The 72,089-nt window shown below is 44.6% G+C and overlaps 1 protein-coding gene, 1 long non-coding RNA gene and 2 pseudogenes across 4 annotated transcripts; all 4 read right to left on the bottom strand.

Moving 5' to 3' along the window:
* Window positions 1-15,221: 15,221 nt before the first annotated feature.
* LOC306796815 lies at window positions 15,222-17,226 on the bottom strand. Its single transcript, XR_013773073.1, has 3 exons — window positions 17,134-17,226; window positions 15,434-15,581; window positions 15,222-15,267 (listed from the first exon to the last, which is right to left on the bottom strand). It is a non-coding gene; the product is annotated as an uncharacterized lncRNA (long non-coding RNA).
* Window positions 17,227-19,994: 2,768 nt separating this feature from the next.
* LOC306777230 (formin-binding protein 4-like) lies at window positions 19,995-21,342 on the bottom strand. The gene is made up of 3 exons (XM_079268268.1): window positions 21,269-21,342; window positions 20,292-20,439; window positions 19,995-20,144 (listed from the first exon to the last, which is right to left on the bottom strand). The coding sequence occupies exons 1-3, from the start codon at window positions 21,270-21,272 to the stop codon at window positions 20,051-20,053; spliced, it is 246 nt and encodes an 81-aa protein (XP_079124394.1). The 5' UTR covers window positions 21,273-21,342; the 3' UTR covers window positions 19,995-20,050.
* An 18,721-nt stretch (window positions 21,343-40,063) lies between these two features.
* On the bottom strand, window positions 40,064-49,772 carry LOC306797644 (dolichyl-diphosphooligosaccharide--protein glycosyltransferase subunit 2-like; annotated as a pseudogene). Its single transcript has 17 exons — window positions 49,760-49,772; window positions 46,569-46,759; window positions 46,349-46,444; window positions 45,860-46,035; window positions 45,674-45,749; window positions 45,400-45,534; window positions 45,141-45,316; window positions 44,932-45,050; window positions 44,629-44,734; window positions 43,991-44,082; window positions 43,783-43,897; window positions 43,484-43,678; window positions 43,287-43,373; window positions 43,084-43,179; window positions 42,007-42,082; window positions 40,764-40,893; window positions 40,064-40,145 (listed from the first exon to the last, which is right to left on the bottom strand). The product of its transcript is annotated as a dolichyl-diphosphooligosaccharide--protein glycosyltransferase subunit 2-like (transcript).
* Window positions 49,773-50,178: 406 nt separating this feature from the next.
* Window positions 50,179-55,275, bottom strand: LOC306797564 (myb-related protein B-like; annotated as a pseudogene). Its single transcript, XR_013773189.1, has 15 exons — window positions 55,250-55,275; window positions 54,700-54,796; window positions 54,517-54,588; window positions 54,312-54,404; window positions 54,001-54,221; window positions 53,777-53,909; window positions 53,630-53,689; window positions 53,249-53,455; window positions 52,716-52,982; window positions 52,453-52,622; window positions 52,004-52,157; window positions 51,796-51,906; window positions 50,796-50,911; window positions 50,572-50,659; window positions 50,179-50,451 (listed from the first exon to the last, which is right to left on the bottom strand). The product of XR_013773189.1 is annotated as a myb-related protein B-like (transcript).
* Between the last annotated feature and the right edge of the window lie 16,814 nt (window positions 55,276-72,089).

Genomic DNA, 72,089 nt, shown 5'->3' with positions numbered 1-72,089 from the left:
ACATGCTCAGAATTATTCTGTTATTGCTACGCATTTGTAAGCGTTTTGTGTTGTAATTTGCTTGCTCTTGTTGACAAAAGTTGGCAGCAGATTGATGAGATCCTGAGAGAGTAGAGAAGTCTGAGACACTATTTCCACAAAAAATTCAAGAAATCACTTTACGCTGGCTCATGTGAATGAACCTCCTAGTTGCTCCCGCCTGTGCACTGAAATACCACAGAGGTAAGGGAAGTACCAAACGGTCAGAGAGCTGGTTGTGGCGCCGCCACGAAACGTAGGACCCTAAGATGTGAATTTGGGCAATGGTACAGAAAGACAAAGCGTTTAAAATGTAGAGAAAAAGAATGCAAACTGAGATATGTATGATGTTGCCACACAGAGTAAATGAATGACATCATGAGCTTCAGAAAAGGCTCACTGTGAAGCTACTGTATTGTACAGGTGTTAATATGCCCACCCAAAGACTGGGGTGAAAAATGGACTACTAGCAGCAACATGCTAGAATTTATATTGACAGGTCCACAGCGAAAGGTAAAAGAAACAAACACTTGGGGAAAGAGCTGACGTGCATGAGTGCAGGCATGTCTTTTGTTTGCAATGTTTAACCTCTGTCCTCACCTGTCACTTCTCCCGGCTGTATCTGTCACTGAGACATCGCTGCTCCCCTGCACCACCGGCTGCTGAGTCACGCCTCTCTGCTGGCTCCGCCTCCGAGATCTGATCTGAAAGAGGAAACAAAGAGGGGCTGGAGTCAGAGCAGGCGGCAACCTCCGGTTCTGAAGAGTGAAGCCAGCGTGGAAGTGTCTTAAACCCTGCATTCTCTCTGCTGTCCATCAGGGGGCGTCTCCTCTGGCTGCAGAAAGAAATCTGAATGTATAGAAGTCTATGAACAAATTACTCTACTTCTCACTTGATTTATTACCTCAGTAAATATTGTAAACATGAGTTTAGGGCGGGGCTATTTCGCTACCGCTACCAGAGCCGAATACGGCGTCTCCGTCACTCCTCCTGAACTTCGTTCATTGGTTGCAAAAAAGCCAAGATGACGACGGCACAATCTCAAGACTCAAGGCTTCAAAACGGCAGTCCACAAAACAGTGGGTTACGTCACGATGACTACGTACATTTCTTATGCAGTCTATGAGTCTTCGATGCAGTCTATAAGTCAGAGTGAAGCTGCTATAGATATCTATCTGACCAAGAACCAGATGATCCGTCATAGTGAAGAGGAATGTCTGGTCTTGCTCCTGAGCCACAGTCCCCACCCTCCAGTCTGTGTGGTTAACCAGCACAAACAAGCTGCTAGCTTAACAGCTAAGTGCTAACGATAGCCATGGTGGTCGTTTATCATGATAAATAGGGGAGTGGCTTCGGAGGGAGGCCAGAAGGGACGGACTGTCAGTGACTTGGTTCTCGCTAGATTTAGCAACTTTTGGAGGTAGCTACGCTAGCTACTTCCATTGGGAAAAAAAGAGTTCGCGACACTGGGCTGGAGTTTTTAGTTTGGATACTTTCAGAATCTAGCTAACTATTGCTAACCCCATGCTTGAACTCTTCTGCTTGCTTTAAACTGAATGTTTGCGCGCATATACACACACACACACACACACACACACACACACACGCTGGGCAAGTTAACATGTTATTATCGCGTTAACGCATTCATTAATTAACGCAGACAATAATTTTATCGTGCTTTTTTATTATTAAGCGACCGGCAGCGAGTGGTGAACAGCTGTATGTGTGGCTTCTCTTCCGTCTCGTCCTGTTTCCTTCCCCTACATTCCCCTGGGTCCTAAGTCCCTCCATGTACAGCTTCTTATCACCCTCTATGTACCAACATACATTTATAACAAATACCACACATATTACGGTAATCAGCGTTGCATATGTGTCTGACCAAAATACCAAAAATGAATTATTCATTTAAATTATTATTTTTAGAGTTTTTAAAGTGTTTTTGTTTGGAATATGTATAAGCATATCATTTAGTTATCGCTACTGAGAATTTATCAAACAAAAAAAAGAAGAAAAAAACATGGCGTAGATAGGTTTGCAGTTTTCAAGGTGTATATTTCAAATTGCATCTATTACACACATGAAGATAAAGTTGTGAACACCGGCTGAATATCTATTATCAGAATCATAACTGTATTTTAACTGCTACTGTGTAAAGGGAATACTGCTGTTAAAAATAACCTTATATGTTTAAAGTGTTTGCAAAGCAAATATTATTGCACTTTTGTTCATATAGCAGTACTTTTAAAATAAAAGTGTGCAACACACTACTTTTGAATTCATTTTTGAATTTTGCGCATGAACAATGCGATTCTAAATTGTAATCGTTGCCCAGCACTAATGTATTTATGTTAAAATGTTAACAAATCTATCAAACACATCCCCGATTGACCTCAACCTTCAGAGGACGCTGCTACTGTGCTGGCAGAAGGAACAAAAAACCTTTTTACCAAATATGATCAAGAACTCAACTGAGTAAGAACAGAGATAAGCTCTGGTGTGTCTAAAGTGTTATAAATCAGACGCCAACTCAGTGGGCCCTGCTGCCCGGTCGGGTTTTAGCAGAAGGATTTTGCATTTGAATGACTCTGTTTGAAAGAGACACTCGGCCCTTTGTTCCAGACTGCTGCTGGCTCTCAGTGGATCCAGATTTCTTTATTGGCTGAAGAAAACCCAATACGGTTTGGGAAGAGAATCTCCGGACAGCAGCCCGCAGAGACCAGCGTTGCTGAGAAATGCAGTTGTAATATGTAAAATGCATATTGAATGAATGCCTTACTGCATTATTAACACCGTTTACTTATGAACCAACATTAGGAGCTATATTGTACTGGCGCAATCAAAACAGCTGACACAGAGTGACGGGTATTTCAAGGACAGAGGGAGAGTTGCTAAGCACACCTGCTCTGTTACAGGCACAGGGTATGGAGAGCACAAGCGCTGGGTTGAGTGGAATATGATTCCAAAGGTATGGTGGTAAATCCTAACCCAGCTGTGCCACTCACACCACTAACCAAATGAGAGGTGAGCGCAAACAAGCTAAACACATGGTAGGGAAGTAATATTGTTTTGTGGTAAGTTAAAGGAATAATTCAACATTCTGGGAGATACAATATTTTGCAACACAATGATCTATTTAATACTATCATGCGTTTGTAAATCATTGAAACGATTGCTTAAATCCAACATTACTACAATCGTCGTCATTTTCCTGTATTGCCGTCAACTCAATCGAACCTTGCGGTTACCGGACGACCCTCTCTATCCACGGTCGCCTCTAACAGAGCTTTACCTGAGCTTGTGTTAGTGAATACGAGGTCCGACTCCGGAAGACTCGTCCAGGTGCAGGACTGCGTTGTCTGGGCGTGGCCTGTGCTTGAGAACCCTTCGCCTCAGCCCTCTGTCTACCCATTGGGTCTAACAGGTAGCGCTGGGCCAGGCGTATCACGCGGGTCAGCACACTTTTAGCCCCGGCAACAGATTCTGTGGGTAAAAAAACAAAACAGAAATCATCAAAGACTTTCTGCTGACGTAACAAGCCCTATAAAGTCGTCCATCTTATTATGATCATGCAGGGCCTAAGCACCACTTGGTTGCAAAATCACAGAGTGTGATACGGTTAGCAAAATAAGTTATCATTCAATGACAAGCATACCCCCCCGCTGAATCTCCTTTGTGTACATGTGTGTGAATGTGTCCTTGTTGTGCACAAATTAATGTTATCAGTGGCTCACCATGCTTACTCAGGGGGCAGAATCGGCCTGCTTAGGCAAGCTGTGAACACAAATACCTGCTTATACAATGTACTGTCCGTGTTTGTGTGCAAGCAACACTCGCCAAAAACAGACACAGGAGCAGCATCTCATGTTTCACAACACAAGGAGAGAGCATGATATCAGAGTCTTACTGTGTTGAAAAGAAAAGCTGGTTTGCTTTTTCGTCCCAACAATACGACAACTCAAGCTCCAACACTGATTTTGCATTAATACAATTTCTGCTAACTCCTGGAACTTCAGTGCAGAAAGCTATTTCAAAAATGTGTTGCATTTGCTCTTTTTTTTTCGTACTAGTAGCCAAGAGTCCACAGCGCTTTTACCTACACGTGGTCATGGAGCCACATTCCCTTGTGGACGAGTAGAGAGCTTACTGTACACCATTTGCTGAAATTACACAAACTCATTAGATTAGATTTGCCTCGTGTTTTCTGTTTCTAAATTACCCATTTGCAAAAGCATATCGTCTCTTTTGACAAATTGAATCAGTGCTGTTTAATGTTTGTTGGCATCAACGATACACTGCGTGCACAATTATTAGGCAAGTTGTATTTTTGAGGATTCATTTTATTATTGAACTACAGTGCTCTCGGTCAAACCAAAATGTTAATAAACCTCAAACCTGAATATTTAAGAAAGTAAGAGTGAGGTTTTGTTTTTCTTAGGAGAATATATGTGTGCACATTGCACAATTATTACGCAACTAAATAAATAACGAAAATGTTCCCATCTCACTTGTTTATTTTCATCTGTTAAAGTGAGAATAATAAACAAACTCAAAATTTACAAATAAACATTTCTGACATTTCAGGAAAAACAAAATCAGTGACCAATATAGCCCCCCCCTTCTTTTCAATTACAGTAATAAGCCTTCATTCATGGATTCTGTCACTTTCTTGATCTGTTGACGATCAACTTCTAAAAACTGGCAGTAGCTTTGGGAGCTGATTTTGAGTCCGTCTTCAACCCAAAAAGGTCCAACTAGATGGTATTAATAAAGATGAGCTATGTTCAATAATAAAATGAACCAAACAACATACCACAGAATATAGAACCTAAGCTAATGTGCAATATCTCTCCCTAGATGGCCCTTTAAAATACACAAAACTCCTCATTTTAATAAGTGCAAAACAGCATTTAATGTTTATTAACGACATCATGAACAAAGTCTAAAAAACATGAACCACAACAGCAACTACGGCCAAATCAAAATGTACTGTACATATAATCTGACTTACCTGACTAACCTGAAGATGGTTAAAAACTAGTACTATTGGATACATTTTCTAAGACGTAACAGAGGCTTATTTAACAATTTCATTTGCCAATAGAGAGCAGTTTTGCTGACAAAAAAAATCCCAACAGTGGCAACTGTGCAGAAGGTATACAGTATGTGTGGTGATGTTTGGTTTTGGGGTGATTAACTGCGATAGCAAAACTTGAAGCATGCACTTGTTGTACAATGGAGCCTCGGGTTAACGTATTGTTTCAGGCTTTTCAGTCTTTCAGTTAGCCAATGACAAGCTATCCAGTTCAAATATTACCGAGGCTCGTCTTGTTACACAATTGTGACTTAATGCACTATTCTGCAGGCTTGTACTTGTCAACCCTTTTCCATTCAAACCGGCTCCATGTTGAAACCGCTGTCTTGAGAGTGATTTAGTACCATTGACATCTCTTCCTGTATTAGCTGGCACCATTCAGCAGTCAGGCTAAGATGTATGGATGTGGGAGGTCTAGACATGTTGCATAGACTAAGGTAGTCCGAGCAAACCCCCCCAAAAACAGAATGAGGCCAATGTTTAAAATGTAGAGGTACACATGTAGAGGCATAGCACGCACACACTCACCTGTCTCGGTGGTCTTTTCTCCTTCTGGAGGTGTCGGTACATTTTCTTCTTCATCTCCTCCACTGACTTGGGTTGGTATTGTGGCCTTCGGGTTTTGACACAGTTCTGAGAAAGAGAGCACCATATTTAATACATCAGGCTAGTTTAGGCTTAAATTCCAGGTCTATGCAGACCTCTCTAGGGTTCCCACACATACTGGAAAACCTGTAAGACAGTTGACAAATTTTCCATTCATTGAAAAAAATATGGAAAATAAGAGGAAAAAGTAAAATGTCCAGAAAATATATGTTGTCCTGGAAAATTATTTCTACATAATTTTTTCCTTCTCAGCTGGGAAGGAACAACTAGGCTTTCTTTCAGAGATTTCCTTTGCCATCTGTTAGGACTAAGTTATGTTCAAAATCATAAAATAATGTTCAAATGGCAGTTCATGGACCAGAGTATTTTGAAAAGGCTGCTCTCAGTTATGTTGTGGAAACACTGTGAACATACCCCCAAGTCACGTCACATGGTAGTTCTTGCAGCATTTGGTGACATTACATCATGTTGCTTTGTTTCCATTTTGTTTTAAACGGTTGAGTAATGATAAATTGGTTGGCATGTTTTGTTCTATTGCTAAAGTGAACCTGCTTGCTTGCTTGTTTTGCATGCAACGGTTTGTGATTCAACTCTGTCTAGGAGCAATGGTTTCAAATATGAATTGGACATTGTTGAGAGAGTTGGGTATTAATGAATGGGAAGCCGGAGTTAAAACAATGAATGGGATTCCAAAACACAGACATAACAGCCCGATCATTAATCAAAGTGTCCTGGAATGTTATCTCGATAAAAGAGTAGAAACGCTGCTCTACTTTCAACATCTGGTAAATTAGTTTTGGTTGGTGAGGATTGAAAGATTTGTATTTTCAACATCAGTATGTTTCTGGAAAGAAATTCTATTGCTGCAGAGACTAGTTTAGTAATCAATTTTTTTCTTCTAAAGCTTATATAGTTAGCATTTGTTATTCATTAGTGAGTCATAAGTTGTTACATTGCGGTGAGAATGCAATCAAAACTTAGAAGCACAAAAACGTTTCTAGTCTTGGACTTAAACTCGTATAGTTTTTAAAAATAAAAGTTCAGATTTCCTGATGCTTAGAAACTTCAAGTATTTGGATTGTTAAAATTGGAGTTATGGTATAGAAATAAAGTTGTTTTTTGTTGTTTTAGGGAGAAAAAAGAAGATTGATTTGACCCAGGATGAGGCCACCAACTCCGAAGGTAAATATAATAATGCTATGGATGGATTTCTTAATTATTATTTTTTTAGCAATTCAATGTATGTGGTCCTGTTGATGCTTAAGTGGGCCTGCATAAAGACTTAAGGCTTTGTCTACTGTGATAAGTTCTTCTGTACCACTACTACATTGTACTGTTGTGCGGAGGAAAAGACGATGCGCCTCATTCTGCATCTGAATTTTAGTTTTGGTTCTATTTCTAGAAAAACACATTGCCCTGGCAACCAATGCAGATAGTTCAAAGATGCCAGAACTCACAAGTCCGACCTGCACACTTGCAAAAATAACAGTGTAGAGAGTCAGTCCTAAAGATTTGAGAAACAAATAGGATTTGCCTGCATTCTGAGCAAAGCCTATTTGTGTCTGTCCATGCAGATATCAGATGGAGTTAAATTGAATTTGTTAAATTTTAAGTCTGCTGTTTTTATTTGTCCTTAGGAAAAAGAAAAAAGATGGAGCTTGCCCAGGATGAAGCCAAGAGTTCCAAAGGTAAATAGAAATGCCACTAGTTATCATGACTTGATTTTTTTTGTTTAAGTTGCAATAGTTCAGTTATGTGAAAGCCGTATATTGAACTCTGGATATTCAGTTTTAGTCTTCTTTTTTTAGACACTAAGTTTTTGTACAATTTCGAATGTTTCAAATATATATTTTAAGTGTACTATGTTACAGCCTTAAGCAGGAGTTATATAAAGTTTATTTACCGAATACTATCGGTACAGTGGTGACATAATGCTGTTTTTATACTCATTTTAATTGAACTTAAGTATATGTAACTTTGATAAATAATATACTCGATAACCCACAAATGCTACATTTGAGTGCATCAAAAGTTATTCCAAGAATGTTGTAAATCTCGACCAAACTTATGATTGTCTTTATAATAATCTAAACAATGAAAATATGTTCTTGTGATTGGCAGATGTCTGAAGAAGATCTTCCAAAAAGCCGTGGAGCAAGGTGGAAGTTTCATCTGTCATGAAACACTTTAGAGTACACATTTCAAAGGGACACCTTGCTACGAAGTTGGAGTGTGAGCAATGTAAGAATGCTCAAGACCATGTTTTGAAAGACAGAACTGTTCAAAACATCCGAGATTTTGTGAGGAACAGGGGCCTGACTTACAAAAGGAATAATGTAACATGAATATCCATTAACCGTAGAGTTTAGTGCATCTGTTGCATTACTGCACCTGTTGCAGCACAGTTTGTAGCGCCGTTTACTGCGTCTGTTTCTGTTGCGGTGCCGGTTAATGGGGCAGTTTGCAGTGCGTTTAACTGCGTTGTTTGCAGTGTGTTTTACTGCGTTTGCATTGCACTGCGTCATTTGCAGTGCGTTTCGCTGCATCGTTTGCAGTGCGTTTCACTGTACACTGCACCGCTTGCAGTATGTTTCGCTGCGTTGTTTGCAGTGCCGGTCACTGTGTCGCTCGCAGTACAGTGCGTTTCGCCACAGTACGCTTCGCCGCAATGCGTTGCATTTAGTCGTTTTTCTGGTCACAATGCGTTTCACTGCGCATTGCATCGTTTGCAGTGCGTTTCACTGTACACTGCACCGCTTGCAGTACGTTTCACTGCGCTGCTTGCAGTGCCGGTTAGTGTCGCTTGCAGTGCGTTTCTCTGTTTCGTCGCAGTGCGTTTTAAATTTAGCTGTTTTCTTTTATTTACGACAGAAATCTTGTACTGTCTTCTCAATGTTTAAAGTCATGTACATCACAATAAATGTGTTTTCATTTAAAGGCATTCTGATCTAGCTTTTGATTTTATTTCCTCCATTACCCTGTTGCTGATACCATTTTATACTTATTCTAAACAAACAACAAACAAAAAAGTGGTCACAATTTTAAAGTAAAAGCAACCTTTCAGAATAAACATTGAATATATGCAATTCAAATGTTGCCCGTCTATACCATTCTTATGCAAATGTCCATTTGAACTAAAGGATGAAATTATTCGATTTTGATGGTCAAAGGTCACTGACCAGACAAAAAGTCTTCATTTGCTAATTATGACAATATCACACGAATGAATACAAAAAATGTGCGTGTGAAATGTTAACATTTAAACCTACATGGATGTAATTTGTAACATGGCGGGTTGATGGATGCATACAACTGTGAAGAGGTAATTCTAATTTAATGGGAGGGGTTTGTTTGAGTTTATGTGTGTATTAGGGGTATACAGTTCAGGAAATTCTCGTTTCAATACAATACAGTGGTGCCATGGTTAGGTTCGGTACATTTTCAATACAGCAAATAAGCAGAAATGCCTCGCTGGTGAGACTCGAGGGGGCGTGTCTGAAGAACATGGCTCTTCATCTCCCATTCAGTAGTGAGGTAATGTGTCGTTACTGTCAGGTAGCTTTGTGTCTGAAGAACATGGCCCTTCATCTCCATTCAGTAGTGAGGTAATGTGTCGTTACTGTCAGGTAGCTTTGTGTCTGAAGAACATGGCCCTTCATCTCCATTCAGTAGTGAGGTAATGTGTCGTTACTGTCAGGTAGCTTTGTGTAGTCCGTGATGGCCGGCCGTCTGTTGTTAGAGGAACAGCGGGAGCCTCGGACATTTGATTCTCTGTTTGGACTTTTGTTTTCTTTAACAAAGCAGGAATTGTGGTCTGGCGAAATGGGCTCGTGAATGAGTAGTGTCACGGGGCTCAGTAACATTAAGCATGTTGGTACAGTCTGGTGTTCCAGTCCAGATTAGGGTCTCGTATCTGCGGCTATAAATATAACTATCACCGTGGCGATTGCTTTAGCCCTGTTTGAATCGGTAGGGAGTAGCTGCCTAAACACTGCGGGAAGAGGTTAAAGTGGGTGTGCTGCTGTTGGTTTTACTGGTAAACTAGTTTAGCGTAGTGCGCCTCCCAGAACACATGTGCCTCACCAGAGTAGAATGTTGTTCTTCTGTGGTGGGCGTGTCAGACAGCACGTTGTCTGTTATGTCAGGTGGGTTGCCATATCTATCTATCTATCTATAGGATGGTCCTCATAACTCAGGGTCTTGCCATGTTTGTGTGTGTGTGTGTGTGTTGGTAATGTCCCTCTGAACCAGAATGGTCCTCATAACTCAGGGTCTTGCCATGTTTGTGTATGTGTGTGTATTGGTAATGTCCCGCTGAACCAGGATGGTCCTCATAACTCAGGGTCTTGCCATGTTTGGGTGTGTGTGTATTGGTAATGTCCCACTGAACCAGGATGGTCCTCATAACTCAGGGTCTTGCCATGTTTGTGTGTGTGTTGGTAATGTCCCTCTGAACCAGGATGGTCCTCATAACTCAGGGTCGTGCCATGTTTGTGTGTGTGTATTGGTAATGTCCCGCTGAACCAGGATGGTCCTCCTAACTCAGGATCTTGCCATGTTTGTGTGTGTGTATTGGTAATGTCCCGCTGAACCAGGATGGTCCTCGTAACTCAGGGTCTTGCCATGTTTGTGTGTGTGTGTATTGGTAATGTCCCGCTAAACCAGCAGGGTCTTCATAAATCAGCGTCATGTTAGGATCCGCCCCGTCCCAACAGTCCTGTAGAATGTCAGGTCTTCAAATCTCCAGACTCTTTGACGAGATATTAATTCTGAACAGTGAGATTTGTTCCCTTTGTCATAAGGACCAGTTTAATACTTATTATCACTGTCTACGACTAAGGAAAAGGTGCGTCTCCATATACCAGGGTTTGAACTGGTATGGGGGAAAAGTCCTCATAAACCGTGTGTGTGTGTGTGTGTGTGTGTGTGTGTGTGTGTGTGTGTGTGTGTGTGTGTGTGTGTGTGTGGGTAGGTGTGTGTGTGTGGGTAGGTGTGTGTGTGTGGGTAGGTGTGTGTGTGGGTAGGTGGGTGTGGGTAGGTGTGGGTGGGTGGGTGTGTGTGTGTGGGTAGGTGTGGGTGGGTGTGTGTGTGGGTAGGTGTGGGTGGGTGTGTGTGTGGGTAGGTGTGGGTGGGTAGGTGTGGGTAGGTGTGTGTAGGTGTAGGTGTGTGTGTGTGTGGGTAGGTGTGTGTGGTGTAAGTAAAGTCTTAAACATGTACAGTTGTCGCTGGAGTTATTGAATTAACAGATACTGTGTCTCTGTCAGTTCGAATTGTTGGAGTTAAGCCCGGCCTGCATGTTAACCTCCACTTCAGGGGAGCCAAGGGGTTAAGCCTGAAGAGAGTTTATGTAAGAGTTTGTGCAGGTGACAAAGGATTCTGTACCAAAGAGATTATTAAATATGATGCACTTATAATCTGTCATGGACATATCCTTGCAAATGCCGCTGATGTTATATGGTGTTATTTATGTGTTGAACAAATTAAATAAACATGCAGTGGCAAACTTCTCATTTTGTATTGTCTCGTGTGTACGTTTTGGTGACATTGCAGGCTTTTTTCTACACTGTCAAAAATGAAGCAGCTCTAACTCACTTTGCCGATAGAAAAATCGTACTTCTTGCCCTTCAAAGAGGGTTTAACAGAAGAATTACATGAAGTCCTAAAAATAACATTTCCAGTTGATAAGACAAGGAAAGAAATTGGTAGTGACTTAAAACTACATCATGAATTGGAGTGTATAACACTTGTGGTTTGACAAAAGTATCACATAGGCTGGGAAGTGAAAGGGGGAGATTGACCTGCTTTGAAAGCCAGAGTGAATTAATTAGATCTAAATTAAAATATGGTGTATGGATCCGCAGCAAGCACATATCTTAAACATGTTGTTCAATATCAGGCAATGAGATTATGCACTGGTGCCTTTTAAAACGAGCCAAACTGCTGCTTTACAGGTAGAAACGCCGCCAGAATTAAGAATAACTCAGTTAGCATTGAGTTATTGGGCTAATCTACAGGGCATCCAACACAGGAAACTCTAAAACCCTGCTGGGGAGAGGAGGGAGAAGAAGCTGAACTGCAGTCCAACAGTTCCATTACCAGAAATGGCACAGTGTATACTTCCTGATGCAACAGTAGACTTTGCATTATTAAAAAAGAACACTGGTAGAGTGGGTATTTTTAATTTGCATACATTACAGGCACATATTGACAGTTAAAAGTATGACAGTTAAAGTAGGAAAACATGATACTGGCAAATGCTAGTATAGTGGACAAGAGGAAACAATACAACATGTTATTGTACGCTGTCAGAAATATGAGCAAGACTAGCAGCTAATTGGAAACCCCTGTTCTTATGCTGCGTTCACACCGGTCGCGTTGATTTTTTGACGCACTGCACAATCGCGTCCAACGCGCCGCCGGTCGTGTTCACACCAAACGCCGCAAAATCTCGTAGCGCCGGAGAGGGGGCGTGGTTTATCGTCCTGGAAGCCGTTCAACTGGCAGCCATTTCTTTCCACTGTCAACCGTGAAAGGAATAAGGACAATTGCTGCTTTGTACGTGTTGTGGAAGTCCCTCAAACATCGGAATGCCAAACGCCGTCATGTCTGGTTCATAATATTGTTCAGAGGAGCTCCGTGGATTGTATCGAGCTGTATTCACTGTGTCTAGCAAGCCACCGGTCGCTGTTTACTACAGCTGTAGGAACACAAAATAAACTGATTTGGCTGTGATTCAACGGCAATAAACCGACAAAAAGGGACTCCGAAATAACTACGTAATGATGCCGATTTGTACTTGTCTTCTCCGACAAAAAGGGACTCCCAAATAACGACGTAATGATGCCGCCGATTTGTAGGTTACTGGTCTTCTCAATGGAGCTCTGATGGATCGGTGCTAGGCTATGCTAACATCGTAGCAGCTCCACCAGCACTCAATAACGTCACGTAGACGTAAATACGGCAGCGTCTATTCATTGTTTGTACCGTATGGTTTACACACACACATGTATACACATAGTTTGGTCCGGTCTCTGTTGATATGAGGTATAGTAGAGCTCTGGGTGAACACAGACGGCTACAGGATTTATTTCCTGATTCAACAACGGCAGGAAGCCAGTGATGACAGGGGGAGCAACTCAACGCTGATAGGCTATCGCGCCACAGCGTCACGCGATTATGTCGCTGAAGCTGAAAAATTTCAACTCGCGCGTTGGCGATTTTGCGGCGTCCAACGCGTCCACCGCACTGCAATAACGCGTCCAACGCGCCGCGCCATCGCAAAATCGCGGCGCGCCAGTCTCATCGCGTCTGTGCATAGACTTTGTATGTAATCTCGACGCGCGTCAAAAAATCAACGCGACCGGTGTGAACGCAGCATTAGAGGCTTAGATGCACCTCATTCTGCACATTGGATGAAGCTTATTACTTGCGTTGTCCATATTTAGAACTCCTAAGTGTACGAAGACGATTCTTTCGTATCTTCTCCGCCTTCCTCTCCGCCACCTTCTTTTCCGCCTTCAACCACGCCTCCTTCTTCCGCCGCACCACCTTCTTCCACTGCGCCTTCTTCTTCCGCCACACCTCCTCCTCCACCTTCTTCCACTGCGCCTTCTTCTTCCGCCACACCTCCTTCACCGCCTTCTTCTCCTCCACCTTCTCCTCCACCGCCTTCTTCTTCTCCACCTTCTTCTCCGCCTGCTTTAACTTGAGGGTCCGCGAAATATTCAGCGTATATATTAGTGTTGTCCTGCTTAAAAGTTTAGCAAAAATCAGGCGTTGAGCTTTCTTCAGGCCCAATATTCTGAGAAGTTTGTTGTTTTCCATCGGCCATTTTCCCCTGGCTCCAATCGGGAAGCCAAAGACTTTGACCTCTGTCACCCGAGGTCTGCTCTGTTTGATTACAGGGGTCAAGGGACAGTACTTTCTCTCTTTCTCAAGACTCGCTTCCCCGAGGGTGTCTTCATTTCTTTCGTACCTTATCGTAACGTCCACAATGAGCACCTTCCTTTTCTTTGAGCAGATTAAGTCTGGAGTTAGGATCTTCCCGGAGGGCATTATACAGCTTTTCTCTTTCTCCACTCTCCAGCCGTTGCGCTCAGCTTCTGTGCCAAGGATGTCACACACCCTGTTGTGTCTTTGGATCGCACCAAATTTATCCCTAGGACATCTCCCCCCAAGACTTGCATCCCCCGTGAGGGTGCCTGGTTTAGAGATTTTGCCCGGTGACCCGCCCGTTCTCAGCCAGGCCCTCTTAAGCACCGTGCGACTTATCGTTTGATGAGCGACCCATCTGACTATTTCCTCCGGGGAGTGAAGCAGCCCGTGGATCCTCAGGGCCTGCATGGCCGGGACAGTTCTTACCAACTTAGGGAGACCCAGACCGCCGCTGGATAACCTGGAGTACAGTAGTCCGTCGGTTGTACCAGTCGGCAGATGGAGCCAGCTCTTTACTTCCTGCTTGATGTGGCCGTCCATTTTTTTCAGGGCCTTCGCATACAGCATGCATTGATCGGCGACAAAGATCACTCTCGGAATTACATAGTCCTGCAACAAGAACACCTTACCTACCGGGTCTAACGGTGACTGTCCGATTGCCTTGGTCCATTGCTGGATCTTAGCAACCACATCTCCAGAAATCAGTCCCTTCCGTGGGTTCACCCAGACTCCCAAATAACCGACCGACTCGTCCGGTCCCACTAGGTGGATCGGCTTCTTATCGATGGCCCACGAGTTACAGTCATTTACCTTACACGTTTTACCAGCCATCTCTATGAAGAACCCATGGCACTTACTTGGCTGGACGCTCATGCCTGTACTCTTGCAGAATGTTTCGAGAATGGCTATGTTTATCACCATATCGTCCCAAGAGCTACTCAGCATCACCAGGTTGTCTGCAAATGCTAGCGCAGTAATGGGCTTCCCATTAACGGCAAAGCCCCGGCCCTCACGTTCAAGTGTCTGTATCAGTGGATCCAGAGCAAGGTTAGAGATGAGAGAGGACATGGAGTCATCCTGCTTCACTTCCAACTTCATGTCGATGTTTCTCGTTTCCTCTACAAGGCATCGCACTTCGGCCGTATATGCATCATAAGAGTTTTTGACATGCTCCAGCATGTGCTGGTCCAACTCCTTCTGTTCCAGTGCCCTCAGGAGGTGCTCGTGTGAAAAGGTATCGGAGGCCTTCGCAAAGTCGACAAACACTACTGCTAGGGGGCACCTTTCTGACTTACTCAGCCTCATAACTCCACGCAAAATCATAAGGTTCTCCGAGCAGCCAGGGGAGGCAATGAACTCCCTCTCCTCTTCTTCACTTGTGGGGCCTACAGCACTCTCAATTACCTGCTTTTAGATAAAAACACAAGGGTGACATATTAAAGCTCAGAATAAATGTCTTTAAACAAATTCAAATTAATTCACATTTGTGTTGGACTTAAATGAGACTTGCCTTCACTTTGGTCTCCTTCACAGATCGCAGGGCTGCAACAATTGCAGCACTTTCGTTGGTGTGATGGGCTTCATGCGCTGTGCCGTTGCCATTGACACGAGAGCTACAAAGAAAAGTACAAAATACATCATACACGTCTGAATTGCTGTACTTGAGACAAACCCAAAGAAATGTTTAAAGAATTGTACTTGAGGTCAGATAGGTACAGTGAGAGATGAAGCTGCTGTTCACACAGTTGTGATGATACTGTGTCTGTCAGTTCCTCCTACCTGTTCGTAGTCTGCCCCCGGCTTTGCACCTGATCAGCTAGATATTGTGGCAGCTCAATGGACACCTCATTGGTCTGAGTGTTCTTGTAGAAGTAGCAGCGAAAGATCTTATCCCATAACACCTGCCAGTCTCCCATCTCTACACCCACTGCAAAAAAACAACAACCATGAGATGCTTGGAAACAGATCAAAGCAGATTTTAGGTGATATATTGCACACAATCCTTATGTTCTGTTATACTAAAGGGTGGCTGATAGATTTCAACATCAAGGCAGTTCATTTGTCAACCAAATGTGTATCCTAGCAGTATTGATGATTTGTATTCCAAAGAATAATTGATTAGTATTAAATGTATTATTATAATAATATAATTATATGAATGGATTGTTTTTCTTCCAAGTACACCAGCAGCTTTAATGCTGCCTTATGTTATGGAGACAACTATAATGAATATGATATCTCTGTTATAAAACATGAACACTTCATCTTAAATACAGCACACAGACAGTTACCTCCAGAAAGTGAGTACTGAGTATTGTACTCAAACTCTGTGCTTTGTTGGTTCTGGTCTGCACTCACAGCTGGTGTCTGAGTATCAACCTGAGGTATTGGGTGGAGAACTGATTGCAGTTGTTGCTGAACTTGTTGTCTTTACTAGCAGCTGTTGTCCAGTTAAATTATGCATTGTTGCGGAGGAAGAAGCTGTTATTGGAGCGATTAGTGAGTGGCGTGTCCAGCGGTGTTATCAGACCTACAGAGTGGACGTTTGAAGTCACGGTTTGAGGCTTTGAGGAGGACGGACACAAAACGGAGGACTTTCCTTTTCTTATTAATGCTTATTTTGTTTTGCACAACTATTGTGAAGTCCACACATGAACTATAAAGGAACGAAACATGAATTGCTCTCCAGTACGACAGAGACTTCAGCAGCAGAGCTACGAGTGAGAACAGACAACAACGAAACCGAGGAAATGAATGAGAGACGTGTGTTGACCACATTTATTGACCCATACTCGAGTAAACAACTATGTGTAAGTGTTCATTTTAAAGTAAATTTGATGAGAGAGAGAGCGATAGAACAAGGCCCACAGTGTTGTAACCAAGTCTGAAAAACAAAACTTCTAAAAGTTTCCACGGAACGTGTCTGTTTGAGTTTATAGAGGAGGATTTTGGAGGAAGATCTTAAGTACCGGTGTCAAACACGACCTTTCATTTTTAAAGACTACTTTATTACTCTGTTGTATTTTTTTTAAACGAAGCAACCAATCTACTTCCTGTTTACATCGGCACCCACCTGCATGCCCAGTGTATGTGAATAGTCACGTGATATTAATTTTCAGGTGTGTTGGTCTGGACGGAGATCTTTTAGAAAACGATACTGAGATGCCCGTGTGGACGGAGATCGTTTTTGTTTTTAAATGAAAACGTATTAGTGTGGATGTAGCCTGAGTTGCCATGCCCATGCTACACAATAGCTTCTGGTGGATCCGTTAGTGTTAGCTTAACTTAAACAAACCGGTCTCATGAGCTAGCATACTGCCATCATTAAGCATAAACATTAGCTATTTTGGGGTATGATGTATTTTTGCAGCTAATGTCAACTAATTAGTTCGCTACATTTTGTGAAGTGAATCGATTTTTTAAAGATGGCCACAAGCTGCATTCAGCTAGAGAGCCACTGAGATAACATTAAGAAATACCATCGGATCCCGAGGAGTCTTCTTCTTTCTCTCCGACATCCCCATCCAGAACCATAAGGTTCTCCGAGCAGCCAGGGGAGGCAACAAACTCCCTCTTCTTCACTTGTGAGGCCTACAGTACTCTCAATGACCTGCTTTTAGACAAAAACACAAGGGTGACATATTAAAGCTCAGAATAAATGTCTTTAAACTAATTAAAATTAATTCACATTTGTGTTGGACTTAAATGAGACTTGCCTTCACTTTGGTCTCCTTCACAGATTCAATTCAATTCAATTCAATTTATTTTTGTATAGCCCAAAATCACAAATTACAAATTTGCCTCAGAGGGCTTTACAATATGTACACGTTTGACATCTTATTGTCCCAGGACCCTCACATCAGAACAGGAAAAACTCCCCAAAAACCCCTTTAACGGGGAGGAAAGAGGAAGAAACCTGTGGGAGAGCAATAGAGGAGGGATCCCTCTCCCAGGATGGACAGACGTGCAATGATGTCATGTGTAGAACAGGATAGTGAATTACAACACATTCAAAGTAATTACAGCACATTCAATGTATGACACAACCACGACAGGAGGCAAGACCTGGTCCAGGTAAACCCGGATACACAGGAACCTGTGAGGCGAGAAAGCACAGAGACTCTGGTGAAGAAGCAGGTCAATAATGTGCATTAATGGTATCGGTAGTATGAAATAGTAATGTGAGTAATAATAAAAGTGATATTAGCAGTTGGAGTCAGCAGGGCCATGGTAGGTGGAAGGACCAGGGTCCAGATGAAACCATGCTCCATGGAAACCTGTGAGGAGAGGAAGCACAAGGACTCCGGGGAAGAGACAAAATGAGTACTGTGCATTAATGGTATCGGTAATAGGATTAATAATGTTAACAATGAAGATCGTAGTAGGTGTCAGTAGGGCCATGGCTGGTTGAAGAACCAGTGTCCAGATAAAACTGCGGTCATCCTGTGAGGCGAGAAAGCACAAATACTCCAGGGAAGAAGTAAAGTTAGTAATGAGCATTAATGGGACATCAATGCATACAGACGGAGGTGAAGAAGAGGAGGAGAGAGGTGCTCAGTGTAGGAAGTCCCCCTGTAGTTTTTGCCTATACCAGTTTGTCCATGGGCCGGTCCAAGGCAAGCCAGAGCCAGCCCTAACTATAAGCACTATCAAAGAGGAAAGTCTTAAGCCTACTCTTAAATGTGGTGAGTGTGTCTGCCCCCCGGACTGAAACGGGAAGCTGGTTCCACAGAAGAGGAGCCTGATAACTGAAGGCTCTGGCTCCCGTCCTACTTTTTAAGACTCTAGGAACCACAAGTAACCCTGAATCACTGGATCGCAACTCTCTAGTAGGGCAGTATGGTACTATAAGCTCTTTAAGATATGATGGAGACTGACCAGTTCGGGCTTTGTAGGTAAGTAAAAGGATTTTAAATTCTATTCTAGATTTTACAGGGAGCCAGTGCAGAGAAGCTAATACAGGAGTAATATGATCTCTCCTCTTAGTTCTTGTTAGTACACGAGCTGCAGCATTCTGGATCAGCTGGAGAGATTTAAGAGACTTATTAGAGCAGCCTGAAAATAAGGAATTGCAGTAATCTAGTCTAGAGGTAACAAATGCATGAACTAATTTCTCTGCATCGCTTTGAGATAGGATGTGCCTGATTTTTGAAATATTACGTAGGTGAAAAAAGGCAGTCCTAGAAATAAGTTTTATCTGAGAGTTGAAAGACAAATCCTGATCAACGGTAACTCCAAGATTCTTGACGGTGCTGCTGGATGCCAGCGCAATGCCATCTAGAGAAACTATATCATTCGATAACTGATTTCGGAGGTGTTCTGGGTCTAGTAGAATAACTTCAGTTTTGTCTGAGTTTAACATCAGGAAGTTGCAGGTCATCCAGGTTTTTATGTCCTTAAGACACGCTTGCAGTTTAGCAAGCTGGTTGGTTTCGTCTGGTTTGATCGATATATATAATTGAGTATCATCTGCATAACAATGAAAGGTTATAGAGTGTTTTCTGATAATATTGCCTAAAGGAAGCATATATAAGGTGAACAAGATTGGTCCAAGCACAGAACCTTGTGGAACTCCATAACTGACGTTGGTCCTCATTGAGGCTTCATCATTTACATAAACAAACTGAGATCGATCCGATAAATAGGATCCAAACCAGTTCAGTGCGGTTCCTTTGATGCCAATATAATGTTCCAGTCTCTGCAACAGGATGTAGTGGTCTATAGTGTCGAACGCAGCACTAAGGTCTAACAGGACAAGAACAGAGACGAGTCCTTTGTCTGATGCGATTAGAAGGTCATTAGTTATTTTTACCAGAGCTGTCTCTGTGCTATGATGCTTTCTAAATCCTGACTGAAAATCCTCAAATAAACTATCGTTACACAGAAAGTCACACAACTGATTTGCAACTGCTTTCTCAAGGATCTTAGAGAGGAAGGGAAGGTTCGAGATCGGTCTATAGTTGGCCAACACCTCTGGATCCAGAGTGGGCTTCTTAAGAAGAGGTTTAATCACAGCTACTTTAAAGGACTGTGGTACCTGACCTGTTACTAAAGACAGGTTGATGATATCTAATAAAGTTGTGCTAATTAATGGTAGCACTTCTTTAAGCAGCCTAGTCGGTATAGGGTCTAAGAGACATGTGGAAGGTTTAGATGTAAAAATTGTTGAAGTCAGTTTGTCAAGGTCAATGGGAGTAAAGCCATCTAAACATATATCAGGGTTTACAGTTGTTTCTAAGGTTACTCTATTTGTGGAAAGATCGGTCGAGGGCAGGAGATTATTAATGTTCTCTCTAATAATTATAATCTTATCATTAAAGAAGTTCATGAAGTCATTGCTACTGAGGTCTAAAGGGATACTCGGCACAACAGAGCTGTGACTCTCTGTCAGCCTGGCTACAGTGCTGAAGATGGCGGGGCTGCAACAATTGCAGCACTTTGGTTGGTGTGATGGGCTTCATGTGCTGTGCCGTTGCCATTGACACGAGAGCTACAAAGAAAAGTACAAAATACATCATACACGTCTGAATTGCTGTACTTGAGACAAACAAATTGTACTTGAGGTCAGATAGGTACAGTGACTTCAAAAGATGAAGCTGCTGTTCACAAGTGATACTGTGTCTCTGTCAGTTCCTACCTGTTCGTAGTCTGCCCCAGACATTGCACCTGATCAGCTAGATATTGTGGCAGCTCAATGGACACCTCATAGGTCTGAGTGTTCCAGTAGTAGCAGCAGTCAAAGTTCTCATCCCACACCTCCTGCCAGTCTCCCATCTCTACACCCACTGCAAAAAAACAACAACCATGAGATGCTTGGAAACAAATCAAAGCAGATTTTAGGTGATATATTGCAGACAATCCTTATGTTCTGCTATACTAAAGGGTGGCTGACAGATTTCAACATCAAGGCAGTTCATTTGTCAACCAAATGTGTAACCTAGCAGTATTGATGAGTTGTATTCCAAAGAAGAATTGATTAGTATTCAATGTATTATTATAATAATATAATTATATGAATGGATTGTTTTTCTTCCAAGTACACCAGCAGCTTTAATGCTGCCTTATGTTATGGAGACAACTATAATGAATATGATATCTCTGTTATAAAACATGAACACGTCATCTGAAATGCAGCACACAGACAGTTACCTCCAGAAAGTGAGTACCGAGTATTGTACTCAAACTCTGTGCTTCTCTGTGCTTGCCTCTTATTGTGGACGTTTGTAAACACATAAGTTTGAAAACTATGACGTAGACACCCACGTTCGCTACTTGATTGGTTCTTTTTCAATAAGCAACAATCTACTTCCTGTTTACATCGGCACCCACCCGCATGCCCAGTGTACTTGAATAGTCACGTGATATTAGTTTTCAGCGTGTTCATCTGGACGGAGATCATTTAGAATTTTTAAAAGATGGCCACATGCTTCACAGCTCCAGCATTTAGCATTCAGCTAACAAGCCACTGAGATAACATTAAGAAATACCATCGGATCCCGAGGGGTCTTCTTCCCTCTCTCCGACATCCCCACCACCGAGCCCGGAAGGCGGAAGGTGAAAGCTGGAGGATCGTTCTCCGACCGACCGCTCCTCCTGTGAGGCGGTTGTTCTTACCCATCGCTGTCTTGACAGTCTGGGGTCCTGCAGCCCACCCTGGCCTCGTTGTTGTTGCTCTGCTGTGCTCTGCTGCTGCTTCTTCTTCTCTAATTTGATTGGCGGATCGCAACCAACTTGAATAGGTGCATACCGCCACCTACTGTACCGGAGTGTGCAGGTTCAGAGTAAAAGTTTCATCACTGTTCTAAATAATAATAATAATAATAATAATTAAAAGTAAAAAACCTAAATCCTACAGTCTAATCCCGTTTATTTAAGAAATCGCAACAGTGCCCTGCAGCACTCACGCTATTCTTTGTCCGCTGCAAGAACTCCCTCCAAACTCCATCTCTGTCCCAACATTTGTTGCTTCAAGATGTTCATGTCTGTATTGTATCTTCGACACTTTAGGATAACATGCTCCACGTCTTCAGCAACATTACAAACAAATCTGAGTCCTCATGCGTGTTTTCTGCTCCACTGACCGTCAATCTCTGAAAAGCACACGAGCCTGTGCAACACCTCAACTCCAAATCTCAGCTGCCTCTCACACATGTAAGCTTCACACAATCACTCTCATCCATACCAAATTGAAACCATACACTGCCGTCACTGAAATACGCACAAATCACATATAGATCTGTCCTTATAGCGTTTTCACGAGCACGGTCCCGAAGGAAATGGACACCTAATAGGCATTACTCAACACTCAATCGACCATACACAGCCGTGATTCCACAAATAATCGCACACAGACCTCGTCAGGAAAGGTCTATTGACCTTATTGTTTACAGTATACGCCTTGTGCGAGCACGGTCCCTAAGGAAATGGCGAATTCTTGTGCTACAATTGAATCGATGTCTTCCCAGAGTACATCTATGCTGCATGCAAACCCATACACTGCCACTTCTGCAATACTGGTACACAAACCTCATCAATTACCTCAATTTGACCTCATCAATTTATTTTTCTCAATTAAAATTCTCAGGATGGATCTTCGTTTTACAGTGTACAACATGCATGAACGTGGTCCCTTTAGGAAATGGCGTTTTGCAGTCTCCAGACACACTACTTTCACATCAGCATATTTCAACAACAATTTCTATATACTTGATCCAAACCTCAGTTTGCAACTTCGCATAAATCAACAGTGTGGCCCGGAATTCAGTCTTTCAGACCGTCATTGGTCAGCGAACCGAAGCTTTCGCCACGGCTGTGTAACCTCCGAACAGTTATCAAGACTTACACGGTGAACACGATGCCAGTTTATGCAATGTTAACAATCCTTAATTTCTGTTAGATCCACTCACACACATGTACATGCTATGCTAAAAAAAAACCCACTGCTGTCATAACAATCCTGTCACAATGCTCGGCAATTTATCTTTAAAAATTTAGTCAAAGCAATTCATACTCACACCCGGTACTTCTGATCAATTCAATTTGGTTTTTTGTCCTACATACAATTCTGCAGATTTCATTTAAATAGGCTCTGCTCTTACCTTTTGATTCAGCGCTGTTTGATCAGTTCCCCGAGGTGATAAGAATCGTTCCGATTGTCAGCCGGAATCCCCAGCCTCTCGGGAAAACACCTGTTGTTTTGTCTGTGGACAGAAGAAAAAGTCCGTCACGAGATGTATCTCCTACTGATCGTTAAAGCCAAACTCTGCTACCATGTTGAGAATAAATCTCATGTTGAGGAGAAAACTCAGGTGAACAGACTTAGGTCGAGGCGTTTAGCTCAATTCAAGCAATAAGGTTTATTTGTGACAGAAGTATTATGTCCAGCAGTTAAACGTGCACGGACCTAAAAAGTTCACTCTGTAGGAGTGAATGAAAAGCTAAAAGGCGCTTAGACAGAGTGCGCATGCGTTCATATATTAGGTCCTCCTTTTGGAGCCTATTGGTCAAAGCAAAGTAGGAGGTGGATCTCTTTTTAGCATTAAGATGACCTGTTGGAGCTCTGAGCATCTCCGCCCACACTGGCTCACGTCCGGGATCCGCCTTCTCTGGAACGTCAGTGTGTGTGAGATGTTGATTCAGCAGCATATTGTTATGTTCGGCCAACTAGATAAGCTAGGCGCTAGATATGCTAGGGCGCCTCTTTCTATCTCTAAGATGGAGCAGGCAGTTGAGACTGGTTCTCTGTAAGACTATGTGACATTTAACTGGGGCAAAAGCTATCCTTCAGAGTTCTAGTATTTTCCACTTTGTTCAGGCGAGTGCGAGAGTGCCCCACCTGGCGTTTTTGACCTCCGTGTACTAGAACTCACATATCCGCGTATAAGCTGTGTTTAACATTGAATGAATGTATATTTTTATTTACAATAGTTTGGATGGCGTTTATATAGTTTGGAGAGTTTAGAGAGAGAGAGATAGTTTGGATAGCGTTTATATAGTTTGGAGAGTTTAGAGAGAGAGATAGTTTGGATAGCGTTTATATAGTTTGGAGAGTTTAGAGAGAGAGAGATAGTTTGGAGAGTTAGGAGAGTGAGGAGAGAAGGATAGGTGATAAGATGGAGCCAGCTCGGAAGAGGAGGATTTCCCCTGTGTGGGAACACTTTGATTTGATAACTCCTAATAAGGTAAGCTAAATCTAACTCTATTTCAGACACATTAGGTTTGCTTATCAAGAACTGTATTTTTCACAGTTTCTTATTTTATTCAAAGGTGAGGTGTTTATTGTGCTCCAAGGAGTTGGGGTACAATAACAACACCTCATCCATGCTAAGGCATTACCGTGCCTTGCATGAGAATAAGGAGGAAACTGGAGCTTCACCCAGCCATTGTAAATCATTACAATATTACAAATGCACCATCACAATTTTTCCCTGTTCACTTTTGTTTATTGTGCAAATAAAGACAGGTAACAGACACTGTATTTATTCTCTTTTAACCAGCCACCAGAAAACAAGAGCTGGATGAAGCCCTCGTCTCCATGATAGTGAAGGACACACAGCCCTTCAGTATTGTGGATGATGTTGGATTCAGGGCATTTGTGTCCAAACTGGATCCCGATTTAAAGTAATAGGATTTTTCAGCCAAACAAAAGCCACCGAAGCAATAAAACGACTGACCTCCGAGTGTGCCACCATTATACGGTCAAAACAAAGCAGAGAGGAAATCCCCCAGGCTTCCACCTCTCATGATGTCACAGGAGGTAATCTATTATTTTACATTTTGAGATCAATTATTCCGAAGAGAACACTTAGTAACATGATCTGTGGTTTCCTCTTAGGTAGCAAACTGTGGCATCGTTTAGACAACAGGGTCATGGAGGCAAGGAAGACTCAAAATGTAACAGCAGATGCCACTGTGGAGGTCTAGCGCTACCTTTCCGAGCCAAATATAAGCAGGCTGGAAAAGCCTCTGGAGTACTGGGAGAGGCAAAAATTCCTGTATGAAAATTTATATAGACTTGCTCTTGCGTTTTTATGCACACCAGCATCTTCTGTACCCTGTGAAAGGGTGTTTTCAAAGGCCGGAGAGGTTGTGTCAACAAAAAAAAAGGAATCGTTTAAAACCAAAAACTGTTGAGAAACTGTTATTTCTGAATAGAAATGAATAAAACTTCCCCTGTCCTGTACATCACTGTCCAAGTTCCACAAGCATATTCAGTCCCCTCTTCCTAGTTCCACAAGCACTTTCACTGTCCTCTGCCTGCTTAAGCCCATGCCATTTTCCTAAAGTGACATAATAACATTATTACACAACCTGCCATATCATATGATACTATTTTGGGAAAATGTACACACACAGAATACATTCAAAAAATATTTTATTATGCACATATGTGATAATTTATGTACAAAAATTATTTGGTCATACATTTTTGTAATTCATAGTCATTCCCAACAGCCATAACAGACACAACAATTCAATGCATCACATTATGTGGTTCAGATACAGCTGCCTGTGATTATACACTTGGCCAGTAGGTGGTATCGTGTGCACATGAAGCTTCGAGAAATGAACCCTTTCTCGAACCAATTGGCTGAAGTGGTTCGATGCCTCATGAGGCTTCATCTCGCCATCACTACTTCAGATGTCCCACCTGACAGTTTCCCCGATTTCAGCCAGTTTAGCATATTTAAATGAATGTTGCTGAATGCATGAAGTTCGCTGTTAGCTGACGCTAGCTGCACAAGCTAGGCTGGCTAGTGTGTACGACTGGCGGCAGGCGGCAAGACTGCCGGAAGGAGCTCAAGTGCATTTATTAAATTGTACGTTTTTAATTTTAAATCTTACAAAGGGGATTTTTATAATTCATGTTTTTATTTTGTGAAAAATCCCACTTTTTAAATTAAAATTACATTTATTTTTTATATTTAACATTATTACACCATCAGACGCCATTACACTTTTCCTCTCGCGCACCCCCTAGAGCAGTGATTCTTAACCATAGGGCCGCGGCCCAATCATGGGCCGGGGCCCTATGGTTAAGAAATTACATTTTTTTTTAAATATTTAACATTATTACACCATCAGACGCCATTACACTTTTCCTCTCGCGCACCCCCTAGAGCAGTGATTCTTAACCATAGGGCCGCGGCCCATGATTGGGCCGCGAGCGCCACCTAGAGGGCCGCGAAAAACTTTCAGTTTTGCACCTGTGGGCCGCGAGGGCCGCGGGACTGCATAGGTTATCAATTGAAGACACCAGAGATCTTACTGTTATCCATGAGACGCTCAGTTACGATACAGCTTCCCACCACCTGGTGGCGGTAATGCGTCAGTTAGTTGTTTAACAAGCTGCAATAAGCAGAAGAAGACACTCAGATAGCCGCTAGCCTGTAGCGAAAGTTATGGATAAGTTATTAAAAAGAAAAAATGAAGACGACAGTGGTGCCATACCCCCCAAAAGTCTAAATGTGTTCGCAAGTACAACCCTGACTTTCTTAAGTACGGCTTTGTGAACGGAGGCAACGAGGCAGAGCCGAGGGCTCAGTGTGTGGAATGTGAGCTAATGCTATCAAATGAAGCACTGAAGCCTTCAGAAATAAAGCGACACGTAGCGACGAAACATCCAACGCTCGTGGGAAAGCCTGTTGGGCTTCTTGTTGTGTATGCAGGTTTACATACACATGACAAATAAATGTCTTTGTGATCATCACATTGTATCATCTCTTCATGGAAGAAACTCTGTAGAATGGTCATACTTTGTCCAATCTTCTTCAAATTTGAGGCAGTTGTTCACTGATAGTGTAGTTACAGCCCTATACTGTCCTTCACCTGTACAGATACAGCCACCGGCAGTTATTTATACTGAAAGATACTTTTTTATTTTATGCGGACAAAAATCTTAAATTTTTACTGACTCCAAAGGCCCACTGCTCTGTTTCTGTATGACCTACAGGTTGTCTGACACTTTTGATGCATATAGTCAGAGTGGGCCCCGGGATACTTTGTACTTGAAAAGTTGGGCCCCAAGGTCAAAAAGGTTAAGAACCCCTGACCTAGTGTACAGGACAAGGGCTTTGTGTACGGCTCACTAATTGGTATGGCTCCTGAGCCAATGGTCCCACAATACCTTCCACTCTTTTTGGGAGGGACAGGTAAAGCAGACATACCGAAACCTGAATGTGTGGCTGTTGAGTCAACTAACAATGTAACATTTGACCTTTTAATAGTTAACATAATCGGTGGTAACTTTCTAAACCCTTAATTTCTCATTCGAATACACATGGTATGTGGGGGTTAGCGGTGTTTGTCTAGTTTCTGATGTGTGTTATTAATGTACAAGGTTGTCTTAGTCAGAATCTAAAGTTTACTCACCCTCTGTGTGTGTGCGTCCAATGGTCCATCACTGGGGTCCGCCCCGCCGCCTGCTCCTCCCCTCCATCTGATTGTTCAGCCTCCCCACCAGTCTTTGTTCCATGGAGATCGGTGGCAGTCTCTTCTCTGTGTCCGGATTGGCCACATTGATGACACAAAGTTTTCAGCTGGTGTGTGTCTCAAAGTCTCTGCCCCTCTGTGTTCCTCTTCTGCCCCTGTTGTCTCTGTCCTTTCCTCCTCGCCGGTCATGGCCTGATTCCATTGTCAGCTGGGCATCCTCGGGTTTCACTGACAAACTCAGTCTTTGCTTGTTGTCTGTTGTTGTACTGCTCCTCAGTGTGTTGCAATATGGTTGCAGTATTCCATGTCACACAACTCTCTTAGGTGTGATATATCTCAGGCTCACGGATGATGTAAAAGCCTCTTTACAAAGTCCAGTCAGGGCTGTCACTGCATGGTTATACTCCATTGTCGTATACAACACACTGCAGGTCGATTACGGCTGGTGCGAATGCCGCAGATATTTTATAATAACGCACAAAGGAGGTCAAAGTTCTCTTGCATTCTGTGAATTTGCTCTTCGAACTCTCCACATGAGTCATGGCTTCTTCTTCACGTCTTCTTTCTCCTCTTTGTATCGCGTTCAGATAATCCAAATACATGTTATGTTGTCATCAATGTTCATTGACGGGCTGTAGTTGTAAGCGTTGACTTGGTGCCCATAGATTTTGATGAGTCCTTCTTGTTCATCCTCGGAGTGCTGATTGGTGGGTTTTTGGCTGTAATGTTGTTTGTGCCTGGGGAGCATCCAGCAGCGGCGTTGCGGAGACTAGATCAGGATCCACTCGACCATGTGAACAAAAACAACAAAAACAACAAAACCAAAGTTCAGCAGTATATTTCCCTTTTCTATCAGTTGTATATGTTGTTGGGAACGTAGAGGAGCGTGTTTGGGTTATCAGCATCTAAGAAACTGAATTCTTGACATCAATGTAATTATTAATGTAAGTAACAATTATTAATGATTATTAATAACAACGGGGCACCACCCTGCGAACAGGGACCAATAACCAAACGATAAAACTAAGTCTCATAATTAGTGGCCACTCATAATGTCAATAGTCCACCAGTATGTTCGACCAGTATGTTGACTGCCCCACTTGGAACATTAAAACTCTGGACCTTCTGTATGCTAATGCTAAGGATGCATACAGTGCCATTGCCCTTCCCCCCCTTGGCAGGTCCGATCACAACCTGATCCTGTTGACACCCAGGTATGTTCCTCTGGTGCAGAGGCTGCCTGTGACCACTAGGGCTGTGAGGAGGTGGTCTCAGGAGGCTATCGATGCCCTGCAGGACTGCTTTGAGTCTACGGAATGGGATGTGCTTTGTGGACCACACGGGGAGGACCTCAACAGCATGACGGACTGTATCACTGAATACATTAAATTCTGCGAACAGACCGCCATTCCATCCCGGACTGTAAGCTGCTTTCCCAACAATAAACCTTGGATTACCAGTGACCTGAAAGTTCTTCTTAACAAGAAGAAGGCAGCTTTCAGGTCTGGGGACAGGGAGGAGCTCAGGACAGTCCAGCGTGACCTGAGGGTGAAGCTCAGGGAGTGCAAGGACACCTACAGGAGGAAGCTGTAGGCCAAACTCCAGCAGAACAACGTGAAGAGGTGTGGTCAGGGATGAAGCAGATAACCGGCTTCAAGGTGGGAGGCAGACAACCAGGGGGCTCCCTGGTGAGGGCCAATGAGCTAAACTGTCACTTCAATAGGTTTAGCTCACAGCCCTCATCTGTCTCCTCCACACACCACACCTCCCAAACACCTCCCCCTCTGTCCCCCCTGGTGAGCTGCATGGACTCAGAGCCCTCCACTTCTAAGGGCTCTGCCACCACCAACACTATGACCCCCCTCCCCCCCCTCTCTGTGACGACTGGCCAGGTGAGAAGACAGCTGGAGAGACTCCACCAAGGCAAGGCTGCTGGACCTGATGGCATCAGCCCCAGGGTCCTGAAGACCTGCGCCATCCAGCTGTCTAATGTCCTTCAACACCTCTTCAACCTGAGCCTGAAGCAGGAGGAAGTCCGGGTGCTGTGGAAGACGTCGTGCCTGGTTCCTGTACCGAAGAAGACGACACCATCTGGCCTCAATGACTACCGACCAGTTGCCCTCACATCCCATGTGATGAAGGTGCTGGAGAGGCTGGTCTTGGCCCGCCTCCGGCCGCAGGTGAAATCCTCACTGGACCCTCTGCAATTTGCATACCAGCCTCGTGTGGGGGTGGACGACGCCATCATCTACCTGCTGCAACGAGCTCAGTCGGACCTGGATGGATCCGGTGGCTCTGTGAGAATCACTTTCTTTGATTTCTCCAGTGCATTTAACACCATCCAACCAGTGCTGCTGAGTGAGAAGCTGCGGGTGGTGGGGGTGAACGCGTCCACCGAGACTTAACAAACTAGTTCAGAAGGCCGGCTCCATCATTGGCTGCAAACAAGACAATCTGGAAGAGGTGGTGGAGAGGAGGACACTGAAGAAACTATTATCCATGTTGGATAACCAGGACCCCCCCCTCCATCACCTCCTGCAGGGACAGCGGAGCACTTTCTCCAACAGACTGATCCAGCTCCGCTGTCACAAGGACAGATTCAGAAAAACATTCCTGCCCACTGCCATTAGACTTTATAATAAATCACCTCGGGCCAGATCGTCGCCCTTCACATGACTACAACGCTACACGGCTGTTGCTTGTTGTTGGTGATCCTGGCTCTACTGTCCAGGTTGTTTAGTTTAGTTTACTAGTTGCTAATTTTATTTAATTAATACCACTATATTCATGGTATATACTGTGCATTTCTATTTTCTATTCTATTCTAGCTTATTTATTTATTTTTATTAATCTATTCCTTCAAGTCAATATCTGCTCTGTTATTTTATTGTACTGTAGATATTGTGCATTCCATACGTTATATTTTACTCTGTAAATTGCTGCTGCTACAAACGAATTTCCCCCTGGGGATAAATAAAGTTTACATCTATCTATCTATCTATCTAGTCGGGTGCGACTACACATTCAGAGTGACATTGAAGGTTTAAGTTCGTACACAAGCTACTGCATCCAGCTTTATTACACACATATGCACAAGTAATCACAGACGACTGCTCTTTAAAATATAACAGAGTTTATTAAATCAGAATAATAAATGATCAGATTGTGGTGAACACTAGATGGAGGCATCTCACCTCAGAATGGACACTGGTTGGGTGGTAAGGGGCGGAGCCTGAGAGGGTACATAGGAACACACCTGTACCTGTATGCGTTTGATTTTGTTTGGAAGTAAATCTCAGAGACTCCATACTCCTGTCTGTTCGTCTCATTTACACACTTCCACAGTGGTGACCCTAACGTGAGCTGAACAATGTCAGATAGTGAGGGTAACGCAGCTGCTGTCGCTCCTGCCGTGTATGCAGCGACAGTCAAGTTGCCCGAGTTTTGGCAGCATGACCCAGCCCCGTGGTTCCAACATATTGAGGCGCAGTTTCACCTCCGCGGGATCAGGGTGGAGGATACTAAATACTATCATGTGGTGGCGGCGTTGGATTCCTCCACTACTCGCCGGATGATGGGATTGCTGAGAGATCCACCTGCATTGGGGAAATACAACGCTCTCAAAACACAGCTGTTGCGCTTGTTTCAGCTATCGGACGAGGAGCGCGCAGATCGCCTGCTGTCACTCAACGGATTGGGGGACAGCAAACCTACTGAACTAATGGAGAATATGTTGGCACTGCTCGGTTCAGGTGACACCGCCTTTCTTTTTGTCCAACTGTTCCTACGGCAGCTCCCGACGCCGGTGCGCACGGCGTTGGCCACCTCGCCGTTTGTGCGCACCAAGGATTACCGTGGGCTGGCAGAGGAGGCAGACAGGATACTGCTGGCCTCTCGTCAATATGTGGCTGCGGTGTCAGACCCCGAGCAAACTGTGGCTGCTGTGTCGGGCCGGTCGTCCGAGCGCAGGGATCAGGCGCAAAGAGAGGACAGCGGGCTGTGTTATTATCATCGCCGTTTTGGCTCCAAAGCAAAGCGCTGTATTCCACCATGTTGTTATGGCAACCAGGGAAACGCCAGAGCCGGCGCTCGTTAGCGGCTATGAGCGCTGGCGTCATCAATGAGCTGCTGTTTATTGAGGACACGTCTTCTGGTCGGCGTCTGCTGGTGGATTCGGGGGCACAGAGGAGCATCCTACCTGCATCGGCCGTGGACGCTTTGGGAAATGCACATGGACCACCGCTGGATGCGGCTAATGGGACTTCCATTCGTACATTTTGCACCAGGTATGTCAAGGTGTGTTTCAATGGACATCAGTTTGAGTGGGAATTTATTATTGCTTCAGTGTCGGTGCCTATACTGGGCGCGGATTTTCTGTGTGCCCACAGACTGTTAGTGGACGTTGCGAATCGTCGGCTGATTGACTCTGTGTCCTTTGACACATATCCGTGCACACTGGGGGGTCCAGGGCCGCCTGCCCTGGCCAATATGCTTGCCACCGGGGATGCGTACCAGCGTCTCCTCTCTGATTTCCCTGCCCTGACTGTCCCCGCCTTCTCTGCCGCTGTCGCCAAGCATGGTGTGGAACACTACATCACAACTGTTGGGCCGCCAGTTTTTGCACGAGCACGCCGCCTGGACGCTGTTAAACTGGCAATAGCCAAGGAGGAGTTCTCCACAATGGAGCGGCTTGGCATTGTGCGCCGTTCTAATAGTCCCTGGGCATCTCCTCTCCACATGGTCCCCAAGGCGGACGGTAAGTGGCGCCCGTGTGGTGATTTCCGGCGCTTAAATAATATTACCACGCCTGACCGGTACCCGGTTCCACACATCCAGGATTTTTCTGTCCACCTGGCGGGAGCCACTATCTATTCTAAAATAGATTTGGTGCGTGGCTACCACCAGGTGCCGGTCCACCCACTCGATATTCCCAAGACCGCCGTTATCACCCCGTTTGGGCTGTTTGAATTCCTGCGGATGCCATTTGGCCTTAAAGGGGCAGCACAGACTTTTCAGCGGCTTATGGATTCCGTTCTGCGGGGTATGTCGTTTTTGTTCGTTTATCTGGATGACATCCTCGTAGCCAGCACATCGGCAGAGGAGCATCGGAGACATCTCCAGCAATTATTCGAGCGGCTCAACGAGCATGGATTAATTGTGAACCCGGCCAAATGTCAGTTTGGCCTGCCGGCAATGGATTTCCTGGGACATCGTGTCTCCCCCCAGGGGGCTGTTCCTCTACCCGCCAAGGTGGAGGCTATTGTTGTTTTCCCCCGCCCCCTCACCGCTAAGCCTCTTCAGGAGTATCTAGGAATGGTGAACTTTTACAATCGTTTTCTACCCCATGCGGCTCACCTGATGAGTCCCCTGTACGAGGCGTTAAAGGGGAAGAAAGACAGCGAGGACGTGGACTGGTCCCCGGAGCGGGTCCTGGCATTTGAGAACTCCAAGGTGGCTCTGGCCAACGCTGCCATGCTGGCACACCCATCGCCGGCTGCTCCTATAGCTCTCACAACGGATGCCTCCGATTACGCAGTCGGGGCGGTGTGTGAGCAGTGGGTGGCTGGCGCCTGGCAGCCCCTGGCCTTTTTCAGCAAGAAGTTGCGGGACAACGAGAGGAAGTATAGCACTTTTGACAGGGAGCTCCTGGCCCTCTTCCTCGCCATACGTCATTTCAGGTTCCTGCTGGAGGGCCGGGGGTTCACAGTGTTCGTTGATCACAAGCCCCTGACTTTTGCCATGGCCAAGATCACAGAGCCGTGGTCGGGGCGTCAACAGCGCCAACTTTCCGCCATATCGGAGTACACTACGGACATTCAACACGTGGCTGGTAAATACAACCAGGTGGCGGACTGCCTCTCCCGGGCACAGGTCAGCCCTGTGCACCTGGGCATTGATTATGCAGCCATGGCCGCTGACCAGCTCACGGACATGGACCTTCAGGCTTTCAGGACAGCTGTGACGGGACTGCGACTGGAGGATGTGGCGTTTCAGGACAGCGGCGCCATGCTCCTCTGCGACGTTTCCACTGGCCGGCCTCGCCCCATGGTTCCGACTGACTGGCGACGACGGGTGTTCGACACCATGCATGGCCTTTCACACCCGGGGGTGAGGGCGTCGGTGAAGCTGGTGGGGGCCAAGTTCGTCTGGCCAGGCCTAAGAAGGGACATTAGGCAATGGGCAGCCTCCTGTGTGGCGTGTCAGCGGGCCAAGATACACCGTCACACTAAGGCCCCCCTGGAGCCGTTTCTCATTCCGGAGAGGCGGTTTGACCATGTCCACGTGGACCTGGTGGGCCCACTTCCCCCGTCTCAGGGTTTCACTCACCTCCTCACTATGGTGGACAGGACCACCAGGTGGCCGGAGGTTGTTCCTCTGTCATCCACAATGGCTGCAGAAGTGGCTCGGGCGTTCATCTCTGCTTGGGTGACCCGCTTTGGCACCCCATTAGACCTGACTTCTGACCGGGGTTCTCAGTTCACCTCTGAGCTGTGGAATGCAGTGGCAGAGAGACTGGGTGTGAAACTCCACCGCACCACGGCATATAACCCGAAGGCCAACGGAATGTGTGAACGTTTCCATCGCTCCATGAAGGCTGCTCTCCGGGCCTCTCTCACAGACAGCAATTGGATCGACCGTCTGCCATGGGTGATGTTGGGCCTGCGTTCCGCCCCCAAAGAAGACCTGCAGGCCTCTTCGGCAGAGCTGGTTTTCGGTCAACCTCTGAGGGTCCCTGGGGAGTTCCTCCCGAGTTCCTCTACTCCTTGGTCCATTGCAGCTCACCAGTCCACCTTCCGGGATGCAGCGAGTGCTTTGGCCCCGGTTCCTACACATCACTGCCTTCCGCAGTCCTACATCCCAAAGGACCTGATGGCTGCCAGCTATGTGTTTATCCGTCATGAGGCTCACCGTTCTCCACTGCAGGCTCCCTACGACGGGCCTTTCCGTGTCCTTGAGGCGGGCCCGAAGAGTTTTGTCGTGGACAGGGGGGGGAAAAAGGAGCTGATTTCGGTCGACCGTCTTAAGCCTGCCCATGTGGTTCCAGACGAGCCTGTGGAACTGGCTCAAGCCCCACGTCGCGGCCGGCCACCTAAGTCTGCACCTGTCCCAGGCCCCCCGTCCGTCGGGACCCCTACTGGTCCCCGTCGACGACGGGGACGCCCTCCTGCCCCAACCCCTGCCCCTGCCGAGTTGCCTGTGACTGTGAAATATAGCCGTTATGGCCGCAGGGTCAGACCTCCTGAGAGAGACTATTGATACTGGGTGTAATGTTGTTTGGGGGGTTTGTACGGGGATAATGTAATGTTTTGCACATGCTGTCAATTCTGAAGGTTCTGGGGGGGCCTGTGTGGTGAACACTAGATGGAGGCATCTCACCTCAGAATGGACACTGGTTGGGTGGTAAGGGGCGGAGCCTGAGAGGGTACATAGGAACACACCTGTACCTGTATGCGTTTGATTTTGTTTGGAAGTAAATCTCAGAGACTCCATACTCCTGTCTGTTCGTCTCATTTACACACTTCCACAAGATCAAGTAATATTGCAACCAACAAACACCATCATACACTTTTATATGTCTAATACCTAAAGTCAAATGAATAAAATGGGGAAGGATATATGTGTGTGTGTGTGTGTGTGTGTGTGTGAGAATCTAAGTGTGTGTGAAGCGAGGGGGTGTAACCTATTCCATCAGTGATGAAAAGGGAGGGGCCTTAAGAACTACAGCCAAGAACTACAAACCAAGATGGCGGAGGTCGAGTGACCTAGACAAAATGGCGGAGGGGTGGCCGTGTGTAATCACGTGTGGCGGCGCAGCACATGTGTCGGGACAATAGGGGCGAGAGGTTCACCCAAAGACAGAGGCTCTATGTGTGTGTCGGTTACGGGACAGGGAGAAAGAAAAAAAAGAAAGAGAGACAGAGACCTCAAAGCTTCTGCGGGCGGGCCGCGTTGCAGTGAGAATGAGACCCGCTGAACGTATCTTGCACAAGTCTACCGCTGTCGTGTTGAACTAACGGCGCTTATGCACGATAGCCACGATTCTGCACCTCACTCACAGAGCCGATTTAAGGACAATAGAGTAAAAACACAATGAAAATAAAAGAATCCCCAAACAAGACAGTTATAGCAGGAAGTATACAATGTAACGGGACTTGTGGTCCGCGGTGATTTATATCACGCGACAGTAACTTAACACAACAGGATACGGGAATAACAACACATAAATGAATAACCTAGATTAAACTAAGGCTAAATTAAGCGAAGCTATGCCCAGACGCCATGAATCTTTCTTGGAGAAGCTTCGTTCGGTGGGGCCCGTTTCCGTGATGGGAATCGGTCAGTCCTCGAGTGTTGACTCGGCAGCGCGGCTGTCGCAGCGGGCGCAGACTGTGGGTAACTCGGTCCTCAGGAGTCAATGCTCCCGGTAGCGTGGCTCTCTCTGGAGCGGGCGCAGACTCGATCTCCTCTCTGCAGAGAGGGCTATTTAACTTCGGCTGAGGCGACGTGGTCGGTACGTTCCTCCCGGCAATCATCGGTGAGGGAAAGAGGGTTAGTCGCCCTTCTGCCGGCTGTGTGCACAAAAAGAAAAAGGATGGAGGTACGGGATAGAAGTTATCCGTTCTCGCACTCGGATCCAGAACTCAAAATAAAACAGTTTGTTTTCGACCAGCGAATGTACCATGTGACCTGACAGGATTTGATGAGGGTTGATGAGGCCGCGGCTCCGCGTGAGCCGTCCGTTGCCAGCGTGGTGCTGGAGGGAAAGGCTGTGGGTCTCCTTGTAGCCAGGACGGATCTGGCGCGAAGAGAGAGAGAATCTAGCTGTGTTAGCGCTTATAAACCAGGTCTCACAAACAGCAGGAGGCACTTTCTTGGCCAATGGAGGGTCAGCATCAGGTTTTCGGCCGGAGCTGGAGGTGTGGTCATCTTGGGTGGACTTTCGCTCTGATCCCAGGTCAGGCTTATGAGAGGAATGAACATGTGAGGGGCTCAGGCAGCCAGGAGGTGGCGCCAGACCCCAACAATGTCTTTACCTCTTGGACATTACTTCATCTGATTCTGCTTCGCCTTGTCCTCTTTGCTCTAGACACGGTTTGAGTTGATCCAATTTTTGTCGTGGGCTAAAGTTGCCTTTTCCAGGGAACCCCAATTTCGTCCATTTTCCAATTGTTTGGCCGTCTGATTATCTTTGTCCCACATGTATTTTATTATTGGAGATAAAACCTTGGCATCAGGCTGCTTAGGCTCAGACTAACTTTGACTCTTACCCATCTTCTCTAGTTACTCTTGATTCTGGTATCTTCAAAACCCAATCTGGTCCAATCAATCAACTTGAAAGGATACACCAAATCGTCTTTGAAATACGACAAGCTCACCAGGACACGTCTGTCCGTGACCACCCTAGCAGTCTGCGAGAAAACCGGTTTACCAACTTCTCTCTAGTTAACTGTCTCAGGATCTTAAGAACATCTGGTCCAATCACTCAAGGGATTGAAAGGATACACCAAACCCCTATAAAACCTTCAAGTTACCCTAGGACCAATGTTCCCTCTAAGCTGCGCGCTTGGGCAATCGCGCACTGCTCGCACATTCTCAGCGCACAAGACAATCTATGCAGCGCATTAAATAAAATTCAACATAAACATATTAATTAATATCTAATATTAGTCCTAATCTTATCTAATCAATTAAACCAATAATAATAATAATAATTTTGTTTTCTGTACTATTTTGCAATGTAACTCAGTGAGTGACAGGTGTCCAGCCAATGATACGATTCGGTTCACTTACGCAGCCAATCATAGCATTGACACTATTGCCCTGCCCATTCGCGCCGTGCAGGTTAGCTAGCTAACAACAGTGCGGCGGAGTTACGAGACGCAAATGCTAACCCCTTATCATGGCGAAACGAACGGGCAGCGACACATCCACTCACCAAGCCATTGGAAAAAAGAAATGTGGTTATTTTAAGATGGAATGGCTGTCGGAGATCTCACAGCTTGTGGATATTAAGATTTTTTACTTATGGATATTAATCATTAAATTATGTTACTACTAGATAATTTATGGGTAGTGGAAATGATAATAAAAAACTGAGTAATTACATATTTTACAGACAGAGTTACAGGAATTTACACTGTATCACAAGCTACAGCACACGTCATTGTGCAAAATGTGAATGTTTTAATGTGAACAAAATGTTATGTCTGAAAGGTGTATATGTATCATTTCTTCCAGAACAGGACCCTCACATAGGCCACAACAGGACCTCACACAGGCCAAAGCAGGACTCTTCCCATGGCCAAAGCAGGACTCTTCCCATGGCCAAGCAGGACTCTCATATAAAAAATACTACACATCTCATGAACAACAAGATTTTTGTCTTTTTCCTTTAAAGTTTGTCAAATCACTTATATTAAAAGTAAACTAGTGAAAATTGCTGCTGTAATTTGATTATTTTAATAAGCCATGTAACTTGCTATGATCCAAGGTTTTGAACAGGTGTGATACTGGTGTGTGGCCACAGCGTGCACATCTGATGTTGCTCACAGTGGTCCTCAGTGTGCTCAGGGAGCTTGTGTGTATGCCCAGACACATGAAAAATTAGAGGGAACATTGCCTAGGACCTAATGTCCAGCACTCTAAACGTGCGAGCACGAAGTTCAACCATTAAAGTGTCTGCTCCATCACAAGATAATCTCTCACAGAGTGGGATTATTTTCCCGGTTCCAGGATCGGAGCGGCAATCTGGAACCCTGTCTGACAGCCTCTCACCTTCAGGGAGGAATAGCTATATTCTGTCGTCTAACGGAGTCCTGATTACTCGTCCGATCCCATCCTCGTCACCATTTGTGGTGGAAAAAAAATCTTTTTAACCTCTCTGTGAGAAATAATCACGATGGAACTTTTAGGTTAAAGAAGGGTTTGTATTCAGACTTGTATTTAAATATCGTATCTCACTGTCATAAACAGTTTTACATGTTGGTGTATTGATGTATTTCTTGTATTGATTTTGCACAGAGCTATCAAAGGAAGATGGAGGACATGAGGAGAAAAATGGAGGCTGAGATGAAAAAAATGGAAGAGAAATTGAGGACTGCAAAAATCATGGTCCTGAAAGAGAGGGAGTCTTGGAAAAGTGACAGATGGACTATGCAGAGGAAGCTCTCTGTCACTAGAGGCAGCTTGCGCACCCCCAGGGTGTGCACCACACTTTGGGAATCCCTGGTGTAGAGTATCAGGTGCACCTCGATTGGCAGTGCAGATTGTCTGGGGAGGGACAACAGCACAGCCAAAATATACAGCCGACATGTTGAAAAAAGTCATAGCAGTAAAATGTAAATTGTGTAATCTTTTCTTTCAATCAGAGCAGTGAAATGTGCCACCCAAAAGTAGTCCTGTAGTTCAAACACATATTCAACTGCTAAGCAGAGGTCTAACTATCGACATGTTTTTCGTGATCATTTTGGAGGGAGTGCTGCACACTTAGCAACTTTCTCACTTGACTCAGCGACCTTATGAGCTAGTGCTGCTAGCTGCCCTCATTGGATTTATAAAATCTAGCGTACCATTGGTAGTTTGTTGAGATTACCATCCCTAGCTTTGAGTTAAAATTTTGAACCCTTCTTCCTCTACTGGTCCAGCGGATGCTGGAGAAGTCTGATTAGACATCAGAAACAGGAGATGGGTTTTCCGGTCAGTAAGTACCGTTGAAAGTACCGTACACCCGTTTCAACAACGACCGTATTCATTGTAGGAACAGGATCTCCTCCTCATCATCCTCCAACTCTTGGACTGTGTTCCTGTTTTTTCCCTCTACGAAAGAAAGTAACTTAGATTCACCTCCACTTCTTTATTTCCTTTTCTTCATTACAAAAACATCACATTGCCCACATTTCTTTCTCAACATTTTTTTCTGGGGGACGCCAACTCTGTATCAAATAGGGGACTCCCGCTCCCTCCAACACATCTGATGCACCAAACAGGGAAACACACCGGCATAGTTAGTAATGTTCAACGGATCAGTGCTAATGCCAATGTTTTGTTTTTCTTCAGCCGTTCATGTTAACTAACCGCTTTTGTTACAAGGTGAAATGGGCATCGAGTGGAAAAAGAGGAATGTACAAAAAAAAAAAAACCTAAGACAAAAATAGTCAAATCAAACCCCAAATCCATAAGAAAGAAAATAAATAAAACCCCAGCTCACTTGGAAAACACTGGCATGTTGGACAACAAGAAGACAAATCTCACAGGAAGATGAAGCGCAATGATCAGTAGCTTTACAGCCCTCGTAAAAAAGAGAATCTGTCGGTGGGTGTTTGTCCTCGGTGACACTGTAATTTCTCGATTTCTTCCATTTGGCAACGCGGACAAACTGCATGTTTAAACTGTCGATTGGATTCTTGAACTGCAACGCCATGTTTAAAGTCTGATTTGATGCATCGTCGAATGACTCCTTGGGGGGGCTTCGTCTGTGTCTTCTTAATTTTCTTCCTTATGTTTTCTCAATTCTGTAGAGCGAGAGAGAAAAGCAAACAGTTATTACAAACAGTCTGATTTAGTCACATAAAGGTTTTAATCATGCATTTTAATGCACAACACACAATGTTAATTTGGGCAAAGACACACAAGAGAAACTCTCATGACAAATGTCTTAAGGTTCTGGACGACGCACATGGCTCATGAACACAACATAAGTCACTCAAATGTAATGGCACAACCAGAACCACGGGTGTTAAGACCACAACGGCGGGATTACCACAGTGCTGGTATGGCTATGACCACGGTGGGATGAGTGAGAGGCAAACCAGGAGGAGGGAGGGGTGGGGGGAGGAGGAGGGAGGACGGCAAGTACATGTGAACACTGGGGAGTTAGAATGATCGAGCACCACACAGCCATGCACGCGGCCAGCCATTATGGAAATGCACTGAGGATGCACACTATGAGGATGCCCTTACTTCAGCCTGGAAGCCCAACTCGTTTGTTACAAATGTGGGAGGGGGGCTTTATCGGAGGCTCCTATACTTTGCCAACCTACTACTTTGCTCTGCGGCAATCCTGGAAAAAGGAGTACAGAGACAGCGAGGTGTGGATAGAGGGGTTAAAAAAAACTACATAAAGACACAGGCATCAGCTGCAAAGGAGAAAAGAGACTAGCAGGAAAGAAGAGGGAGGTGGGGGGGGGGGGGAGAAAAAAGTCCATTTGTGAAATCATTACTTGGAAAATTCTACTTGCTGAAACGGGGTTTAATGGGCTCGTCTTAAGAGCAGGAAGTAAAAGTGAACAATTACGGAGTGATGTTTTGAGTGGGAGATACAGGCTTCAAATTGCTCACTCTGGCCCGTGGAGGGCTCTACATACTGATGGTGAGGAAATTACCCACTTAGATCACCACTCTTGCAGATCATGCTGCCACGCTTCACTCCTGGTCCAAGTGGGCACGAGCTCTGCTTCTGGCAGAGGGCCTGACATCGGCCTCTAGGGGGACCAACTGAGGAGCTGCGACATGAGACCGGCACTTTTCCTCGGGGCTTGAGGCTAAGAACTACCAAGAGGCCTCAAAGCACCCGAGTCCTCGTCGTCTGAAAGGGGCTAGGCTTTTCTCTCTCTCTCTCTGGGACTAAAAGGACACTCTAGGGACCCCATTTGACTCAAGGCGCCATCAGGACACGTACCTCTTCACGGCTTTCTGGGCCAGCATGCGGTTCCCGGCGAGGAAAGTCACACTGCCGATGATCGCCAGGTACTTCAGAGTCTGGAACATGTTCAGGCGAGTCCAGTAGACGTACATCAGGCCCAGCAAGGCTGAAAGGAAACGAGAGAGTGAGCTGGCGCTTTGGCATCCAAATCAGTGGTTCCCCAAGTGGGTAGGGTGCTGTAAACAAGGTATACTATGCAGCGCATGTACGGACCGATTAAAAAATAACCCCTCTCAACCGTCACTTATTACGAACTAGAAGTGTGTGGCCGTGTTTGTGTGCTTTCAGCAAAGAAGCTTTGGACCCCATGTGAGTGTGTAACCCCCAGCCAACAACAGAGCGTGGGTGTGCTGCCCGTTCTAATTCCCAGGTCCTCACATATCGCCGCTGCCTGGTCCGAAAAGTGAAGCCAAAGCCAAGCGAACCACAATAAACTTGCATTATCTCTACTGACCAGCAGGGTGCGACTCCTCTGGCTGCAAAAAGAAGTCAGATTGTATAGAAGTCTATGAGAAAATGACTACTTCTCTCTGGATTTATTACCTCAGTAAACATTGTAAACATGAGCTTCTGGTCTCAATCTCTAGTTTCAAGTCTCCTTCAATACAGCATGATATTCATTTAGTACATGATGGTCCAGTTAGAGTCAAATAGATCATAAACCAGAGTGTTTTAGGGCGGGGCTTCCTTGTGATTGACAGGTCTCTACCAAAGCGTTGACCGGTCTGGGAGTTGTCTGTGTTTTTGTCTTAGAACTTTAACCCTTTCAGTGTTTTCACACAAAACTTTCAAACTGCGGGGCGCTCCACACGGTGTGTTTATTTGTGCTTTAACAATCAATCACTGTAACCTTTTTTTAATTAAATACAAGAAACTTCCCTGTTTCCATCACCTTCTCCACCGTGAGATTTCTCCACTACCGCTTTAATTACATCAAGACATTGCACCCTCTTCTTCTGCAATGGCTTAGTGGCACCTTACTAGAGAATTGCGCCAGCAATTGTTTATCTTGGTGCATGTTCTTAAGATGTTCTGGCTGCAGTTGTTTCGTATTAAGAATGTACGCGTGGACTAAATGATGATAATTGCACAATGTCAGCCGCGGTTCTTGCTGCAATTCCCGTATCGTCTTGAACGGCAGCGGATGAACTGGAGATGAAGAGGCCGTGCAACAACCGGATGCGTGATGAACATTTCACTTGAGAGACGGGGGACTGACCTGCGTGTCCCACGTGGAACAGAACGGTGCTGGGAGTGAAGGTGAAGTTGGAGACGTTTGCTCCGAGCTTCAGCCACTACAGACGAGAGGGGGAATGAAAGACAAAGTGATTTTCATCCCCTCCAAGAGTGGCAAACAAAAGGGGCTGAAAAAGTGTTTACCACCGAACGCACAAAGTGCTGATCCACTGCAACAATAACTGTTACTCAGCGCTGAAAATGCCACGGATAAAAATACATCAAAAGCTATTGTGATTTCTAAATTAAATACAAGCATTGTATTTGCGCAGTACTGGAGCCGCATTCACCGCACATGAGAGCTTACTACTGAAGAGCTTTTTCAGAGGATAAAAAAAACTAGAGCACTGTGCATACAACAAAGCTGAATCCTCTATTAAAATAAAGGTTTGATGAATAATGGAAGGAGGTCTGTTGGTTGGCGGGCCTACAAATGAGACAAATGGTTTCTACATTATATCCATAGCAAAGTTGCTCTACAGTTAAAGGGAGAGTTCAGATTATTTAAGGTAAGGTTGTGTGAGGTACTTGACCAGTCGTAGATCGTGGTTTGAAGAAACTGATGGGAATAAGAACACGGGAACAAAGCGACATACTGCTGTGTAAAACCTATTTAAATCCATATCAGTTTATGTGTATCCTACAGCTACAATATTTTCACTGCATAGCCACAGGACCCCATTGACATTGCAGAACTACGTTGCTGGTGTACCGCTGCCTTGATCGGTTAGTTTGTTGTGTGACTTTTGGTGAATCCGAACTAACCCTTTATAAACACAAAAGTCGCACAATAACACAAACAAACTGACTGACCGAGGCAACGGTAGAACAACAACTCCGTGTTCGGCGAGGTTAAATTACCGTTTTTGTCAAAGGTCTGACGGCGAGGCAAAGTGCTGAAAATATTGTTAATATCGCGTAAACTCAAACTCTCCCTCCAAACTAGAGGCGTGGCCATCTATGGGTAAGTAGCTCATACTGCACTCCACGTCAAAACATTCCTTTATGATGATGGCAACAAATAAAAACCCAAAAAGAACATTTTAGTTTGAAATATTACCAGGATGAGCAGAAGAAGTAAGGGAGACAGGATGAGCGCAGTGAAGGTGTTGGAGACCACCGTGGGAGGCTTCTTCTCTGGTTCCCTGAATAAGTGCTGCAGAGACAGGAGGACATGTTACACAGCGGGACTGATGCTGCTTGATTTTCCATCATCGGGCAGTGAAACTGATATTTAAAAAACAAAAGGTAAATAAGTGTTACCTGGATCTCTGGTTTGGGCACAAAAAGAGTCTTGGGCTGAATGGCCACTGGAGCCTCCTCGTCCACGAACTTCAGAACAACGTCAGCCTTTCAAAAAGATTACAACTCAACTTTAGAGCTCAATATTAACTACTCAGTGGCTGAGCACTTCAGTAAATATCCCTCATTACCAGCATCAAGGCGGAACGGACACTCACCACATTCCACAAGATGGGATTCTCCAAAGTGGCATCCCCAACGATGAGGTGGAGGGAGTAGGTGCCGGATATGGAGTTGAACTCAGATTTCCGCTCCGCTGTGTCCAACTCAAACTTGTACAGTTTCTTGCTGTCGGGTTCGGCCACAAACACGACCTCTTGGCCGGTCTTCTGATTGTGCAGCTTGACGAAAGTCTGTGATGGGGATCGCTCCTCAAACTGGTCGCAGCTGTTTTCGTGATTGTTTTGACCAACCACATAATACCGTCTGCGGCTCGTGTCCCACCCGGGTTACATACCTGGTGAGGGCTAAGCTCCACGCCGGTATTGACGTCAACCAGATGGAAGGCCATGGCAAAGTTTTGGTGGCTGTCTGCTGTGAAGGAGCTCTTGCCTTTGGAGGGATATTCCACTCTGAGTCATTAAAAAAAAAAAAAAGAAGAAGCATTTAGTAGTCTCTCGTCATGCGCCGCAGGGTCGGCTCACTTGTCAGATGCGTTTCCTAACCTGGTGGTCTTTGTGCCGATGCTCTGGTCCTTATCCACCACGGAGAGGTCCATGTTAGTGACGGACACCTCGGTGGACACCTTCACTTTGAGCTGCAGGCGGACGGAGACACAACACAAAGTTACATCGGGTGACGGGCGTGAGAGCAGCAAACCAATCTGACTACCGGTACAATCATGTTCAGATGGACCGTCGACCCAGGACAGGCTGCAGACACAACAGGAAGGTTTGCCAGGTTGCCTTTGGCAGCCATTTTGAGGAACTGCTTGCCATCAGTGGCAACTAGCTTTTAACACATTAATAATAGATACTAAATTCTGGAAAGTATCAGATAAAACACAAACTACAATATACTTTTGTTCCGTTTCTTTAATAAAGCTTGTATTCCTTCATGTCGTATTCCTCCATAGTATCTTAATTACTCAAAATATAAGGCGACTAAATTTGCAACCACATTTTTAGTGTCGGCAACCAAAAGCTGATGCCTGATTTAAGAGTTAGCGTTGAGCCACGTCTCTGACTCAACAGCAGCACATTCTCCACCAAGGCAATTAAAGCCCAAAACACGTTTAAAACTTGATTAAAATCATTCCACTATTGTTAGATATTGCGTCTCCTTATTCTGACCGGCACCTCACCTCAACATGATTGCCAACAAGCCGGGTATCCCCAGTCACTGCAACGGCAAACTGGTAATATCCGCTGGCGGGCTTGCTGGACATGAAGTTCAGTTCAAAGACGCCGCTGAAAATCAGATAAAGAAAATATAACACGGTGTAGATTTGACTAAAACCAGGCCGTGCTGCAATCTAGTAAAACGCAATCCACACAGTCAACAATAAAAAGCTCAACAATTACATTTGTATAATGTTACAATTCAAACTGCATTTCTGTCACCCTGTGTGTGGGCGTAGAACACTCATCTCTCGGGTCAAACGTACTCATTAAGTGTGAATGGAGCTTGGCTGAGGATGATGCTCTTGGAGGCCACGGCGTACGCAGATTCCAGCAGCACGTTGGCCAAGGCCAGAGGTTGAGACATGACATCAGTGACAAGGAGCTGTGAATCACACAGAGAAACAGCGTCACCACGAGCTGATTAAAACCCACTCAGAGGACTGTAGGCAGGTTGAGATCCCACAATCTGTACCTGCAGGGTTGGCTGGCTGTGGGACACCGTGGCCGGGCGGTAGCACCGACGATGACCGGCACGTGGAAACGGTTGTTGGAGAGAGCGGCGGCGGCACTTGCCACGCTGAAGGCCTCGGCCAGAGAGTCCCAGGACTTCTTGCTGAAGATAGAGTTCACCAGCTGGATGACCTGGTCCTGTAGCGAAAAAACACATTGCCCATCAGTTTCAGAAAGGGAAGGTCCCATGGGGAGAAAAGCCTGACAGACAGATATCGTACCTCCTTCAGAGGGGGCTCCATGTCCACATGATCGGACAGGGAATAAGCAGCGGTCACAAACAAGGCGGTCGCCTCGAGTCCCTCCTCAAACTGGAGGTAGATGCCACCAAGATCATCCAAACGAGCCGTAAGATCCTGAGAGGGGAAAAAGTTAAATATGAGTTAAAACTTAGAGAATTCAAAATATCTGTGCACGATTAAGAGTCCAAGTGCATCTTGCGCTAATTCAAAGCACAGTCACACAGCACCACCTGGTGGAGGTTTAAGAGCTCACCTCAATTTCCTCCAGTATTCCCCCGAGTTCTGCCTGCTTGGGTAGGCGTGCTGCGGTCTGCAGAGCTGAAGTGATACTGTCCGGAGAAGAGGAGACACACGTGTTGTGAATCAAATTTGCTCCTGAGCACGGCAAGAAGGACACAGAATGATAGCGCACTCCCTGACACACACTACAGACACTTACGCCATGACGTTGTCCTCCTTGTTGATGCGACCGGTCAAGGCACCTACAACTTCCTGGGAGGCCAGAGGAAGCCCCAGAGAGCTGAGAGCGCTCACGGCTCTGTGAATCTGAGTCATGGTGGAATCTTCACTAACCGCCGCCAGGAGGAGGTCTCGCGTTTCATTGGACACGGGGATCTATGGAGTGAAGAAAACTGTTGGTTCTAAGGGGTTCGCATCAGTGTAAAGCCATCGTCCACTTTGCCATTTGGACGTTACGGACTATGTTATATTATTATTTTACTCTCACTGCCATCATATGAAAAGTTGTTTTTAACATCGTGACCATGAAGCAATGATGCAGATTTCCCATCCCATTTACGTTGGTCTTTTTAATATTTTGGAATGTATATAGTTTTGTCTATATTGTCCAACTACACATGGATCTATTCCAAAATGCATTTGCATAGAAAGGATGGCAGCAGCACAGATAAGGCCGAGGCATGCATACCTCACATCCTGAAATGGCCTGACTGGTCTCAGCAGCAAAGAAGAGAGAGTCAACGTTAGAGGGATCCAGCTGGGATTTGAGAAACTGGCACAATACCTGCAAACACGAACACGTTTTAAGCCAAAGAACATCGAGGATCAACATGTAACATGTCATATCCAGGTTGAATCATGACTGAATGTTTATATCGGAATTGTTGATTATGGTGGGATTTTCTTACCTCGTGATCGGGAACAGTTGCCCCGAGCTTGGTCAGACCAACGACCGAGTAGTATGCGGAGTCCAGATCGGTGAACTGTTGGCTCAGGAAGTTTTGCAGTCGGGCCACATCGGACAGGGAGAGATAGTGCGCTGGTGTGAGCGCCTGAGCTCCAGCGAGAGCCAGGCTGAGGAGGAACAACCCAAACAGCCCTGCAGACACAGGGCGGAAACAGGTTAACCTGCCGCCTGGTACAAAGGCGTATTTGTCGGTTACCACCACGGAGAGCAAACACTACCCTTATATAATGTACTATCTGTTGTGACGATATGTATTCATTCATTGAGAAAACGCTCGCCCGTTCACTGCACGTTAAGCTACAAAGGCGAGCTAACGTTAGCTAGCCTCGGTTGGTAGCAATGGAGTGGTCTCGTGTGACGTCACAGTTTAGCTGTCGGCCATGTTGGAGTACACACAAAGCCATTGGCATGCACGGCTGAGTCGCATAACCTATCGGTGGTGAACTTTTGTGCTGTCTTTGGTTGTGGCAGCAGAGCTGATAGAGACAAGAAATCATTCTTTCGTTTGCCAGCGGTCATTACACATCAAGGAAATGACACGAAGGAGCTATCCAAGCGACGTCGCGAGAAATGGCTGTCACGCATCTCTCGAGATATAAAGGAATGGAATTTGGCGTACACTAGAGCAGGGGTTCTTAACCTTTTTGACCTCTGGGCCCAACTTTTCAAGGACAAAGTGTCCCGGGGCCCACTCTGACTATATGCATCAAAAGTGTCAGACAACCTGTAGGTCATACAGAAACAGAGCAGTGGGCCTTTGGAGTCAGTAAAAATTTAAGATTTTTGTCCGCATAAAATAAAAAAGTATCTTTCAGTATAAATAACTGCCGGTGGCTGTATCTGTACAGGTAAAGGACAGTATAGGGCTGTAACTACACTATCAGTGAACAACTGCCTCAAATTTGAAGAAGATTGGACAAAGTATGACCATTCTACAGTGTTTCTTCATGAAGAGATCCAGGCGGAGCTCTAAAAGGACATTTGGAGACCCAAATGGACACATGGTAACCTCATGATATTCTTTCTCCCTTTATATTGTGATATTATATTATTTTCCTTTTATTTTTAGCCTTTGCAAATTGCAAACCCTATGTATATATGGTGGAAGACATGGTGTGTGAGTAGCGGACTTGCTGTGCTTAATGGCTGCGACCGAGCGCACGAACGAGAATGAGAATAGCTCAGTTACGCAAACGTTGGCTGACGGCTTACGGAAGAGGAGGATAAGGTTTGTACTATAAGTACTAGCGTTTTCTGAAGGCAGTAGCTCCATGGTAACATCCGCTAGCACGTTGTCGGGTCTGTAATGTGTCTTTTTCCGTCGAAATGCTGCAAGATACGACTTGGAGCGGTTATGGCGACTTTGGACAGTGTGTGTGTGGGCTCCTTTTGTGGAGAAACCATAAGAAATGAAAGAAAATCGATGATTTCTTTGCAAAGATGAGGATTTTGGGCATGCTGGGATACCAAACACGGACATGTTTTGTGACGTATTTGCGCAAACAAGCCGTAGGAACGGAAGGGGAGGGGATCGAGGATGCTGGTGTTGAACAGGCAAAACCCTTGTTAAATAAATGAGATGATAGAATGTGATGATCACAAAGACATTTATTATCATGTGTATGTAAACCTGCATACACAACAAGAAGCCCAACAGACTTTCCCACGAGCGTTGGATGTTTCGTCGCTACGTGTCGCTTTATTTTTGAAGGCTTCAGTGCTTCGTTTGATAGCATTAGCTCACATTCCACACACTGAGCCCTCGGCTCTGCCTCGTTGCCTCCGTTCACAAAGCCGTACTTAAGAAAGTTAGGGTTGTACTTGCGCACACATTTAGACTTTTGGGGGGTATGGCACCACTGTCGTCTTCATTTTTTCTTTTTAATAACTTATCCATAACTTTCGCTACAGGCTAGCGGCTAGCTGAGTGTCTTCTTCTGCTTATTGCAGCTTGTTAAACAACTGACTGACGCATTACCGCCACCAGGTGGTGGGAAGCTGTATTGTAACTGAGCGTCTCATGGATAACAGTAATATCTCTGGTGTCTTCAATTGATAACCTATGCGGTCCCGCGGCCCTCGCGGCCCACAGGTGCAAAACTGAAAGTTTTTCGCGGCCCTCTAGGTGGCGCTCGCGGCCCAATCATGGGCCGCGGCCCAATCATGGGCCGCGGCCCAATCATGGGCCGCGGCCCTATGGTTAAGAATCACTGCACTAGAGTATGTGCGGATCACTTTATAAGTGGTCAGTGATTTTATTTGCAAATTCGTTTGTGAACAGTATTTAATAAAGGAAATATAAATTAAACTTGGACATGAGAAGGTTACCGAAGCTTCATCGGCCCGTGACAGCAGTCGGTACCAGAGACGTGTACAACAGGCGAAACACAGAGATGCAGCCTCAGCATTGCGTGATATGAGTTTAACGTCGGATCATATATATATATATATATTAGTGATGGCGAGATGAAGCCTCATGAGGCCTCGCAACACTTCAGCCAATTGGTTCGAGAAAGGGTTCATTACTCGAAGCTTCATGTGCACACGATACCACCTACTGGCCAAGTGTATAATCACAGGCAGCTGTATCTGAACCACATAATGTGATGCATTGAATTTTTGTGTCTGTTATGGCTGTTGGGAATGACTGAATTACAAAAATGTATGACCAAATAATTTCTGTACATTAATAATAATTGTATTACAATTGCATATCTTTTTTGCATTAATACAATATTATTAAGCCCATAGCGTGTTTTATTTCATAAAATGGTATATTCTAAATTAGTCTTAATTTTAAACGCCCACTTATAGTTAAATACACTGTTTTGTGCTGCAGAAGCATAATCAGGAGAAAAGTGTGCATTGGACATATTAATTGTGTTTTATTACATTTCTTAACAAAATGCTGTGAGACATAGTAAAAACATACAACTCTAAATATTTACAAACAGTGCCAACTGACATAATCTTAACATCAATCGCCACTACATGGATGCTGCAACAACTTTCCCAAGTGTATTCATCACTCAGCTGGATCAGAAGTAGGTCTCCTTGATGGATAGCAGATGTGTGCTGCTGGGAACTGTTACATTTCCAGCAGACACCCAATTTTCCCCCTGAATACCTCACTTTTAATTTGCATATTGAGAGGTATATTATGAATCTAGACATACATTTTTACAACAAGACAATGTTCACTTAACATTTTCAACGTCTCTAAACTCATTAGTGATCAAGCTGTCTGAATTTACTCCATATTCAAGTCATTCAACAGAACTTAAGATATGGAGGTGCGACCTGAGTCTTTGTACTCTTCACAACTTTAAAAACACTTAAATTACACACATTATGCAATGTAAAACCATGTTGTTTCAGTGATAGCTAAAGTGTATGGCCGTGATTTATTTTGATTCTACATTCATTGCTCTTTTTGATTTTTTAAGTGACAATACTATTAAATGAGATTCCTTTGATTTTTTTCAAACCTTGCACGAGGCCATTGGAATGAGATTTAATCTAAAATCACCCCTTAAGTTATTCATGGGGCTGTATATTGTCAGTGTTGTGATTGCTAATGAGAACTGTACTAAACCTACACATGACATGCTGCTTTTCTACACCACAGGTTACAACGGCAAAACGGTACAGGGGACAAACGGCAACATTAACTTCTGCATGTGTAACGTGTTGGTGTGAAGACGAGACGCGTCTCAGGACAGAATCAGCGCCCGGTTGGGGGCGCGGGATTTTAGCGAGCGAAGGTAGTGTCTCGCTTTCTCCGTCATTATGAGCTGGTCTTTAGTTTGTCCGCAAACAACTGTCTCCCATTATTTTGACATCTGAAGGCAGAGAGAGAAAAAACAGGTCAAAACAGAAAAAAAAGCTACATTAAAATACTTCTATTTACTATTTCTTTCAAACGAAAAAAAAGTGGAACTTACCGTAACTGGAGGCACCGTGCTGGGAAATATGGCACTGTCGCTGGGTCCCAAAAGGAAGCCCTGATCCAAAATGTTGTCGTGCTGCTTACTGCAAAACGACGAGGTGTTGAGAGACACTATCACCGGCTCTTCCTGTGGTCGGAAGAAAGGAGGACAGAACAAGGTAGGATGCGTCAAATCTACGGACTGGCTGATAATACGTTTAGACTTCTTTTTTTGTTTACCTTAATTGCTGTCTGGCTTCAATTTTAAGGGATTTGCGTTTGGATGTGGACATCACATGGCAGTCCACGGCATCCAGGGCCAATGATTTCCGCACTTTCTTCATAGGAGGCCGATGCTGGGAATAAAGTAAACAATCAAATGCTAAGTTAGTAGCTTCAACAAGAAAGACAATCATGACGTCTCCGCCTCAAATAAAAGCGACAACAATAGGTCCAGGGAGAAAGAGAAAGAGGTCAGAATTGAACTTTTAATAAAGGGTTTTATTGTGACGGTTACAGCGTGGAAGCTAAACCTTATTTACATAATTAGTTCAAAGCATTCTTGAATGGCCATGGCAGTAAAAGCCTATAAATATCTGGTTGGAGGAAGTGAATGAACATGGGATTTCACACTCATCCGTTTCTTTTGCAGCTGTCTGCTGACCAACAGTGAAAGACTGTCCTTGTAACGCATCGCTCCACGGTGTGAATGTGTGGACGTGAAGCAGTGTGGGGCTGAAAAGCAGCAAGCATTCCACATCCCCAAGCAGTCACACGGTCCAAGATTTACCTTCCACAGACGATCTACAGTTTCAGTCTAACAGACAAACCATCATATCAACACTTCCCCTGCTCTTCATTGTTAAATTACAAGCTGCTAAAGCCTTAGCATGCGCCATTACAGAACGCTGAACCATGACTTCACATTTGGGCTAGCTGCAGTTATGCTAACTTTTGTAAATTTATATAATGCCTCATATGTTTTCTGAAAACTTGTTGTTCTACAAGTTAACTATCCATCTTTAAAATATATAAGATAAATTAGCATGAACTATTAAAACACTGCACAGCGCAGTGGCCATTAGCTAGCTAATTATTACTAATGTCCATGTTATTTTGAATGAGGTTCTATTTTCATGCTGGCTCTCTATAATCTAGCACCAATACGTAGAAATGTTATGGCGTACTGTTAACAGGGGATTCAAACAGATCAGTCAAGTATTAGAGTTGACCCCGTTACCATCGTTTTGCGCCTCTGCTCAGGCGGAGTCGAGCGTACACCACCCAAGCCAATCCCAGAGTCTCTCATGATGACCTCGTTTATGTCGTCTTCAAGGTTGGGAGTCTGAGGCTGAGATTACACAGCAGGACAAAAAAAGAAAGAAGTGTTAATGCAGTGTTGATTAAACCACGAGGTGAACTTTCCACTGACAAGCACAGATACTCACCAGAGGCTGCAGAGGCCCATACTTTTTCATGGCGTTTTTGAACGGCGTCGGAGTTCGCGGGGTCGAACAGAGCTCGGACTTGTGGTTGGGTGTGACAAACCTACACGAAGACAAAACATGAACACCGAGACTCAAATTCCGAGCACCAGAGTCCCTTTAGATTAGAAAACCTCTTATTTTACTGCAGCAGGGTCTGATATTATGCCCCTTTCAGTCCTGGCTCTGATTCTTCATCCCCGTCAGTAATGTCCCTCCCAGCAATGCGGCGGCACCGATGACGAACATGAAGAATAACTATATAGAAATAGCCAATCAGCTCGCTGATGGTTTTGTTTACTTATGTAGGTCACGTAGAAGCATTAGCATTAAATTCAGACTGTTCCTCACAGTAACTGTAATGAATCCAGATATTTCGCAGACAACAAACAAAAGCAACAAGCTATTCGAACCCATCACTAGTTAGAGACCACTCACGCAGAGTTTTCCTTCTGGGTGAGGGGGGGGTCTTCTCACGCTGTAGCGGTGTAGTAACAATGGCTTTCTGGCTGCACACCGGCGTCGATGTGAGGGACGGGTTTTCCAGGTCGTGAGTGTCCAGCTTGGTCAACATGTTGAGGAACTGGAACGACAGGCGTCGAGTCAATGGACCGTCTCACGCGGCATTACGAGCGGCGCAAAGAAAAGCAGAATGCTGCGGGATTTGCTAACTTACCTGAGATGGAGAAAAGGGCAAGATTTTGACAGGAGTGCTCTTGGGAGTCATGGAGTTATTGGCGTCGGGGGACAAGGCGATGCGTCTCCGGCGGTTCAGTATGGAGGGCGGCGTGACCCCTCCGGGGGAGATGGGGATGAGTTCGCCCTTGCTGCCTTTGCTCAGCTCCTGCAGGGCGCTGCCCTCCAGCCGAAACTGGTGGCGCTCTGGGCTCGGACTGTCCACCGGCAGGTCGAAGGCCGCTAGGTTGCACCAGCCATCCAGGTCCTGGTAGCAGAAGAGACATTTGAGTAACAATATTTTATAGGAGGTACATACATGTTTTGCAGAGGACCAATAACAATATACATATTAAGACAGCATAAATTATATTTTCCTTGTCTGTATGGAACTGAACTTTATATTCAAAAGCACTATTTGTCATTGGTAGCCACAACAACAAAAAAAGGGGATGGGAGAATCGTCGATTGGATGCATGTTTAATTTAAATGCTATGCGATGTGTCTATTTGTTGGTTATTGGGGGATACGTACCCCGTCCACCATGTCCAGCACTTCCTTCAGTACTGGGCCAGTGGGGGAGAGAAAGCCAGAGCTATCCACCACCCAGCTGGTACTGTTCACTTCTCCCGCGGCGTCTGCTTCGCTCTTGGGACTTAGGCCGGCCTTCGGAGAAGACGCGGACTTTGACGGCCCCACTTCGCTGGACGCGGCTTTAACCGCGGCGGAGACGGGCGTTTCCTGCAACCGGTTGGCAAATGACAAACATCTATAACAATACTGACATCAATAACACGATAACGGACGTGTAATACAGATGTTTCTTTCCAAACCACTGACGGAGATTAAATTATTCAAAGCCACCCTTGTATTTAAATTGCGATATTTTACAAATCGATGCGGCTGGTTGCTCACCGAAGGTTGCGTCGTCTGCTCTGGATCCTTTCCTGCGCCATCTTGGGAGCAACTGGCCATCTGTGTAATATTTTTTTTTAGAATTTTCAAATGCTCCTACATCCATCTAAGAGGAGAACATCATGAAATAAAATAAAAATAGCCCACCTGCACATCTTTATTTACACGGTCCAACAGCTCTTCAAGTTCATTTGGCCTAAAGACCTCCCCGGAAAAGAAGCCCATCTCTAATTTGCGCTTGATGGTGGAGTTCCAGTGGTTCTTCACGGCGTTATCCGTCCTGTGAACAAAATATCACAACATGAGTCCTTCTGAGAGGGGTTTTAATCAAAAACTTGTCCTCTGAGCTGACGTAGCTGGAGTGTATTCACCTTCCAGGGAGCAGCTAGGCAATCTCAGCCCAGCGGTTACCCAGCAGGCGGTGCGCCTTGTAGATGATGAGGTCCTCCTCCGCCGTCCACGACGACTTCTTCACATTGGGATTGAGGTGGTTGTGCCAGCGCTCTCGATACTGCTTCCCCAGTCGGCCCTTCAGGTGCTTGGCTACCATCGCCCACTGCTTGTTGCCGTAGAGATTGACGAGCTCTATGACCTGAGGGGACATGGGGTGCGCGAGGACTTATACGGTTTGTTTTAGTCGTATTATAAACCCCTGTGCACTGAAACCCAACGAGACACTCACCTTCTCGTCCTCCTCTTTGGTCCAAGGGCCTTTGACCAATTCTGGATCCAAGACCTTAAACCAACGGTGCTGACACTGGTGCTCAGTGTGATTCTGAGAAAAACAAGCATGAATCAGATTTATGTAGGTATTAAAAAATAAAATAGTCAAGGAAATTCCGAAGCTTACTGTCAACCACGAAAACAAAAAGGATGATCTAACTCACTGGGATGTAGTTGGCGATATATTTCCAATCACTTGGTCCTAGTTTTTGAACCAGAGCCTTGAGCTTGTCATCCTGTTGACACAAACAAACAAGCATGTTTATGTTACCTTGTCCTACACAGCCTTTATTTACATGGACAGGGGGGGGGGCAGGAGTGGGACTGGGACGTGTGAAGACAATCACCTCCTCTTGTGTCCATTTCACCTTCACTTTCCCACCATCTCTCTGCTCTGCCACATCGGAATCGGTGTCCTGGTGCATGGCGTCCTCCCCATCCTCACTGAGGAAGAAAAACGCTGTGATGTGCACCGATAAAGATGACAGTGAACGCAGCACGGACACATATGGTGTGGCGAGGATGACCTGATTATCAGGTTTACTTCTATTGGCTACCTGGGACATGGCGACGACCTCATCCGTATAAAGTGCTGCATGGCAAACTACATAGTCGGTGTAGTATTAGACAGTTGAATTGATCGCTGTGATTTAACAGACATGGCGTGATTGACGTTAAATTAAATACTGTAGTGGGTTTTTTTAATCGCGATTCTCCGGAAAAGGGCGGCACAGACAAGTCCGTGAAGTACTCACAAATGGAAAGAGTATGTCCAAAAGCAAACATTTTTCCAAAGCCAACTGAATGCATCAACGCCGAAGCGTCAAACGGTAATGTTGTATCCGTCTGGAATAAAATGAATACTTACGCTGTGGAAAACAAAGAACAACATCTTACCCGCGCGGCCACCAAGACATTTCCCTCTGTTTCTGTTGTTTACGGTCAGGCGGTGATTTGTCCTGCAGCCGTTGCACGTCATGTGCACGTATATCTGGTAATATATCGGTGTATTCCGCGCGTTTGTTGTCTCCGTGAGGCGGTTCAGTGAAGGAGGCTCGATGTTGAATGGTAAAGTTGCAGCTACTAGCCAGCTGGAGCAGAGCGCCCGGGTTGTCCGCGCTCCTGGATTTCTATCTCGCGCCCTTCTCCAGCGTAGACACCGGATGGTGACGTAGTTGCGCGTTGGACGTGCGTGTGGTGTCATGCGGCCCCGGATAGGAGACTTCCAGTGACAGCTTCAAAGTAAAAAAAAACTTAAACCGACGCGCGTGTCCTACACAAATTCAAATACCAAATTTAGACTAACGAGAAGGGGTTGCGTTGTCATATTGTTTCCACGTGTACTTTATCAATTTAATGACGAACCAAGACCTGCACATTGTCATGTTTAAACTACATTATAATCATTTCATCTAAATATTGGAAAATAATGGAAAACAATTTATAGCAGGAAAAAAGTTAATTGTAATATTTATTATGATAATTGTTTTATGAATCTCAGTACTCAATATGTCGACATAATTTCAATTACAGCTAAAACAATTAGTCAAAATACTAAATATTCCTGTTTCCAACTTCTCACGTGAAGAGGTGTTGCTTCTCTCTTTGTTGTTTCAAAGGTTTAGGACCTCTGGTTGTTCAAAATAACCAATTTTGAAAGAGTACCTATGGACAAATTAAACAATTGGAGAAAATAATCAATACATTTATCGATAATGTCAATTATTCTTATCTGGAGCGCTGTTTCACTCATGTGTCCACAAGGAACAAATGCTCAGGAAATTTAAAAAAAAAAGAAAGTCTAATTTGTCTTTTTTAGAACAAAGAAAAATGTTCAACACAACATTACATAGTTCCAACAACATTTTATTTACATATTTAATAAATAAAAAAAGTGTTCATGACCTCCACCAGGCTGTATGCTACCCCACTTCCCTCCGGACTGATGACCTGCTTTGCCACCAGCTGGGTCAATTAACAAGCAGCTTCAACAGGTTAAAACCAGCTGGCGATCAGTTGACACTCACTGGCCCAAGGAAACAATGGAGAAGGCTTTTGTCACGAAAGGTAAGAAGACTTCGTTCATTCTCAAGCTAGACAAATAGATTTTTGTCCGATCAGATGATGAGATTGAGTGAAATCTCACATTTTTACCTCCTAGATTTGAAAAGCTTTGAGTATGCTTCTCCGTCGGCGCTGGACAGGAAGTTCTTGGGGGAACAGAGTTTGCCGTCTGCTCTGTTGCTGGAGCAGCTGTCCATGTCGAGGGCTCCCAACGACACGACGGCTGATGGATCTGACCCCAGGCTGTCCATCCTGGCCTCGCTCTGCCTGTCATCAGACCCCATTTCTCCCTCTCCGGCATTTTCAATGCACAACATGAACGCTCAAGAGACCCACAACTGTCACCTGGCCGTGCCTTTACAGGCAAAGTCCTCCACTCCTTACGTGCTCCTCGGAAAGCCAAAAAAAGCCGCTGGTTTTGACTGCTCGTGCGGTGATCTCACCACCTCTCAAATGTCATGGGATGTGTCTTTGATTCAATCTGAGAACAGCCCCAAACCCTGCCTGGAGTCCAGTGCGCTGGAGGCAACATGGAGTCCAAAAGCCCAGTCCACACAACATTCACTAGCTGAAGCTTCTCCCTGACGTGGCCAAGAATGTCTCTCTAAACACACACTTAGCACGGCGGAGCTTTGGAAGAAAGGCGGCTGATGTGTTCAGCTGTGTTTTTTTTTGTTTTTGTTTTTGCAAGATTCATGTGTGACAATTCATGCAGAGCGCTGTATGCCTTCAAAATGTTTTTTAAAAATGTGAAAGATTTAAATAAAAGTTTCAACTTTATTTGCTCGTGTATTGTACTTTTTCATGTGACATACAATAGAACGATTATATACAAAAATAAATAGTTTGTAAAACTACAGTACCCATGTTGATGCTGTAGTCTTTCACCTCCGACGAAAGAATAGTCCCATCTGCTTGGTCATGTCACAGTATGACTGCAGGAGAGATTCAAATCTTTAACATGTTTCTTGTATCCAATCACAACAGAGTGAATGGTTCCTCTGTGTCGGCATCGTGCTCCTGCAAGGGGGGGGGGGGTGAAGTCATTTTAGATAAGGCCATTGATGCATAATCTGTTCCGTAAAGAGTCATGGTTCTCACCTGATTGAGTTTCTTGAACTCTACAACCTGGAAGAAAATGTGTTCCAAGATGTGTTTGGCATCCCTCTGATCTTTAGCCAGCTTTGGAGTCACCCCCAGAATTTCACCACATTTCCGCACGTAGAATTCCAGATCGTCGTCCGTACCTTTTTTTTTTTTTTTTTTTTTTTTTGTTTAAAGAATAGATTTAAAATTTAACGGAAACTGAACCTAAAGGGTTAGTGGGGGTTGTATGAGGTACTTATCAATAGTCTGTGTATAATCTAAAGTAAATGGCCGTCTGCACACTCTTGGTAAGGAAAACCTCATTTCAGCCACCCAAAAGAAAATATTAAGTGTGTGCTATATTTAGACTAATGCTTTACATGGCCGCTACCCTTTCAGACAGGGACCTGAAGCCATTATCTATGCTCCTTTTGAAAACAGCATTTTTACCACTCTGAACACGGGAGTTTCTGGTCTACCGCTGCCTCCGTTTGTTAGTTTGTTTTACTCTTGTGTTTAAAACTGTTAGTTGCGAGTCTGTCGCAGCAGTAGACCAGAAATGTCCTGTTTTTGAGCTGTCTGAAATACGTTCAGCTGCTGCTCCTGTCCACAGTGGTCCGTAATGATTGCGCAATATCTCGATATCACGCGACAGTAACTTAAACACACAAAAACACGGGAATATCAACATAAATTAATGGCCTGAATTAAACTTAAGTTAATTTAAGCTAAGCTATGCCCAAATGCCAAGAACCTTACTTGTAGATGCTTCGTTGCAACGTGGAAGTGTTCGTGGCAAAGCTGTCCTTTTTTCTTCGAGGGAAAGGGGGGGTAGGGGGGGGGGGCTGCTTCTCAGCGCGGCGTTTGAGCTGGCGCTGTTTCGGTCCGTCGTGGCGTGGCTCTGGAGCAAACGCAGGTCCGATCTGTACTCGCTGCAGGGAGGACAGTTTAACTTCGGCTGAGACGACGTGGTCCGTAGGTCTCCCGGTAATCATCGGTCAGGAGAGGAGCGAGGCTTCGTCGGCTCCTCTGCGCCGGTTTGTGTGCACCAAACGAAAAAGAAACAAAAAGCGGAGCACGGATCGCTGATGCAGATTCGTTATCGCGGGCTGTTTCGTCCAGCGAAATGGCTCGTGACCTGACAGGGTTTGGTGAGGGTTTGAGGGGCTTCCTCGTGGCCTGGACGGGGGTGTCCGAGCGAAGAGAGCGTTTGCGTGCTCCCTAACTCAACCGAGGTCGACGGGAAAAGCCTTGAGTTGGGGGAAGCAGATAGTTTTATAGAACAGGGGTCGAACCACAGGGGTCCTGGGTTCTCTTGGCTCTCGGCCAATGAGATTGCCGCGGTTACCATGGTTATTTGGGGGGGGGGGGGGAATTCACACCCTAGTGTGAAATCCCTTTGCTCTTATCAACTACAAATCAGGATGAACTCTTTGCTCGACAAAGTGAAGGCCTGATTCTCTTTGTCCACAGCACATGTTTAAGCCATATGGCCAGAGCCCAACATTATACCTGCTTTGTTGTCAAATAAATACAGGTATATACGACTGGTTCTTCAGAGTTCGTTCTCGTCATCTTCTTAATTACATTGGTTTTGACTATATGCATTGCCCGTTAATGACGAAGCATCCCGTCGTGAGGCGTAATAGTGAGGTTATTACGAGGTGGTTCAACTGTAGTAGGACAGCGCCGATGGCCCAAGTATAAAATACATGGCCTGCCACTGGTTTTAGGACCATTTCCAACAGCACTTTATTGTAACTATATTACTGTCGTTTTTGAAATTGAATTAAAGTAATGCATTTTCTAAATTCTCCAGTTATATTTGTTCAGAAGAAAAAGAAATGTGGAGATATAAAAAGTTACCTCCACAGATGACACCAGCATCCTTAGAATGACTACAGTTGTGGGTTCCTAATCCACTGAGTGTACAGTCTTTTAGTAATGACTCAGTTCCTGAACACTGAAGGTCATCCAGCCAGATTGTTCCACTTCCTTGTCCAAAATGTGCACTTCTTGGTGCCGACAGAGCCCTGCCACAGCCCAGCTGTTGACACACCACCTGAGCGTCAGTCACATCCCAAACGTCATCACACACCGTCCCCCAACTGCCGTTGTGGAAGATCTCCACTCTGCCAGAACAGCTGCTGTTAGAGTTGACCAGTCTCACTGTGGGCATATCTGGTTGAAGCGAAAGCAAAATATCAGTCAACCTTTATGGCATCTGTAGGTTGCAAATTACAGCAATATTGAGCAACGGCCCCAACTCTTCAATGCAACTTTAGTTGATCATTTAGCTTTATTATCATCAACTCTTCCATATTATACTCTCCCGTCACACATTATGCTTCTGATGAAACGATGATAAATTATCTGGAAAATATGGGGTTCTATGATATGCAATAGATATAAATTAGGGGGGAAAGTAATAAGAGATTAAAAAATAAAATGTATCAAAACCAGGTATAAACTGTGACAGATTGAGCTGGTTACATTGAGAGTTGCTGAGGCAAATTTGTAATTTTGGGCTATACAAAAATAAATTGAAATGAAATGATACAGGTTATTGTTCAGATGAGATAGATAGATAGCTGCGGGGATGACATTTTTGTTGGCCGACCCGGAAGTTAGCCTCTCACTGGTTCCCTCGACAAAAGGAGTCAAAATACAGGTTCAGCACAGCGGTGAGAGACGCGAAACAGTACTCTGAGAAACTGCAACACCAGCTCTCAATAAGTGACTCCGCTTCTGTCTGAAGAGGTCCGAGACATGAACTACAAGCCTAAAGGCCCCCCACTCAATGAATGACCTACGCCTGGCAAACAAGCGCCACTGGACAATGGGACAGTCCTGATACCATCCTCCAGCTACAGACCACCAGGTCTCCCTCCCCCAGCTCAGCAGGGGTCCATGCCTCTGTACCACCCACCCATCCACCCCCCCCAACCACCAGTGATGACTTCTCCAGAGAGACTCAATGAGGCTGTTTAAAAGTCAGAACCCCCGCAAAGCAGCCAGCCTCTCCCTCCACCCTAAAGCATTGTGCTGATCAGCAGTCTCCGGTATTCACAGACATCTTCAATTGCGCCACCATCATCCCCGTCCCCCAAAAACACGAAGGTTCACAGGACTAAATGACTACAGGCCCGTCGCCCTGACCTCTGTGGTCATGAAGTCTTTTAAGCGCCTTGTGTAAATAGAAATATATATTTATAAATGATGCCTTGATTATTGCACTGTGGTCATTGTTATGCACTATTCACCAAGTCAAATTCCTTGTATGTGTAAAATACTTGGCAAGAACTGGTTCTGATTATGAAAAAGCCAATGGGATTTGGGATTATTACAGGAAATCAAGTCTGAGGCTAAACCAGTTTATGATACAAACATGTTTTGTTTATTAAGTTCATCTTCCCAAATCAACACTACTTCATTTAAATCATAGATGCAACCCGCAGAAGTAAAAAAAGTCACGTCACGACGAAACAAACTACACGACTGTCTCATGACTTCACGCCACCACCACTGAGCTAAAGATTATAGTTCAGCACGATGATGTTCAGTAGCCTCATTTAGGCACTTGTTAGCAACCAACATTTTTCAGAAGCTTAAAATTTCACAAGTGGGATATTTACTGACATATTTTCTGTCAGTAAATATTTCAGGAGTCTTACCAAAAACCTTGTCAAAATTGCCATTGACTTCCAAGAGTGTAAAAAGTCAACTCACAGCTGCGTTTTAGGGCCATTTCCAGCAGCACTTCATTGTAACTATATTATTGTATAGTTTGTGAAATTTAATGGAATTAATGTTTTTTCAAAATTAAATTTGTGCAGAAAAAAAAGCATGTGTAGATGTACAACGTTACCTTCACAGATGACACCAGCATCCTCAGAATGACGACAATTGTGGGTTCCTAATCCTCTGTGTGTACAGTCTGTTAGTGATGACTCAGTTCCTGAACACTGAAGGTCATCCAGCCAGATTGGTCCACTTCCTTGTCCAAAATGTGCACTTCCTGGTGCTGACAGAGCCCTGCCACAGCCCATCTGTTGACACACCACCTGAGCATCATTCCAATCCCAACTGTCGTCACACACCGTCCCCCAATTGCCGTTGTGGAAGATCTCCACTCTGCCAGAGCAGCTGCTGTCAGAGTTGACCAGTCTCACTGCAGTCATATCTGATTGAAGTGAAAGCAAAATATCAGTCAACCCACATTTGCTTGCAAATTACAGCAATATTGAGCAAACGCCACATCTCTTAAATGTAACTGAACTTAATTTAATCATTTAGCTTTATTATTATTATTATTAACTGTTACATATCATACTGCCCCTTCACACATGGTTCTTCTGAGGTAAAGATGAGAAATTATCTGGAAAATGTGGGGTTCTATGATGTGCAATATTTCATACAATGGATGTAACACGAGGGTTAAAGTGAAAGAGTTTGATATAAACAAACTACCACTGTCTTTACGCCACCACCACTAAGCTAAAGGCAGACTATAGTTTAGCATGTTGATGTTCATTCGTCTCATTTAGGCACTTGTTAGCAACAATCATTTTTCAGACAGTTAAAACCTTCAAATTTCACAAGTGGGTTATTCACCGACATATTTTATGTCATAGAACAAGACGCCATTTTGACACGGGTGACAATAAAGTTAATTGTGCACCCATTCCATTTGTCACAGTCATTCCAGTGAGCCAGCATCCACAACACCAGGGCCATGGCCCACCTAAATGAAACAGGGCCATGATCAATGTTAGCAATTGTACCTGGGTTTACCCTGCAATGATATGTGTAAATGGCTGCTGTGAGAAGTGCGCATCATTGCTAACTTTTTCTGCCTGCTCTTTGGTGCTGGGGCAGGTAGTGTACAGTGGGTTGATCAGAACTTTGCCACTGAAAACTAATTCTCTGAAGTTTCCATCCTCTCTGCAACTCCCTTCACATTACAAGAAATGATTTGATCCATTGTGAATATGAAACATCAATCAGTGCAGCTTCATGTAAAGAAGAATTTAAGCTTAAACCTGATGATACATCAATTACTTTACCTGTCCATCCTGTTAATGTCTGAATTAGCAGGAGCAACAGCATTCCACGAGTCCCCCTCATCACGGGCCACATACAGGAGATAGGACCCGCACTTGCTGAATCGGACAAAAGAGGCACTTTTCCAAACTGCATCAAAGCCGACTCTTCTGGCTTGCTAAATGATTGACTCCAGTCCTAACGCAGGGTACATCCCAAGTCTCTTTATATGCACTTTTCGCAGCAGCCAATCTGGCGCATAATTGCAGGGTAAACACAGGTGTGATTGATCAAACTGATGAAGGTCCCATTCTATTTAGTTTCAAATTCATTCCAGTGAGCCAGCATGCACAATACCAGGGCCCCAGCCACCGAAATGGAACAGAGCCATTTTTTTTAATCACACCTGTGTTCACTCTGCAATTACATGTCAAAATGGCGGCGGTGATAAGGGTCTATTTCATCCATGGGTACATCCCACAGCTCTTAATCGCATCCCCGTTTCCCTCACTTGTGTCCTTTGAAACCATGTGAGGAGAGAGGAAACGAGGAAATATGTTTTAAGATACATGAAACTTCCTTTCCTCAGTTGCATCACGTGAAGCGACGTCTGTTTCTGATGATGGCTCTGATCACAGCTGGATCAGCTGTCAGTTGGCCTTAACAGCTGGAGAGACTTTTGAGAAGTTTGTGTCTGTGCTAGTATTATTAGTTACTATTATTAAGTACAGTGATGATTACTGTGTGTCTTTAATAGTTATTCGTATTATTAGTTGTTATTATTAAGTACAGTGATCATGTGCACAGACACAAACTTCTCAAAAGTCTCTCCAGCTGTTAAAGCCGACTGACAACATATCAGTAATTTACTCCAGCATGCACAGATGGATCTAAAGATCCTAATACAGGTAGAACTGGTTTGGCGGTCACCATACCAACCTTGCAATATGAAGTCAAAGGGAGAACATCAGATCATCTGTCTGTTTATACAGTTGAGACGTTGGTCATTTTAACAGCACTGCAGTGGGTAGAGGAGGTTCGGATCGAAAAGGTCATTGTCTGTTCAGATTTCAATTCAGTATTATCCTCATTACAATCATTCACATCCCATAGCAGGCAGGATTTAATTTATGAAAAATACGAAACACTGTTCTGACTTAAGAATATGGGTATTTTTGTATAATTTATGTGGGTACCAGCACATAGAGGGGTAAAAGGAAACGAAAGAGCAGATAAATTAACAAAAACAAGACAGACATTTTACTCAGCAAAGCAGAAGCTAAATCATAAATCAAAAGAAACATTAGTAAGGAATGGCAGCACAGTTGGGATGTAGGAGAAACAGGAAGACATCTTTATGCTGTTCAGAGAGAAGTTGGCAAAGGGAGGCCATCCAGAAGAAGCACCACAGAAGAAAACATATTAACCAGACTGATGATTGGGCACATAAGGCTGAACAAAACAATGCAACTAATAAATAAACACCGAACAGGACTATGTGAGCACTGCCAGATACCAGAATCTGTAGACCACATCATTTGTCATTGCCAGAAATTCACACTTGAGCGAGACAGGTTGAAGAGGAAGCTGGGAGTTGAGGAACTAAACCTAAAAGATGCATTAACCTTGTGGGCAGGAAATATTTTTTAAGGGGATAGGTTACTCTTGTCCACACTCCAAGGTGGCGGGAATGCACCTTTCACTGGATGCCATTGTTAGGTTCATGAACCTCTCGCAACTGTGGGGGAGACCGCATGTGATCCAGCCTCTGCCAACAAGTCAGCCGGTCTCAATTGTAATCAAAAGTATTTAATACTACAGAAGCTAAAACAATTGCAAAGTGAAGTACATTATTTACGGAAAATATAGAAATATGATCCGCGCGGAAAAGCATTCACCCGCGCCTCACCCTGAAAGCGTAACGACCCACAAGATGAAACGGGAGCAAAGAGAAAGAATTCTTCCTCTGCCTTTCTTTTCATAGTTCGAAAAACCCTCCCATAATGTCTTTCTTAGTTTCTATTGGCTAAATCCAGCTGGCTCCTCCTTCTCGCATCAGCCAGCCGGAGGACCCTCGCGCGGGTGTGACGCCTCGTTCCTGTAAATGCTTGTCTGGAAATCCCTGTCTGACCCTTGGCTATTCTTCACAGTTTTATACGTTCAATGACTGTCTTTTATGGCTTAACACTTCTATGGTAAACATACTATATAAAGATAAGGATTTGCAACTTTTGGCAAAAACTTCACAAGTTTTCCAAGCATAATTGGTACGTCCCAAGTACTTGCTAACATTTTACTATCCACCTCTAAAGGTGCTACAAATTCAACTAAGAAACACTTCGAACAATAAATCTTAAAACACCCCTCTAATTATGAATCCTAAAACACTTCTAATTATAAATTCTTAAAGCACACTTCTAAACCTAAATTTCCTACACCATCCGCCATAAAACTTAAAAGAAGAAGAAGAACGGGGATGCGATTAAGGGCTTTGGGATATAGGCCAAATCCCAATGTCCCCCCTAAACCCTCAAACCCTGAACCCTCAAGGACTTACTGACGTCACCTGGAAAGTGATTGAGTGTGAGAGACTGTGAGGGCTTGAAATGGTGTAAATAGGAATGGGACAACACTTTGCGTCAACATATCACGTTACCATGACGACAAAAAATATGATGTATAATTGTGTGTATTTATTTTATACTTTGTACTCCCTGATTTGAACGTCTTTCAGACTCTTTCCTCACAAGTGAGAGGTAATTTTATATAAGCTAGTTACTCATTTAGTCAAAACAGCTTCAATGACAAAATCAAATATTTGATGAAGAAATAAATAAATATTCTCTGATTTCATGTTTATTTTTTGTTCCATCTTTAACCCTTGATGTTTCAGTAAATTGAATATGACAGGCTGAACACACGTGAGCCGTCCTTGTTTTCTCTTGTTTCTTCTCTTGTTTTTTTTACGTCTCCATGCGTCCACTGGTTACCCCGTGTTTAACGTCACATTGCAATGATTTGTGGGTAATTCACTGAGGCTAAGTCAGCATACCATGCTGACTTACGGAAAGGGTTCATAAAGGGCTCAAGATGTCTGCAAGAGAGCCCTCAAACAGTTGACGATTTGACAGTGGGACATCCCTAAACCCTCACGGACTTCACGGGAGCGCGCCTCAAAGTCCGTGAGTCCGTGAGTCCGTAAGGGGGGACATTGGGATTTGGCCATACCCATGGGGTACTTCTCAAGTCTCTTAATTGTCGTTTCCTCGCTCCTCGATCCTCGCTTGAACCGGAAGTTGTTTCTGCGCTGCGATATTGACGGCCGTCCCAAAGCTCTAATGTAGCTTGAGGAGCGAGGATCGAGGATGGAGGGACCTTGGAGGAGCCATGAGCGAGGAACCACGAGAACAGACTTCCAGGAAGTCTTTTAACAGTCGACACGCCCCCTCATTGTTCATCAGTTATGTGATTGGACGCTGCAGCCGATCGGACTGACTGACTGAGTTTAACACCAGAGTGAAGACAGATCACAGAATAAACTCAAGCTTTATATTTGATTTGTTCTCTGGTTCAACATCTGGTTTAAATAAATGTTCATTGTAGTCTGAACAACAAAAGAACCACAAACAACTTTCTTAATTTGTTAGAAAGATTTGTGTTTTCATGATCTGATATTTCCCTCAATAACCTTTATTATGGAAACAATTAAAGTCAGAGAGAGCTGGAGAGATGAAACACTTTTTACATCATTCCTGAGTGTTTGACGAGTTTTATAATTTAAGAGAAACAATAATCATATTCTGGGTTATTTAATGATGACGCCACAGTCACAATTTCAAAACGTACAGATGCAAATAATTCATAAATAAGACGATCGCATTCCGCCGTAGAAATCGATCCTGCGCTTATAAACAGAACACAGGACACCGTTTGTTAACAGACTACAGAGAGAAACACTCTACAGTGGTGATCACTGTGTGTCTTTATTAGTTATTAGTATTATTAGTTACTATTGTTAAGTACAGTGATCACGTGAACAGACACAAACTTCTCAAAAGTCTCTCCAGCTGTTAAAGCCGACTGACAGCTGATCCAGCTGTGATCATCAGCCACCGTCATCAGAAACAGACGTCGCTTCACGTGACGCAACTGAGGAAAGGACGTCTCATGTATTTTAAAACATATTTCCTCGTTCCTCTCTCCTTGCATAGTTTCCTCCATGCATCCCTGGTGGGAGGGACTAAGACGCAAGGAAAGGACGCAAGTGAGGGAAACGGGGATGCAATTAAGAGACTTGAGAAGTACCCATGGATGCAATAGACCAGGGGTCACCAACCTTTTTTAAACTGAGAGCTACTGCAAGGGTACCGAGTAGTACGAAGGGCTACTTATTTGATACAAACTTCCTGAATAACAAAGTTGCACAGATCACCTTAATAATAATAATATATGTGAAGAGACTGTTTGATCACGTCAGTTAATTATTCCTCACAATAATTATTAGGGCCCGAGCACCGACGTAGTCGGAGCGGAGGACCTATTGAAACCGTAATGTTTATTAGGGCCCGAGCACCGACGTAGTCGGAGCGGAGGACCTATTGAAACCGTAATGTTTATTATTATTAGGGCCCGAGCACCGACGTAGTCGGAGCGGAGGACCTATTGAAACCGTAATGTTTATTATTCTTATTAGGGCCCGAGCACCGACGTAGTCGGAGCGGAGGACCTATTGAATTTCGAATGTTTATTATTATTATTAGGGCCCGAGCACCGACGTAGTCGGAGCGGAGGACCTATTGAATTTCGAATGTTTATTAGGGCCCGAGCACCGACGTAGTCGGAGCGGAGGACCTATTGAAACCGTAATGTTTATTATTAGGGCCCGAGCACCGACGTAGTCGGAGCGGAGGACCTATTGAATTTCGAATGTTTATTATTAGGGCCCGAGCACCGACGTAGTCGGAGCGGAGGACCTATTGAATTTCGAATGTTTATTATTATTATTAGGGCCCGAGCACCGACGTAGTCGGAGCGGAGGACCTATTGAATTTCGAATGTTTATTAGGGCCCGAGCACCGACGTAGTCGGAGCGGAGGACCTATTGAAACCGCTATGTTTATTATTATTAGGGCCCGAGCACCGACGTAGTCGGAGCGGAGGACCTATTGAAACCGTAATGTTTATTCTTATTATTATTATTAGGGCCCGAGCACCGACGTAGTCGGAGCGGAGGACCTATTGAATTTCGAATGTTTATTCTTCTTATTATTATTATTAGGGCCCGAGCACCGATGTAGTCGGAGCGGAGGACCTATTGAAACCGCTATGTTTATTATTAGGGCCCGAGCACCGACGTAGTCGGAGCGGAGGACCTATTGAATTTCGAATGTTTATTATTCTTCTTATTATTATTTTATGTGTTTCGTCGCAAAAAGGAGGTGCTTGGGATATTGGGAATGTTGTGAAATTTGGCACGCAAGCCAGAATTTGCGAAAATTGCAGTCTGATTGGGGTGTCCAGCTGCGGTATGAAATATTGGCTCGCTAGCGCCCCCTATTGAGTAGCCCTAACATCAGGATTCACCCAGCTGTATGAAATTTGGTCGGTATGTGGAACGTGATGAGACGCACAAAAAATCCTCTTGGCCGTTTTCTCTAAACCAAACAGGAAGTCGGCCATTTTTGCTTTTATGACGTTTTTTGACCGTTTCAAGGCGTCATACTTTAACGAACTCCTCCCAGAGATTTGACCCGATTGACTTCAGATTCGGCTAGTCTGCTCTTGAGACCTTGGCAGTGAAAAGTTACTCAAAGATCAAAAAGTTATCGAACTATGTGGCCGTGGCGTGGCGTCAAAGAAACACCATTCGCCACGAAACAGGAAGTTGTTGTAACTCGGCCGTACATTGTCGAATCTGCTCAAAGTCTCTCATATGTCATAACATCCTGACCCGGAACACATCTATATGATAATTTTGAATCAAACTGATAGCGCCACCTAGTGGCAACCGGAAGTTGTACGCTGCGTACTTTGACATCCTGCTCCTAACAGATTAATCAGATCCCTCTCAAATGTTGTCATACAAGCCTTAAGACCTTGATAATGCTTCATTGTGAAAATTGTAAGAAGTTACTGAAAGGCAGCGACGTGGCGGCTCGGCGAATTTCGATCCTTCGCCATGAACGAATAAACTGATGTATCTCGACTCCACATCATCAGATCTTTACCAGATTTCACATGCTTGATTAGACTCCAGGCCTGAAGACATCTGCAGGCCAATTTCGAATCATAGTCATAGCGCCACCTACTGGTAACAGGAAGTTAAAGTCTTTATACTTTGGCTTGTTTCTCTTAGTAGGTAAATCAAATCAATATCAAATTTGTTCCACACAAATATAAGAAGTTCATAATACCAGATCATGAAGCTTTTGATGTTTCGTCGAACGCCGTTGCCGTGGCGATGCAGTCTTCGCCGTGAACAACGAAGGTCATTTTGAGAGGCTAAAAATGCTCGAAACATAAGCAAACTTGGCAAGTAGATTACAAGGCCGAAATGTAGTTACAGAATCTGATTTTATTGGTTCAGAGTGCCAAATCGGCTCAATAGCGCCCCCTACAAAATTTCGACGAAGCAGCCCTCGCAGTACGTTTGACCTAGATGTATGAAATGTGGTAGGAACATGTATCGCATATGGACTTCAATAAAAGTCTCTTGGGGCTATGCTCTAAACCCAACCGGAAGTCAGCCATTTTGCATTTTTTATGAATTTCTCATGTCGTTTTTGTCATTTCCAGGCGCTGCACTTTAACGAACTCCTCCTAGGGAATTCATCAGATCAACTTCAAATTTGGTCGGTACAGTCTAAAGACCTTTGTGATGAAAAGTTACTCAAAGCTTGTTGTTTCGTGAAAAGCTGTTGCCGTGGCGACGGAATTTCGATCCTTCGCCATGAACGAATAAACTGATGTAACTCGACTCCACATCATCAGATCTTTACCAGATTTCACATGTTTGATTAGACTCCAGGCCTGAAGACATATGCAGGCCAATTTTGAATCATAGTCATAGCGCCACCTACTGGTAACAGGAAGTTAAAGTCTTGATACTTTGGCTTGTTTCTCTTAGTAGGTAAATCAAATCAATATCAAATTTGTTCCACACAAATAGTTCATAATGCCAGATCATGAAGCTTTTGATGTTTCGTCGAACGCCGTTGCCGTGGCGATGCAGTCTTCGCCGTTAACAACGAAGGTCATTTTGAGAGGCTAAAAATGCTCGAAACATAAGCAAACTTGGCATACACATTTAAAGCCCAAAATGTAGTTGTATAATATGATTTTATTGGTTCAGAGTGGCAAATCGGCTCAATAGCGCCCCCTACAAAATTTCAACGAAGCAGCCCTCGCAGTACGTTTCACCTAGATGTATGAAATTTGGTAGGAACATGTATCACATATGGACTTAAATAAAAGTATATTGGGGCCATGCTCTGAACCTGCATGCAGTGTCTGACGGTCACGGAACTGAATGGCAGCATCAACCAGAGTCCTCGCGCCGTCCGACGGTCGCGGACGTTCTCGGCCGCGCAGGCCGGAGTCCCGCCGGCACTCCGACGTGCATGCACCCCGACGTGCATATAGCGAGGGCCCGCTCATCGCTGCTCGCAGCTTTAATTAGGGCCCGAGCACCGACGTAGTCGGAGCGGAGGACCTATTGAAACCGTAATGTTTATTAGGGCCCGAGCACCGACGTAGTCGGAGCGGAGGACCTATTGAAACCGCAATGTTTATTATTAGGGCCCGAGCACCGACGTAGTCGGAGCGGAGGACCTATTGAAACCGTAATGTTTATTCTTCTTATTATTATTAGGGCCCGAGCACCGACGTAGTCGGAGCGGAGGACCTATTGAAACTGTAATGTTTATTCTTCTTCTTATTATTCTTAGTCTTTCGTCGCAAAAAGGAGGTGCTTGGGATATTGGGAAGTCTGTGAAATTTGGCACGCAAGCCAGAATTTGCGAAAATTGCAGTCTGATTGGGGTGTCCAGCTGCGGTATGAAATATTGGCTCGCTAGCGCCCCCTATTGAGTAGCCCCAACATCAGGATTCACCCAGCTGTATGAAAGTTGGTAGGTATGTGGAACGTGATGAGACGCACAAAAAATCCTCTTGGCCGTTTTCTCTAAACCAAACAGGAAGTCGGCCATTTTTACTTTTATGACGTTTTTTGACCGTTTCAAGGCGTCATACTTTAACGAACTCCTCCCAGAGATTTGACCCGATTGACTTCAGATTCGGCTAGTCTGCTCTTGAGACCTTGGCAGTGAAAAGTTACTCAAAGATCAAAAAGTTATCGAACTATGTGGCCGTGGCGTGGCGTCAAAGAAACACCATTCGCCACGAAACAGGAAGTTGTTGTAACTCGGCCGTACATTGTCGAATCTGCTCAAAATCTCTCATATGTCATAACATCCTGACCCAGAACACAACTATATGATAATTTTGAATCAAACTGATAGCGCCACCTAGTGGCAACCGGAAGTTGTACGCTGCGTACTTTGACATCCTGCTCCTCACAGATTAATCAGATCCCTCTCAAATCTTGTCAAACAAGCCTTAAGACCTTGATAATGCTTCGTTGTGAAGATTGTAAGAAGTTACTGAAGGGCGGCGACGTGGCGGCTCGGCGAATTTCGATCCTTCGCCATGAACGAATAAACTGATGTATCTCGACTCCACATCATCAGATCTTTACCAGATTTCACATGCTTGATTAGACTCCAGGCCTGAAGACATCTGCAGGCCAATTTTGAATCATAGTCATAGCGCCACCTACTGGTAACAGGAAGTTAAAGTCTTTATACTTTGGCTTGTTTCTCTTAGTAGGTAAATCAAATCAATATCAAATTTGTTCCACACAAATACAAGAAGTTCATAATGCCAGATCATGAAGCTTTGGATGTTTCGTCGAACGCCGTTGCCGTGGCGATGCAGTCTTCGCCGTTAACAACGAAGGTCATTTTGAGAGGCTAAAAATGCTCGAAACATAAGCAAACTTGGCAAGTAGATTACAAGGCAGAAATGTAGTTACGGAATATGATTTTATTGGTTCAGAGTGCCAAATCGGCTCAATAGCGCCCCCTACAAAATTCCGACGAAGCAGCCCTCGCAGTACGTTTGACCTAGATGTATGAAATGTGGTAGGAACATGTATCGCATATGGACTTCAATAAAAGTCTCTTGGGGCTATGCTCTAAACCCAACCGGAAGTCAGCCATTTTGCATTTGTTATGAATTTCTCATGTCGTTTTTGTCATTTCCAGCCGCTGCACTTTAACGAACTCCTCCTAGGGAATTCATCAGATCAACTTCAAATTTGGTCGGTACAGTCTAAAGACCTTTGTGATGAAAAGTTACTCAAAGCTTGTTGTTTCGTGAAAAGCTGTTGCCGTGGCGACGGAATTTCGATCCTTCGCCATGAACGAATAAACTGATGTAACTCGACTCCACATCATCAGATCTTTACCAGATTTCACGTGTTTGA

This window comes from Melanostigma gelatinosum, assembly GCF_949748355.1.
Source record: "Melanostigma gelatinosum genome assembly, chromosome: 1".
Taxonomy (NCBI): Eukaryota; Metazoa; Chordata; class Actinopteri; order Perciformes; family Zoarcidae; genus Melanostigma; species Melanostigma gelatinosum.
Note: the sequence above shows the minus strand (reverse complement) of the source record. Positions and strands in the feature narration are given on the sequence as shown.

What these genes read in the sequence shown, in the direction of transcription:
- LOC306777230 (XM_079268268.1), bottom strand. An exon ending in CTGGGGCAGACTACGAACAG is followed by an intron (nt 20,145 to 20,291) that starts GTAGGAACTGAC and finishes TTTTCTTTGTAG; the next exon opens with CTCTCGTGTCAATGGCAACG.